This window comes from Adiantum capillus-veneris, chromosome 8 (genome assembly GCF_014529385.1).
Source record: "Adiantum capillus-veneris isolate H3 chromosome 8, ASM1452938v2, whole genome shotgun sequence".
Classification (NCBI taxonomy): domain Eukaryota; kingdom Viridiplantae; phylum Streptophyta; class Polypodiopsida; order Polypodiales; family Pteridaceae; genus Adiantum; species Adiantum capillus-veneris.
Window position 1 is genome coordinate 94,658,397 of NC_140938.1, and position 72,089 is coordinate 94,730,485.

Below are 72,089 nucleotides of genomic sequence, written 5' to 3' on the forward strand. Positions count from 1 at the left end.
CACACAGGATATGCTTCAACAAATCATCAAGGAAAACAACGAATAAAGGAAAAACAGAGAGTACGAGAAGAAGCTCAAGCAGAAGCAAAAGAACGCATTGCAAAACGAACACTTCTACGACAACAACAACAAAGCGGAGCAGACGGCATTGCTTGATTCTGGAGCTCAAGCAAATTTGATCTCTTACGGACTATACCAACATCTCAAATCCACAGGCCAACTTCATCCTACTCCTCAAGTGCTGGAAAGTAGTACATCACACTTGTTGAAAACATTGGGATGGACTATATTGCGTGTACAAGTACATCAATATATTTACCCACACAAATTCTATGTTGTAGAGGATGAAAGCACACAACACCCAATGATGTTGGGACAACCTTGGCAAAAAGAGTACAATGTGAAGATAGATTGGAATGCGAATGCAATCAAAATTCAGCATGCACAAGAACAACAGGTGATAACCTTTGCTCAACAATACCGGAATAATCAGCTTGCCAACAATGCAATCACTGGCAAAAAAACCAAAAGCAAGAATGCCACCAAAGAACAACATGATACCCAAGGCCAACAGACAGGTAAAAGCCAACCATGCTAACTACATACATACAACGTCACCGACCGCAATGCAAAGATCTAGATTACCAAAACAAGGGAAACAAGTATGGATGCGGAAGGATAGAAATGACATGACAGACAACCAACAATGCAACGAGAGAATTCAACCGAAGCCGATAGTTCAACCAAAAACCAAGGGCATAAAACAGATATGGATCCCAAAGAAAATGCTCAGTAATAGCCCAAATGTTACTCGCATTTGGATACCGAAACAAAAGCAAAAGGAACTCCCTTCAGTACAAGCAACAACGGAAGGAAGACAGTTGCATTTGAAAAAGGACAACCGACTTATGTGGATGCCAATCCGCAAAAAAATAGTGGCAACCAAGGAAGTATCAAAAAACCTACAAAAACCGGCAAAAACAAGCTACCAATGGAAAGCAAAGGAAATAAGGACTACGGCCATTCCAACCACGCCACTCCTCTCCATAGAAACCGCTACGGCTATATCAACAGTAGCGGCAAAGCGACTGCCTTTTGCAAAAAAGACAATTAAACAGAGAGCAGTAGAGTTACAACTGTTACTTGCAAAGAAAACAGGAAACCTCGACGGCGAATGCCAATAAGTATATGGATTATTCCCTTCTCTTGCACAACATTAATTTTTCCATGCATTGAACGAGTATGCATAAATTAGGGCCACATTAATCGGCCAATAATTAGCACAAATTTTTCAACCTATGCACGGCACATACTCCGAGGCAATACCTTGTCGTCTGGGAGGACTCCGGCTAGGAGGGGGGGAGGCATTCTCAAATGCGGAACCAATAGCAGAAAGAGCAAAAAAGGGGCATGATTTTCGACTATTTTAAGGGTTGTTGTTTGATTGTGATTTTTTCTGGACTAACACAAGTATATATGCCCTTATACAACATGTATGTATAGGTATATGGGGCCAAACGCCAAATCAAGCCCCTAGGTTTGTGTATATAAGTCGAAATAACCATTTTTCGAGCAAAATATTGGTAAAAACGGAGAAATCCGGCCATAAAAATTGCATGTGAGTGTATATAATGTTTTGCGGTGATGTTTGTGATTTGGGGATTTTTTGGGTTTGATTTGCTATTGTCTTTTTAATTTTGCTAATTTTTGGCAGAAAAAATTCAAAAATACAAAAAGCATGAGAAAAACGATCGTAATGAAAAAAAAAAATATGGGGATGATCAGTGACTATAGGACAACCTATGGTACAATGGGGGTGCAATTATGAGACTGGAGCGGAAAGCGTGTTTTGGCCAGGTTTTGACCGAAATGCCAAATTTCTGGTAAACAGAGCAATGGAGTCCAAATCAAGAAATTTTTGAGTCTAAACCGCATCTTGCAAGAAGTTGGGAGCACATGTCAAATTTCATGAAAAGTGGTTCGGGGACCTCCATTATGAGAAATTTTCACCTCATTTTTAGCTCATTTTCACTATTGACCTTTTGGAGAGAGCTTCTGCCACCTAGAGTGAACGGACCTTCCAGCAGCTTCTACGACGCGCACGACTACCCGACGGGCTTCAGACATGAGAGGTAGGCTCACCACCTTGAGCTTTTCATGCATGTTTGTCGTTTTGTCACGAAAACTAGCGTAGGGTTCACACACAAAGCGGGCGGTAGAGACCTACAAGTAGAGGTGGCGACCTAATGGCTAACCCAAAAGCAACAAGACTTCATCAGCAGCTTACCCTAGCATAGGAGACCAGTCTTGCATGTCCAAAGGCAGTAGAAAACCATCGAGAAAAACCCTAATTCCTAGAATCCCGCAAGAGGCCACAAAATGAGAAATCGGCGAAAAGGCACCCAAATGCTACCAAAATTCATGGGTAGGAGCATCTCGACATGCTCGACAAGTCTATGTGACCCACATGACCAAAAAGTGACCCGAAGCGGCACTAAACTTTAGAAACGGCATCAGACACACAAAGCGTCAAATAGCTCTCGCGGCCAAACCGCATGCCCGTTTGCCACCAAACTTCACGAGCGGCTTTCCTAGACCATCAACAACCAAGTCCTATGGTGGTAGACCACCACAAATCATCGAAGACATGTAAAGGCAAACACAAGTGCTTCTAGAGCGAGAAATTACCAAATGAAGCTCCGGTGAAGCCAAAGTCGACAAAAACCATACGGCAATGATCCCTAAGGGATCGGGAAGCTATGGAGACCAACATCAAGAAATTTCATCGCCAAAAAGCACTCCAAAAGTCAAAAAACGGCTCGGAGGCTCTGAAGTCCACACAGGGAGTTACTTTCTATCCATTTGACTTTTTTGTTGAAATTAGGCTTAAAAGGGACTCAGGGGGACCAAGGGCAGGCACTAGTGGCACATTCCATAAAAAAATCATCAGGAGACATCCTATGCGTAGGATGTCTCAAGGGAATTTCTGGGCACAGATCCCAACATTTTTCATCACACACATTTTCTGAATGACCTTTACATGCTAGCCACCAAGTTTCATCACATTTGGACCAACATTGACCTCATATGCATGAAAAAACGCAAAGTTAGGGCATAGAGGCAATAATGGGCCATAGACCTACCAAATCTTGTCCAAATGACATAAAACTTGCACAACACATTCACAAGCACATCACCAACCAATCTGTGTGGTCAGAAGAAAAAATTGGTCAGAAGCAAAAATTGATGAACTCTTTGCCTTCCACCTAAGCTGCGCAAGAAGAGTCCGAATCCAATCGCAGGGAACAGTGAAGCTTCATAGGGTCTTTCTGTCTAGGTGGGGGTAGTCCGCATCTTCACAGACATGTTTATTTCACCGAGTCTTTCTCCGAGACAACGCCTAGATCGTTATGCCCTTCGTGCGGGTCGGAACTTACCCGACAAGGAATTTCGCTACCTTAGGACCGTTATAGTTACGGCCGCCGTTCACCGGGGCTTTGGTTGCCGGCTTACCCGTCATCAGGTCACCAACTTCCTTAACCTTCCGGCACTGGGAAGGCGTCAACCCCCATACATGGTCTTATGACTTTGCGGAGACCTGTGTTTTTGGTAAACAGTCGCCTGGGCCTGGTTGCTGCGACCTCCCGTGTGAGGAGGCACCCCTTCTCCCGAAGTTAGAGGGACATTTTGCCGCGTTCCTTAGAGAAAGTTGTCTCGTGCCCCTAGGTATTCTCTACCTACCCACCTAAGTCGGTTTCGGGTACAGGTACCCACTTGTCAAAGGCCGTTTGAGCTTTTCTTGGGAGTGTGGCATGGGTTACTTCGTGTAATGGAATTAGCCTATTCAACTTGAGAATAGCGGAAATTAATGAGAATACTTTCAAGATATAACTTTGTGAGCATAACGGGTAGACATAATTGAAGATAGCAACATAATCATAGCAATTAGTTAACTTGGCATGAACAATACTTTTGCAAGAGAGAGAATTTAGAGAACATGACAACAGTTGAGGACCGGATTTATGTGGAGCCGGTCCCCCCTCCAATAGGCATTTTGTATTATGATTTCTCCCATTAAGAGAGACTTGTTACAATACATTCTTTGTGTTCCTTGTGACCTAGGTGATGCAATGAAGATGGAAAGCTTCATGCATCACAATCATAGCATAACATGAACTTGAAGAAAGCTTTAATTGTCCCAAGCCTCAATCCCAAGACCTCAAACACCTTCGAAGGTGGAGAGAGCTAGCAGGGAATGAGGGTAGGGAAGAGGAAGAAGAAACATTTCATAGGAGAAAGAACTAGTTCCTCACTTATCATACTCTTGTTGCTAGCATACATAATAGCATAGTAATGAAGAAGAATGAGATGACAAGCTCAAGCATTGAAGCATGGCTCTTGGTTGGATTTGCACTCCATAGCCAAGAGTGTTGGTATAGGCTCTCAACCTCTACTTGCTTGGAGAGGGAGCTCTTGCACTTTGCATAGCACACAATCAGAGTGATTGTGAGTGTGTGTGGGTGAGTATACCCCTCAAGCAAGCCCCTAGCTAGCTTGGGTCGACCCCCCCTTGTAGCTCATGCTTGAAGCTCATTGGACCCTCCCAGGCGTAGCCAATCATGAGCAGGAGGCATTACAAGCAGTAGGGGTAGCCTTGAGACAAGTGTCCCCCTTTCCTTTTTGAGAGAGAGGGCTAGATAAATGCTAAAACAATTAGATAATTCATGTAATTTATCATTGGACCCCTTTGAAGCTTAGCCAATAGGCTTCAAGCAACACATGAAGGTAACATGGGTAGGGGCCTGACATGTGTCCTTGCTGCCTCTTCAAGTTGGGGCTTCCCTTGTGTGTGTGAGTGGGTGTTCTCTCTCTAGCCCCTAGGAAAAGGGCTCGCCCCCCCTCTTGTAGGAATGCTTTTGACTTTAGGTGATCAAGCACCTTACTCACCAAGCATGACAAAGCACTTGAACTAGGGGGTGTTCCCACAAGCATCTCAGGCAAGCTTCTCAAGGCACCTCAAGTACCTTAATCATGCAGCAAGTCAAGCACCTCAAGCATGGAGCCAGTCAAGAACCTCAAGAATCTTAATCAAGCACCTCAAGCATGAAAAACACCTCAAGCACGACAAGCACCTCAAGCAGGACAAGCACCTCGAGCTTGGGCCGGGTTCCCATCTCAAGCTCAGCCCTAGCTTACCTAAGGTCAAAAGACTTTTACACACATTTATTGGAGGTCTTAAATGAAGCTAACCCTAAGGTCTTATGCTCCATTGGTTAGCCTTGCTCTTTGATAGACCATCTCCCTTTTGGGCCCCTTTACCATTGGCCCCGTGTTGAGATAGATCTATAAGCACATATCTATATCTTAACACTTGTTCCCGTTTATTCTCCCACATTAAGTGATCAATTTAATATGAGAAAATCATTTGGGTTGGTTAGATATTAGATTTTATGACATTACCTCTCTCTTGAAATCATAGTCGTCCTCGACTATGAGGTAGAAGAGATAAAGTCTCAGTCATTAGTCAATCGTACTTAGCGGGTAAAGGATCCCTTTTTACCCTACGACATCTTTCCAAGATGGATGACTAATCCATTTGGTTCTTGGGAGACATAGCTGCCGCAAGCATGTTTGCTCTTTAGTCCATTTCATTCTCCCAAAGTAGAGTGACAAATTCTACTTGGTGTTTGAGAGACGTCGTCATCACAAACATGATTCTAAGCATGCATACTAGTTAAATTTGTGCACAATTAAAAAGAGGACTAGTCATATAAGACAAAAACATGAGTCATTTAAAAGAAATTTGTACATTTGCTTAATCTAATGTAGCATTGTAAGCATTGACAAGGTTCATACTATCCTTAAGTTGTACTCCTTGCATCCATTTAGCATCTTCAAAGGGATAATTTTTGAACTTAATAAGATACCGTCGGATTATCTTACCATGTCATAGTACCTTGTCTTCATGCCGAAGGACAGCTTCGGGTTGTAGCACCTCTTCTTGGTCTTCGACTTCGGGAGGGTCTTCAATAATTGGTTCAATTGGTGGCTCTCCTTTGTAGGGCTTAAGTAAGCTTACATGAAAGGCATTGTGTATAAGCCAATGGTTGGGCAACTTGAGTTGATAAGCCGTCTCATTGATAGGCTTGAAGATTTGGAAAGGACCATAGTATCTTTTTGCTAGTTTAGCATAATTCTTTTGATGGCCCGTAGGATTTTTGCCCGTCGTTTGCCTTAATCGAGCCTTAGGAAACTTGAGTATCATTTTCTTTGAACTATAAGGCTCTTCTGTGCTTATCAGCATCAGCTTTTTGCCTTTGTTGAGAGATGGCTATAGCCTCCCTAATCTTTTGAAAAGATTCTTGTAGGTCACGACTATACTCATCGGCGGCGAAGATCTTCCCATGTACTTTCAGTAGCAAGGGACTTTTAGGTCTTCCCTCTATGATCTCGAAAGGTGCTTTCCCCGTAGAAGTATGTACATTATTATTGTAGGCATACTCTACTAGCGGTAAATACTTTTCCCATTGTGAGCATTGATCTACTTCGGTAACATAAGTTTTGAGTAGATCGAGTATCGTAAGATTGGCTATCTCACTTTGGCCATCCGTTTGTGGGTGATAGGCCGAAGAGAAATTCAATCTTGTTCCTAGATTTTCAAAGAGACCTTTCCAGAAATTACTGGTCATTCTAGGATCTCTATCTGACACGATGGATGTGGGTAATCCATGGTGCTTGAAAATCTGAGATATGAAGAGAGTTGCCATTTGGTGTGCCTTAATAGTCTTTTTGACAGGAATGAAATGTGATTGCTTGCTAAACGTGTCGACTATTGTCCATATTCCTGTATTCCCATGGATAGACTTGGGCAATCCAAAGATGAAATCCATGGATATACTCTCCCATGGTGAATTTGGAATAGGCAATGGCTGGAGTAATCCAGGTTGCTTCCCTCTATCATACTTGGTCTTTTGACATACTACACATTTTGAAACATACTCTTGTATGTCCACTTTCATGGTAGGCCAATAGAAATACATCTCTACTCCTCGGAGAGTAGGTTGAATACCTCTATGCCCTGCATATGGAGGAGCATGGGATTCATACATAACCTTCTCACGAAGGGAATGAGTAACGCATAGCCTATTGCCGTGGAGAAGATAACCATCCTGCAAGGTGAATGGTTCCTCTTTCTTCCCCAAAGCAAGGGCTGACATTATGTCTCTAAAGTCAAGGTCACTAGCATACTCATCTATCATAGAGGATAGATCATTGTGAGTAGCTATAGACACCGCATTAACTTTTGGTCGTCGTGAAAGTGCATCAGCAACTTGATTGTGCTTACCAGCTATGTGAGCAATATGGAAATTAAATTGCGAAAGAAAATTTGCCCACCTCATTTGTTTGTCGGAAAGCTTGGTTTGCGTCATGAAATACTTGAGACTTTGGTGGTCGGTTTGTAGGATAAATGGAGTCCCCAATAGGTAGTGCTTCCATGTGTCTAGGGCATGTAGAACAGCTAAAAGCTCTTTCTCATAAATACCCAAGACTCGTTCATCACCATTGAGCCTTCGGCTCTCATATGCTATGGCATGCCCTTCTTGAAGCAAAACCGCTCCAAGGCAATCACCACAAGCATCACATTGGACCTCAAATGGCTTTGAGAGATCCGGAAGCACGAGGACTGGTTGGGAAGTAAGCTTCTCTTCGAGTTTTTCAAAATCATTTTGCTCCTTAGCAGTCCATACAAACTTAACGTTCTTCTTAGTTAAGTCGTGTAGTGGTCCTGCTACTTGAGAGAATTTTGCTATGAAGCGTCTATAGTATGCACACATACCAATAAAGCTTCTTAGCTCATGTAGATTTCTTGGGTTAGGCCATGCTTTTATTACTTCTAACTTTGATGGATCCATTTGGATACCATCTTTAGAGATAATATGACCTAAGTATTGAATCTCTTGAAGGAAGAATTCGCTTTTCTTTTGGTTGAGATAAAGCTTGTTCTCCCTCAATGCTTGAAAAATCACTTGGAGATGCTGCTTATGTTCCTCCAAAGACTTGGAGTAGATGATGATATCATCAAAGAACACTCCAGTGAATTTTTGATATGGTCTAAAAATTTTCTCCATCAAACGATTGAACGTAGCTGGTGCATTACTCAAGCCAAAAGGCATGACTAGATATTCATAAAGACCAAACGTTGTGCGAAACGCGGTCTTTAAGATATCTTCATCCACTATCCTTATTTGATGATAGCCACTCTTAAGGTCAATCCTACTGAAGTAGGTAGAGCCTTGTATCTTATCAAACAGATCTTTTACCCGAGGTACGGGAAATCTGTTTTTGATAGTGATATGGTTTAGTGCTCGATAGTCCACACACATACGGTATGTACCATCTTTCTTTTGCACTAAAAGGACTGGAGAACAAAAGGGAGAGGAACTAGGCCTCACCATCCCTTTGTCTACCAGCTCTTGTACTTGCCTCATGATCTCCTCTTGTTGAGCTTGTGAGACTCGATAAGGAGGCTTGTTAGGTGGTGAGCTTCCAGGAAGGAGCTCAATACGATGGTCATCATCCCCTCGTTTTGGAGGTAAGTCCATAGGGATATCATCGATGAACACATCTTGGAATCCTTTTAGAAAATTAGACAAGTCTAACTCTTCTTGATTCCTATCATTTACATTTGATGAAACATTAGTATCTTTTGGAGACTCTTTGACAAAAATCATGTACGCAGAAACTGAGCTCTTCATTGACTTATCAAAAGAAAGAGGATTTACAAGTGGAATAGTGCGACCATGCTCACTAGCATCTATATACATGTTCTTTCCCCTGTAAGTGAAGTAAATTCTCCTTTTAGGGAACTTCGTGTTGGCAGCCATGCGATCAAACCATGGTGCCCCTAGGATAACATCCCGATGTTGGAGAGGAGAGATGAAGAAGTCTTCTTTGTCGACATAGCTTTGGACATGAAGCCTCAACTTCCCAATCAAGGGAGTAACGGAGGCTTGTTGTCCCTTGAAAGCTGCATCAACGACTACTATATCTCCCATCTCAAAAGCTTGAATGCCCAACTTGGTGGCCAACTCTATTGATATGAAGTTAAGAGTAGAGCCAGGGTCAAACAAGATGAAGGCATCATGCTCTCTTACCTTTCCCCAAGCATAGGAGAGTGATGATCCTTTGCAATGAGCATCCTCTTTTGGAGCTTCGATGGTGGAAGCTCTAGGAGTCTCAGTGCGAGTATTCTTCTTGGGGCAAGAACGATAGCCATGTCCTTGCTCTCCACACTTGAAACACTTATGGTCCTTGTGAAAAGCTTCAAGCTCTTCAGGAGAGAGTTTGTTTTTACCTCTGTAAACTCCCTTCTCCTTGGACCGATTGTTGTTGTTGTTGTTGTTGTTGGAAGTGCCTTGGGAATTATTTTGAGCATTGGATTTCCCCTTTGCATCATTTTTATCTTTGTTTTCCATGGGCTTGACATTACGTCTAGCCCCTTGATGGAAATTGATGCGTGAAGCAACCATGGTGTGGTGGATTACTTCGGTAATAGTACCGAGAGTTGACGTATTCGGCCATCTCTTCAGGTAATCCCGCACAGAATTGCTGTCTTTGCTCGGCAAAGTCTATCTTTTGAAAGACAATAGCTTTGAGATGTAAATCCCAAAACTTGTCTACATACTTGTTGATAGACTCATGAGAGAGAAGCTTCAAGCCGCGCCATTCGGTAAGAACTTTATCTTTAGTATCGCTTGGCAGAAATTGCTTCATGATGGAAATTCGTAGAGTTTTCCATGTCTTTGGGGCTTCTCCATTGCCACGAAGGCTAGCCCACCATTGACGAGCTGATTTTTGGAAGTGCATAGCTACATGACGTAGCTTGGAGGACTCTGTGAAGCCCTCGTCCCCAAAGGCCGTGTCAAATTGCTGGATGAAGGCCAAGACTTTGTCGGTAGCACCAAAGGTGCCATCGTAGGTGAGAAAAGAGATACTCTTTCCTCCCTCCTTGAACTTCTTTAGCTTTTGTGACCTTCGCCATGCAGGAAATGATTTGCGATGTCCTCCCCTCTTGTATTCTCTAGGAGAATAGCCATAACTTTCATCGGAAGAGGAGGAAGGTGAGAAGAAGGAGAAGAGGGTGTCCTCTTCCTAGCCCTTTTCTTCCTTTGTTTCCTCTCTTGCCTTTCAGGGTGATGAGGAGAAGGACTATGGGTTGCTCTTTTCCTCTTGGGAGGAGTAGGAGATCTTCTAGACCGCCTTCTTCGTGGAGCCACATCTTCAGAAGAACTTAGAATTTCATTGCTTTCTTTCTCTTTGGATTCCTCCTCTCAAATGGGAGAGAGTCTTCTTTTGGGGGTCTCTTCAAGAGGACTCCTAAGCTCTCTCTCCTCTTGGAGAGGAAGGGAAATTCCATAGGCACGAAGTTGTTGAGTAACTTCGGATTGCAAGGTAGGGTTGCCCATAGCTTGTTGCAACCTAGTCACAAGATAATTCACAAACATGGGAGCATCATCATTAGCACCTTCATGTGCAAAATCAAAGCTATCAATGTTCATTCTACTCTCTTGATTATTGTCAGCCATGTTAACAAAATTTTATGTATGTACTTAGTGTATGCTTTGGCAATTCAAAACCTTAGTTGCCACTCCTCTTAGCCTTTGAAAATTGGCTCTTAAGTATCTACACCCACGGCTCAAAGTGGTTAATTATAGAGAGTAGAGGAGTAGGTCTAACATAGCAGAGTTGCCAAGGGCTAGCTCCTTTCGGACTTCTTATGGCTCAATAATGGTAAAGCCGTAGGCAAGTCTAAAAAGACTCCATTATTAAGTCCAAAGCTCCCGAGGTGTGCACCATCCCCCACATAGTGGGCTTAACAAAACCGATATTAGATCCTAGTTCCACTTACCCTATTATAATTAACAACATCAACCATTTATAGGCTACTTAAGGACCTCTCTTCTTAAGCAAGAAAAGAGAAACCAAATGCTCTGATACCAATGTAATGGAATTAGCCTATTCAACTTGAGAATAGCGGAAATTAATGAGAATACTTTCAAGAAATAACTTTGTGAGCATAGCGGGTAGACATAATTGAAGATAGCAACATAATCATAGCAATTAGTTAACTTGATATGAACAATACTTTTGCAAGAGAGAGAATTTAGAGAACATGACAACAGTTGAGGACCGGATTTATGTGGAGCCGGTCCCCCCTCCAATAGGCATTTGTATTATGATTTCTCCCATTAAGAGAGACTTGTTACAATACATTGTTTGTGTTCCTTGTGACCTAGGTGATGCAATGAAGATGGAAAGATTCATGCATCACAATCATAGCATAACATGAACTTGAAGAAAGCTTTAATTGTCCCAAGCCTCAGTCCCAAGACCTCAAACACCTTCGAAGGTGGAGAGAGCTAGTAGGGAATGAGGGTAGGGAAGAGGAAGAAGAAACATTTCATAGGAGAAAGAACTAGTTCCTCACTTATCATACTCTTGTTGCTAGCATACATAATAGCATAGTAATGAAGAAGAAGGAGATGACAAGCTCAAGCATTGAAGCATGGCTCTTGGTTGGATTTGCACTCTATAGCCAAGAGTGTTGGTATAGGCTCTCAACCTCTTGTAGGAATGCTTTTGACTTTAGGTGATCAAGCACCTTACTCACCAAGCATGACAAAGCACTTGAACTAGGGGGTGTTCCCACAAGCTTCTCAGGCAAGCTTCTCAAGGCACCTCAAGTACCTTAATCATGCGGCAAGTCAAGCATCTCAAGCATGGAGCCAGTCAAGCACCTCAAGCATCTTAATCAAGCACCTCAATCATGACAAACACCTCAAGCAGGACAAGCACCTCGAGCTTGGGCCGGGTTCCCACCTCAAGCTCAACCCTAGCTTACCTAAGGTCAAAGGACTTTTACACACATTTATTGGAGGTCTTCAATGAAGCTAACCGTAAGGTCCTATGCTCCATTGGTTAGTCTTGCTCTTTGATAGACCATCTCCCTTTTGGGCCCCTTTACCATTGGCCCCGTGTTGAGATAGATCTATAAGAACATATCTATATCTTAACACTTGTTCCCGTTTATTCTCCCACATTAAGTGATCAATTTAATATGAGAAAATCATTTGGGTTGGTTAGATATTAGATTTTATGACACTTCGGCACCGTAGCGCCTAGTACTCGGACGTTGGCTCGAGGCATTTTCTCTACCCCTCGGGTTTATTAGCTTTGTGTCCTTGAACCGATAACCACCTTTCGGCTAACCTAGCTTCCTCCGTCCCTCGGGACCAACAAGGGGCAGTACGGGAATATTAACCCGTTGTCCATCAACTACGCCTCTTGGCCTGATCTTAGGACTTGACTCACCCTCCGTGGACGAACCTTGCGGAGGAACCCTTAGGTTTTCGGGGAATTGGATTCTCACCAATGTTTTTGTTACTCAAGCCGACATTCTCGCTTCCACTTCGTCCACACCTGCTCGCACTGGTCCTTCCATCTGGGGCGGAACGCTCCCCTACCGATGTTTTTTGACATCCCACAGCTTCGGCAGACCGCTTAGTCCCGCTCAAAGTAGACATCCTACGCGTAGGATGTCTATTTGACATTTTTGGCCTACAGAGGATGTTTGTCCATTCCAGATCCAATCACCTCATCATCAAGAGATCATATATCAATTTTGAAGCCATTCTAATAAATTTGACCCCCAACACCTTCAAGATACACTTTTTGAGCCCAAAAACACTACACAGGCTCTTACAAGCATCAATCCTTGTCCAAATCCAAATCCAAGAGCATAGCCATGATCCATAGGCCAAGGAACACCCACAAAACAAATCTCATGCCATTTTGATGAAGTAGACATCCTACGCGTAGGATGTCTCCAACATAATTTGGACCTTCTGTGCAAAGAGTAACATCATGGGAGCCAATGCCATGGTGCAATGAGCCCATATACCAATTTTCAACCCATTTGGACATCACTTGCTACCTGTTATGGACTTTCTACCCAATTTGTGACCTAAAGCCTAAATCAGCCCAAAAAAATCCACTTTTTGATGCCCAAATCCATATCCAAGCACATAGCCATGTTCCATAGGCCAAGGACTACCAGCATATCAAGTATCACCCAATTCTGATGAAAAAGACATCCTACGCGTAGGATGTCTAAATGGAAATTTTGGCCAAAATTGCATCGTGAGCACATGCACAGTTCACAAGTTCCTTTTAAGCTTTATTTTCAATTTTCAAGTCATTTGGATAGTTAAAACCTAGTTTCTCAGCTAATATGGAAAAAACGCTAACTTCGGACTACTGAGTGCAACAAGATCTATGGCAGCCACGAAGTCACCATCAAAGAAGAAAAGAATGACCATTAAGGATTACCTAGAAGAAGTGGAGCCCTTCGTCGTACCAGAAGGAACACTAAAGCCCACCAGCACATGGATCCAAGAAGATTTGCTAGAGTCCAACGACCTAAAGATCTACCAAGGAGTGTTCAAAGACACTGAAGGGAATGTGATTGAGCTACCAATGCTACTGTGGGAACTCAATGAGTTCTTAAGAAGCAAGATGGCTAGGTACTTGGAGAAGATTGATCTCCACAACTATTTTGAAGCAGTGCCAGCAGGGGTTGACATAAAGAGAGTCTGGGAGTTTGTGACTACCATCAAAGAAGATGGAGTGGCCAGAGTAACCGATCTGCAAGGCAGGCCAGAAACAGAAATAGTCATCACCGAGCAAGTTGTAGCAGATGCACTAGACCTCTCCAACAAGGGAGATAGTGTAACTAAAAGAAGGGATGAGGTCAAGGTGTACACTGAGAAGAAAGGTAACTACACTTTTGAAGATATTTCCAACCCAAGAGTGGCAATCATTAGTCAGTTGTACAACCAATACTTCCATATGTGTACGAAGAGGCACAAAAGTACTGAATGCCGCCAGGTGTAATTGCCATGACATTCACTTGGGCAATGATGAAGAGCACTCCAAAGATAATCAATTATGCAGCATATATACATGACAACCTAGTGAAGATGGGTAACAAGAAGCCGACGTATATTGTGCCAGGAGAACTAATCACTAAGGTGATTTATGGGGCATTGCACGCAAAAGGAAGATGGCCTGACCCCCCATCACATAATGACTGGCTGAGGCTCAAAGAAGACAAAGAAGACTAGCCACAAAGAGCACCAAGGGTTGCCACAAGATTGAAAAGACGGCTAGAGCCTCTTCAAGAAGAGCAGCCCGAGCAAAAGAAGGGAAAAAAAGAATTTGCCCAAGTGCCAGCAAAAGAGACAAAGTCACAAAAAGCGGCAAGACTAGAGCGGCTGATGGAGAGCTTCAGAGCAGAAAGAGCCCTTAAAGGCGATTTGAGTGAACTTTGGAAGCCGTCTCTAGAAGCAATGCTGGGATCATCCCGAAGGGTGCAAAGGGATAGATTCGAAGATTACATTAAAAATTTTGAGATTCTTGATTCCGCATCAGAAAATATCCCGCATGTACCTTTTACAGAAGAAGAAGTGGAGCAGGTATGACAGAAACTGCTAGACGAGCAGGAGAGCCAAGAGAGAGAAAGAAAGACTAAGGTAGACCGAGATTTAAAGAAAAATCCTACATCTCTACCGGCCAGCCCACAGCCCTCACCACAGCCCTCACCACCTCCTAGTAGCCCTCCACAAGAAGATAAAGAGGAGGAAGACAAACCAGAATAACAAGAAGAGGCCAAGCAAGAGTAGAGCCAGGAGCCGGAACCAAAGGAAGAGGCTAAGCCTCGAAGTGGTGGGCAATCAGAGCCAAATGAGTCATATAACACATTTTTGGACCTGCTAGCTGCGGGATACACAGAAGAAGAGGCTGCCACAATCGCATTCGACTTGGCAAGCACAGGGCCTAAGGAACAAATGAAAAGCATCACGTTAGCAGAACTAAAAGAGATGGCCATAGATACAGTGGACCTGCACCCGCCCTCCAACGATTGGGATGTGGTGATGACAAAGTTAACGGGTTAAGAGCGCAGTCCATGGCCTCCGAAAGTGAGATGGCAGCTCTCAAGGCCACTGAAGTGAAGATAAAGCTGGAAGTGGACTCTTTGCAAGGACAAAGTCAAAGGCAGAAAGAGAGAGAAGCGGAGCTACATGCAAGTCTAGCAAGGGCATTGCAAAGATGCCAGGAAATGGAAAAAGAAAATCAGGTAGCTGCCCAAAGTATGCAAGGAGTTGAAGAGGAATGTCAGCAACTCAGCAAATCATTGATAGATGCCGAGCGGGCAAGGGATAACCTGACCTACATTTGGTTGAGGAGTCTAAAGAAGTTGAAGCAATGCGAAATGCCAAAGAAAAGGCGGAGATAGATCAAGAAGCCAGCCAAGATGAGGTCCTTGAGCTCAAGGACTAGCTTAAAGTGAAAGATCAAACCATCCAGAGGCTGCGGGCATCTCCGGCCAGAGTCAGAGCTACTAGCTCGACTCACATCACTACGGAAAGCCAATTTTATGAAGAACAAATGCAAGAACTTCAGAAGGAGCCGACTCTAGAGAAAAAGCAACAATTGATGATGGCAGAAGGGTCAATTGTTATGCAAACACGAATGGAAGAAGACCAAAAAGCCCTGCAAGAAGAATTAGAAAGTATCAAAAGAAAGCTCGAGGAGGCAGAAAAGATAAACACTGAATTGAACGACCTCCTCGTGAATATGGGCAAAGAAGCTGAAATAGAAAAACAGAAACTCCTAAAGCAGATTGAGGAGCTGAGAGGACAGCAAGCCGGAGAGCAAGAGGGCACAGGGCCAGCGGCCAATGAAGGCATAGATTTAGAAAATGTGGCAGATCCGGTGGACACACCTATGCAAGAGGAAATCCTAGAAGGATCCTCTCAAGAGCCACAAGATCTGACATAGGAAGAGGAGGAAAAGCTGCGTAAAGCAATAGAGGTGGAGATCAGAGAGACGGCTAAGGAAGCCTTGGAATGGGAGAAGAGGGTTTTCAAATCCATGACTATCCAAAAGATTGACGCCAGCAACCTCAGGCGCGAATGGCTTCAACCCTCTCTCCCATATCCTTTGCTGAAGTATGAAGCTGCCACCATCAATAAGAGGATTAGAGAAGAGCCTACAGTGCCACTCTACAACGCAGATATCTCCCAACGAGAAGGGGTCAGACTAATAGTTGACTCTCAACCAAAATGGAGGAAGGCCTGGCTGACAAAGTACCAACAATACCTAATCCATTTGGTAGAGGCACCAAAAAACATCAGAGACAACCTCAGCTTTTGTCCTCTACCAAGGATCAGGACGTGGAAGGCTCAGGAAATATTACAAAGGAGCCAACCCACTTGGCTGAATTATCCTAAGCTACCGGGCTTGAAGGCAGGTGAGAGAATAAGTATCCAATACATGGTGAAAACCACCGACGCCATCAAATTGTTCACTGGCTCACCTGACCTTACGTGCATCATGATGAAGAAAATCTGCAAAACTCTTTTGGCAGTATTTGAGACATTCAAGCCAGGCCAGGTGACAGACAATATCTTCTTCTTCCAAGATACTTACAGATGTGCCTATGATCTGTCTGGTCAGCCTTCCAAGGAGGTGATACATGCGTTGTATCAAAGGATAATTTTTCTACCGTCCTATCACCTCCAGGCCTTTGAAGAAGCATTCTACACCGGCTTCTTCACAATAAACACTGATATTTTCGGCCCAACAATGATGAATCTACATGCAAGATACGAATCATTGATCAAGATGCGCGAAACCATACGATGAAGAAGCAGCTCAGCGGCCATGTCGGGGATGACATGAGCAAGGAGGGGGGGAGTGTTAGAAGCTGGATACACCCCACTAAAACTGACTACTCCGAAGATTATCATTTTTTGTAATTATTCATTTATTGAGGAAACCTGATTTTTCACCTTGTAAATATTGGGGCTTACAGAAGTTTCTAGATTGTATCCCAGTTTTGATAGTTAGATTGAGTAGATGGTTGATTTTGGAACTTTAGGATTTGAAAATTGTAAGGTATTTATACCACTTTTTGACCTTAATGGAAAAACCTTTTGTCATTTTTAAAGAAATTTTTGAAGTCTGTGAGTGAGCGTACTGTGTACGAGAGAGAGTGTGAGCTTCATCTTGACGCTATGTGTGCACCGGTGGTCAAAATCGAGTGCGGAGAAGTGCAGCGTGTTGCCCCGGACGAGAGCTACACGCCGATACCTACATTGCATGTGTACAATCCGGTTTTGCAAGCTCCTTCTATGAGCTTGATCTGGTGATTTGGTGAGCATACGTTGTCTGATTTTGCATTGCAGCATATCCACGCGTTCACATTGAGTAGAACTACACATTAGGCACTTTAGATTTTGGAAACGAAGACCTGCAAATTTCGGCCAGACATCCTACGTGATTTTGCACTGGGTGTTTTGGGTTGAGGTTTTGGTTCATAGACCTTAGGGAGAGCGACCTATTGGTGTTCGTAGGGTCTCCTTCAAGTTCTATGGTGTTTCGAGATTGTTTGAGGGGTGTTCGGCTCTAAGCAGCGTTGTAGGAAGTTTCCTCTTATGCACTCTTGAAGGCTGTCAATTGCTAGAGACCTCTGTAGGAATAGTTAGGAGTCGGTCGAGTGTAGGTTGACACCTTATGCTTGCTTCCACGCGCCTGCGGGTTGAGCTTCGTCCTTAACTGACAAATATTGTTAGGTGAGTTCTCGCTGTGCTGACGTCCGTCGCGGCGTATACGTCCAACAAGGTGGTGCAGAAGACTACTTAAACTGTAAGTAATCATCAAGACAAATTTGGGGTCCAGATCTAAGTGAACATGGATCGCAATCCATGTACCTTTTTTTGATTTTTTGGATAGGGACCATACATGCTTGTAGCAGAGACCTATACAAACAAAACATCTAAAGAAAAGGTTGCCAAAAAACCTCAAGAAGTGGATCAAAAGCTGGAAAAAGTACTTCAAGTCCAAAAACTGCCATACAGACCTAGGGTTTGCCTTTTGGGTGGCCTAAATTGATTCAGATCACATAAAAACCATGTAGCAAGGATCAATGGACTAAGGGAAAGCTATGTACCAAGTTTTAGTGAAATTTGACACAAAGGTACATGGATCACGATCCATGTCTCTTTGTCATAGATTGAGTACTTATACCATAGCTAGCACTAGTTCCTAAGAGCATAGTGGTCTTTTCAAAATTGAATTTGGAGCCGATGTTTGGATTTTTTGAGCAAAATTAAAATTTCTATAAAAAGTGCGATAAAATTTTATTGGTTTCAGATTTTGACTGACAGAGCGGTTGTAAACTCGTAGCCATCTAGTGTTTTTTCATATAGATTGAAAGTGCTAGAGTGTGCGGTTCAAAGTGCTTTCAATTGGAGGACACGGATGCATAATAAAAGCTAATGTATTAGGGTTCTGCAAAGTAGATTCTTGATGTATTTGCAATCAAATAGACTATACTAGAGTAGAAACCCTTATTCTAGAGACCAAGCTAGTTGTATTTCAACCAAAGAGACTGTCAATCAAGGACCATTGCGACTTTAGAGCCAAACTTGTAAGAAATCCTTTCTGATACTTCTTCAAAGAGATCATCCACCTATATGGATGATGGATTCAAGAGTGTGAGCTTCAAGGAAGAAACAACTATGGGAGCAGGACCATCCCACCAACTAGCACCAACCTTGAAAATTTTGCATTTAAAATCCCAATTTGAAAATGAATAGGGTGCCAAAACTTACAAAGATGGTATGGATTGCTCTCAGGGGATTCACCATGGAAAACTTACCACACCACGTAAGTGTAGGGGAGGGTTTTTTTTACAAAGTTATGTAAGCATATAAGTTAGGGGCAAGCCCCCAATAATTTATATTTATGGGTTGGGGGGGGGGGAGTGAGAAAAGGGAAACATGAGAGGAAGTTTTTGTGTTTCAAAATCATGGCTTCCCAAAAGATTCTGCACTCAAACTTCTGAGTCAGTAGCTACAAAGATACATGCAAGAACTAACACTACTTTGTATCAATTGCTTGCTTTGTGATTATAGCTCATTTGTTGAGGGATGAAAGCTATAAAGAGTTTATATAGATGCAAATTTACACGAAGAACCTAACAAAAATTTATAACCATGTTTTTTGAGTGATTTAGATGGGTCAAAATTGGACGAGCAGCTATATTACAGGCTGAACGGGCACACAGTTTGAAAAGTCAAACTAAAAACACATTGGAGGTACATCTAGTTTATCAACAAAAGTGGCTCCTTAGTATGTTTCCAGTCACTATGCTACACACTCTTTGACTATTTTTACTCCGTTAGATAATGTGAGACCTAAATTTTATATGTAAGATAGGGGTATGATAGTTTTCTGCATTGATTGTCGTATAAGCATAGAAAGGGGGGTCATATTCCCTAATATGAGTCATATATAGGGGGTTTATCAAAGTTGTCCGCTTGTAGGTGGTGTCTCGTTTTGTATGTAGAGTGAATCCTTTTGGGGATTGCTATTGTGCTAAACTAGAAAAGAGACCTAACAAGTTCAAGGACATAGTTCTTGTGGACTATAATGGTGATCGCTACTTCTTTGATGAGGAAATCATGTATTTAGGTGTGAAAACTCCCTATATTGTGAACAAGTGGGGATTGATATACACAAAGGAGAAGGCTGATGTCGAGCTTGCAAAAAATTTGCCAAAGGTGGTGACAAAGTGCAAGCACAAAACAAACCCCAACGGCCTCTACGCCAGGACCGTGCACGCCAAACTCATTACGGGGAGTGAACAGGGGACACCATCTAGCTTTGAGCAGCTAGGACACGAACAACAGTGATGAAAATAACACTAATCATAGCACAACTCACAGAGAGAGAGAGAGAGAGAGAGAGAGAGAGAGAGAGAGAGAGAGAGAGAGAGAGAGAGAGAGAGAGAGAGAGAGAGAGAGAGAGAGAGAGAGAGAGAGAGAGACGTAGATGATGAAAACCCCTCGGGATGTGAGGGAAAACTTGATTCAAAGTGGTGTTTACAGAAACCTTCATTTCAGCGATGGAGACCATGGTGTGTGTGTGTGTGTGTGTGTGTGTGTGTGTGTGTGTGTGTGTGTGTGAGAGAGAGAGAGAGAGAGAGAGAGAGAGAGAGAGAGAGAGAGAGAGAGAGAGAGAGAGAGAGAGAGAGAGAGAGAGAGAGAGAGATGGCAACCCCTCTGGCTCGTGAAAAACAAGAGAGAGAGGGAGAATTGGCAACTTTGATAATGGAGGGGAGAGAGAGAGAGAGAGAGGGTGGCGCCAGGCTAGGGAAAGAGAGAGAGAGGGTGAGAGTGTGATAATGGAGGAGAGGGAGAGGGTGGTGCAAGGGGGGGGGGGGGGGGGGGATCTGTTGTCATATCTCAATACTAACATGCCTTTCTTCTAACCCTTTTCCTTAAGCCCTTGATTGAATGTGAGTTGACGTCGTTCTGCTTGTGTTGTGTAGTAGTTGATTGCATCTTCCCTATCTAACTGAAGCCTTTCTAGATCCAAGATGTGGTTGCGGAGATGGGCAATTGGGCACTGTAACTGACTAGCCTTGACTTGCAAGCTGGCTATCTATACCTCAATGGGTAGAATGGCCTCTTTTCCATATACCAGATTGAAAGGGGTGAAACCTAGTGATGTTTGGAATGTCGTGTGGTAGGCCCAAAGAGCAGCCATGAGATGCTTATCCCAATCACTTGTGTGGTTATTCACCTGCTTTGTGATGATCTTACAGATCGTGTTGTTTACCTTTTCTACTAGACCATTGCACTGTGGATAGTATGGAGTGGAGTGTCAGTGTATGATACCTAGCATTTTCATCAATTCTCCCACCAAGTCACCTCTAAAACCTAGCCCTCTATCAAATATTATCTCCAGAGGTGTGCCAAAGCGGCAACAGATGTGCTTGAATATGAACTTTGCCACTTCTTGGGCTGTAATGCGTGTGGTGGCTTCTGCTTCCGCCCATTGGGTTATGTAGTCTACACCAACTAGAATGTACAGTTTACCCACCTGGGCCCTTGGTAAAGGACCAATTGCATCGATCCCCCACTTCTCAAATGGGCCATATGAGATGATAGGAGTCTTTGGATCATAGGTTAGTGTTTGATCACTGTATACTTGACAAGCTCTGCACGTTTAACCAATTGCATCGATCCCCAACTTCTCAAATGGGCCATATGCGATGATAGGAGTCTATGGATCATAGGTTAGTGTTTGATCAGTGGATACTTGACAAGCTCTGCACGATTTACACCAATGATGCACATCCTTGTTTAGACTAGTCCAAGAGAATCCTGCCTGTAGAATCTTCCTACTAGTAATATCTAGAGCAAAGTGGCCGCCACAAACACCATCATGGAAACTTGAGATTACCTGAGGATCTGTTCTTTGACCTTGCAGTACAAGGTGCTATTTATAAGGCGATATCTTGTTGCCTTTCGGACAAGACATTGTTTTTGGCCCTTTGTATACCCTTCAAGAAATTCTCTTGTATCTGAGAAGCTGATGATTTCAGGCATAGCATCGCTACCTTGAAAGAGGGGCAGCTTCAGTTTGATTGCTCCTATGGGAACATCTTATATTCTTTCCTTGGCTAGAGCATCTGCTTCTTGATTTTCTGCCCTAGGGACATGAAATAACTGCACGGCTTCAAAATTTCTTAAAAGATCCTTCACTTGGCATAATTGGCCAAGAAAAACCTGATTTTTACAAATCCAAGTGCCATTTATCTGCTTTATCAAGAGCATGGCATCACAAAACACATTTAGGCACTGAACCCCTTTCAAAACACATTGTTCTTATCCAAGAATTAGGGCCGTGTACTCTGCTTTGTTGTTGGAATGGGAGTGTAGTAGAGCTGACCAATAGACAAGACCTTTTCCATTTTCTCATTGAAAATGACGATGCCAGTTGTAGCATGGTCCATTGTCCTTTTGTAAGCTCCATCAAAGAAAAGAGAGTGAGCTCCTTCTAGCTTAGGAATTTCCACCATTGGTGTCACTCCTTTGCCTTTTGTGTTGACCTTTAGCTTCTTCTTATAGTGACAATGAGTAAGAATTCCTGCTAGACTAGACATGGTGGAGTTCTCCACTTGCATAGTGTAATCAAACTCTTGTAATCTAACAATCCACTTGAAGATTCTAGATGAGACGTCCATGTGTTGCATCACATATGAAAAGACTTCATCAATTGTTAGAATTACAAAGGGTCTAGGAAATAGATAAGAGCGGAAATTTGTAGTGGCAAACATCAATGCAAGCACCATGTGTCTACCGTGGTGAATCCTTTTTCTGATGGGGTGATGACACGGCTAGAGAAGTAGATAGGACGCATGAAAGAGGTTTGGGGGTCCTTCTGCATTAGTACGGCTCCAAGTGTATCACTCCCTACAATGGGGTTAACATAAAATGGATCGTCCCATCTAGGGGGTGCAATGGTGGAAAGTGAAGCCAAGATCTATTTCACTTTGCTAAACTTGCTCATTTTCTTCATTCCATAGGAAGACATCTCTATGGGTGACTTGTTGTAAAGGGAGAACCACTTGAGAGAGAAAGTGAATGAACCTTCTCAAATACATTACCTTCTGAAGGAAAGAGACCAATTGGTTAACTGTGGTGGGTGATGATAAAGACACTAAAGCTTGAACCTTACTTGGGTCAGCCCTCAATCCCTTTTGTTGCTGAAATTACATGGATGAGAAGAGTGACCTTGTTCTCACCAATGTGATACTTATCTACATTAAGCTGGTCACCCAAGGTTTGCAACCTAGCCAGGCCATCATAGACATTGCTCAAATGGAGGGACCGAGAGCTATAGATGCAGAAATCATCCATGAAAACTCGTATTGACTTACCAAAGTATGGCCGGAAGACAAAAGTTACATAGCGTTGGAATGTGGCCGGAGCGTTGGTGAGGCCAAAGGCATCACCCTGTAAGCAAAACATCCCCATGGTGTTATGAAAGTTGTCTTTTCTGGTCTTCTTTTGCAATGCTAATTTGGAAGTAGCCTGAGTACCCATCACATACTGTGTAGTGCTCATTGAGAATATCATCTTGGAATGGGAGGGGAAAAATGATCCCTCTTTGTTGCTGCATTGAGAGGTTTGTAGTCTACACGAACTCTCCACTTATCGTTCTTCTTTGGCATGACCACCACTAGAGAGACCCACTTTGAGTCTTCGACAGGGTAAATGAAACCTACGTGTAGAAAATTCCTTACCTCTTTGAGCAGTGCCTCTTATTGAACTACCCCAAGCCCTCTGGGATTTTGCACTACAGACTTACTTCCTTCCTTGAGTCTTATGCAATGCTGCACTAGTGTGATGCCTGTGATCTTGTCATACCCATCAATGAAAAGTGTGGTGAAGCTACCCAACATAGAGATGTATTCTTCTCTCTCTTCACTAGCTAACTCAGTGGAGAGCATCCGATGTAACTTACTTGTATCCACCAAGGGTTGCGTACCTTATATTGGTTCTCCGGTGGTGCGTTAGATTGTGTCAATCTTTTTGGATCTCTAAGGATGACTCCCATCACTTTGATGCTACTGTCGCTCTCTTCAATCATCGTTGTCTCTTGTCCCAAGGTGGTCAAAGAGTCACTGGTGAATTCACCTTCCAATGCCTCCAAGATCATGTTGTGTTGCTTCCAAATCTTCATGTCATAGAATATGGGCTTTCCCTTAGCATCCTTCATTTGGATCATTCCGGTGCTCCCATCTTGCTTAGCCTCCATAGCCATGAGCCATGGTCTTTCGAGAATGATAGGGTAGCCCTGCCCTTTTGTGTGGCATAACAAAAATGTCTACCTCCACTTCTGTGTTGAATGCCTTCAACTTGACTGCATTCACAATGCCCACACATTTTACTTTGACGTTATTTGGCATTTTAGCTTGGCAGGGTGCCGGCCTACTTACCTCTAGGCCTAGATAGTGCATCATTTTTTCACTCATGATGCATATTTGTGCGCCGCCATCTATGTAGATGTTTGAGATATGTTTCCCCTTGATGTGGGTATCCATGAAAGGTAGGATGTTGTCTAAATTCCTCCCAAAGATAGCCCCAGCCATCCTTGGTCTTGAATTTCTAGTACTTACTATCTTCGTCCATTGTCGCCTCATCCTTGGTGCAAGATGGAGTGAGTGGGGTCATGTTATTTTCGGACCCTGCATTAAAACATCTTGAACTAGGTCATATGGTTTAGCATACTTGCCCAACAAAAAATCCACGATGTCAATCTTCCACAGAGGCTTAGAGGCATGCTTGCTAGACTCTCCTTTTCCTTTCATATTCTCCTCCCTTTGAGAGGCCTCTTTGTGCCTAGCACTCTTCACTCCCATGGCATCCACTTATTCTACTTTTCCTTTTCCTTTGTCCTTATTTTTGACACGCTCTTCTACCTTTGCTTTTCCCTTAGCTTCAAGATTGATGACGCTCACTGCTTGGTTTCTAGCAGGTGGTGGAGGTAGCGATGGAATGAGAGGTTGCGGTGGTGGTGGTGGTTGTACGTGTGGTCGAAGGATTTGGAATGGTGGAATCGGCTCTGGTTTCCTGGGCGGTGGTGGTCTCACCCTTGGTGGAGAGATCTTATTTTTTCGTACTTCTTTATTGAAGTTTTGTCTTCTTGGATCAGGACAATAGTACATGCCATGGCCCTCCTCTCCACAATTGTAACAATGGTAGTCTTGATTTTGTCTTCGTTGCCCTCTTCCTTGCTCTAGATTTTAGGCAGGTGCATGCACTTGCTGCACCAGACGTACTGAAAGATTCTCTAACTGGTTGGTGATTTGATTGAGCAAGTCTTGTTGATCCTCAGCCGGTTCCTATGGCTGATTCCTCTAGACGGCTTCTGCAGGTGCGGCTAGGTGTGGTCGGCCCTACCCGGTTCCTCTTCTTCGGTAGTTCTGGCTTGTAGATGAAACTTCTTATCTTTAAGGCGGGCTACTTCAACTGCTACCTCATACATAGTAGGGAACCTTCCCTTCACCTTCTCTTTAAGAATTGGCCATAAACCAGTCACAAACTGGTCTCTATTTAGGAAATTGGGTACCACTTTTCCCTCCCTTAGCGATGCAACCCATCGTTCCCATAGATCCATGAACTTCAATTCGTATTTTGCATATTCATCCATACTTCCTTGCTTCAACTCCATCAGAAATTTCCACCATTTCTTTGATGTGGCGCCTTCTCCAAAGCACCTTAGAAATCGCTGCTCTTAGCAGGTTTCACCTCTCCTTGGTGGCTTGCACCAAGGTGTTGTACCATGATCTTGATTTCACTTTCATTAACGGTGAAAAAATATGCAAATGTGAAGCATCGTCATCCCTTCCAGGGACAACACACATGCTATTTTAAGATTATCTAGGAAATACAAAGCATCTTTCTGCACCTTACCCATGAAGGCCGAGAAGGAAATGTTTGCCATTGCAAAACACAATTTTCAAACTTTTGTTTTCTTTTATACAAAATGACTTAGCGGCTTATAGAGGCTTTCTTACAAGGTTGGGTGGATAAATCAAAACAGGATGAAAATTGAAACATTAAAGGAGTGATGACAATCCAACACGGGGAGGATAATGAGGTTTGGAGAGCTAAGGATCTCTCCTAGCACCTCAACACCAAATAAGAACACAATCTCTGCTGATAGAGGACCTTCCTATCTACATATATATGTACGTGCATGTGTTGCAAAAACCTAAACAAAAAAGCGGTTGGTCCATTATCCATGATGCATAGAGTATAGAGTACTCACTTATACCCTTACCATGCCGGTGTTAATAAGTCGACACATCCACAGGAGGTCATCACCCTTCATAGGCTCCACCTTCCATTCATTGCTTAGCACTTATGGAGTGATGGCAACGTGTTTGACCACCCATAGCCTTTTAGCTAGCAACAACTGCAAGTAGTTCTCGTAATTGGCTTGTTGCATGAATTCCACGCCATTTAATTGTAGCTCATCTCCGATCCACTAGGTTTCACCCGTGGTAGATAGTTTCTTTAGGACGAGTTGTACGGGAAGAGGAGGAAGGCACTCTAACCGCCCTCCAAAATAGCAAGGATAGTAGCCAAACCACTCCTCTCTAGGGCATGGGATCCTCATTATCACCTTTGCTTTGGGGCTGTCAAAGTGAACTGGCAGCCCTTGCATGCGTGCCATGAATCGATAGGCGATCTCCGTCGCTTTGCTTTGGATGTCCTTCTTTTTGGAAGCCTAGGCACGATTCTGGTTTCCAAACTTGAAGCACTTGCATGGCCAGGTGTTCTCCTTCCTTGGGGTCGTGTGGTTTAGGATTGGCCTAGCCCTCCTTTTCCTTTGGCACGAGCAACCCCTTTGGGCCACTTAGGAGTAGAGGCTACACTTTTAATTTTTGATTCCTTGGGAAAGATAGGCTTCACTAAAATCTTTCTTTCCTTAATATGGATGATTTCTCTGTAGTGGAAGTCAATGTAGAGGATTTGTGCTTCTCCTTTACTTCTGTTGTTGATGGCACTCATTGATGGAGTGCGGTGGGTGAGGGTAATGAGAGAAGCCTACTGCCCTCCCTCTGATGGCTCTTGATTTACGGTTAGAATGAAAACTGCAAGATGGAGAACTTACTTCTTGGATGTTGACGACGGTGTATTTCAGCAGCAACATTTTGTTGAAGGCTGTTAGTGCTTCTTCAATTTCTTCCTTCTCCATTCTCCAATTAAAGAATTCCCGCAGCCACTCGTCCATGGTCAAAAACGTGCACCATTTTCAGCATTGTAAACTAAAGGGTTCCGAGAAGCTTTAAAAGGTGAGATGAGGCATGCTTGGTTGGATCTAAGGGTGAGTTTTCTTCATGGATTTTTCAAGGAGGCATCCCTTGTTGAGATGGATTTTAAACTGAAAGCACTCAAAAAAGATGTAAGTGAAGAATTCAGTTTGTTTTTGGATCATTTTGAAGCTTGTTGGATAGAGTTAGCGGAAGCCATGCAATTGGCTAATGGAGACTACTTTAAGCTGGATAAATTCATGGTGTGCCTACATCCTAAAGAGCGAGATGATGAATTTTGATATCCAAGAAAATTATAATAGTGGAGTGGTGATTGCAAATGCGAAGAGCAAGAAAATAGAAAATAAGATTGAGCAAGGCGTGTTGGGCTACAAGATGTTACAATTGCACAGAACAAGGAAATTATGCATCGGATTTCTCTCATTGGCTAAGAGAAATATGTGGTATTTACCCTTTGTTTGGAAGAGGGAGATGTCAAGCCAAATTTAATGGCCCGAGAGAGCAGGTGATCAAGAATCCAGTGCAACCAACTCCTCTAGATGGTGGTGAAGTCCCTAGGATGAACATCATTGAAGTGGATAAGCCGAATGTTGAAAATTTGGACAACAAAAGGGCTAGGGCTAAAGGGGAAATAGAAACCAAGTGGGAGACTAGATCTTGTAAAGGTAAAGAGAAGATATACAAAGGTAGGGAGCACTTGGAAACTAGTAAAAAAAGAAGGTGCCACAAGATCAACGATGGTGATTTCCAACTATGTATGACTTGGTAAGTGATGTGTAGAGCGAAAAAGATAACATTACCTCTGTTCAATTCTTGGCTTTGAATCCTAAGCTATGAAGATAGTGGTCTACGAGGAATTCCGAACCCCGATCAATTTTTCCTGAGCGATTCCAAAAACCTAGCAAAATAGGGGAAATAATACATAAGAAATCACAAAGCATTGAGAGTATTTTCACTACACATGAGCACTATAAAAAGAGGGTGAAAGTATGTGTTTCTATATAGTTCACACACTCCATGGTAGAAATCTTACTTAGTTCTATAGACATGGTCCACACTATGTAGTATTTTGTTGATCAAATATCCATATTCTATGAGATGACTCTAGCGGGTCTAAATGCTACTGCATTATGCTTAGTAACGCAAGCACCACTAGAAGACACATAAAAGCTACAAGCAAAGGGAGGCAAAAGAAAGCTATTTTGGCAGACATTTGTTGGGATGACACCTTCCTTGTCTCTCAAAGGAAGATATATTTCTCTTGTCACCTTGAACAAGGAAAATGAATGAGAGCATCCATGATTACACTTTTTAATATACCCCATTAGGGTCGTGCCACTCGAGCTAGTATTTCTTTGTTTGGGGCTAGAAAAGTTGCTGTCGTATCAAGCCTTCAAATACAAGATGCTTGTTTTAGCAACCAAGCGTGGTTGCACAGGTAGTAGATACTTTTATTTTTTATGATAATTATCAGATACCAATCCCCATCACGTCATCCTATGATGCCTTTTGTGGATGGCCACTAGACTTGAAATTCAAGAAGTTGGTTGAGAGGCAGTGTTTCAGAAAGGTTTGCCTCAGCTTAGCCTAGAGCTAGTTGAAAATCTAGATTAGCCGGTTTGGAACTAGAAATAAGGGGGAAAAAGAGATAAAATTACAAGGAAATATTTCCAAAATCGTACAAATTTGGAAAAAAAATTTAGGACTTCTGGTTTGGATCTTGAGGAGGAGGAAACATGGTTGTTTGGGGAAAAAGACATTCTCAAAGACTATTGAGAGGTTGAGGTTTCCCCTCTAATGAGTGTTTTTCCAAGGAGTTTATGGTAACTTTCTAACATGTGTTGGGATTTTCCTAGTGGGGGTACTTAGCTGGGCTTGTCGGAGGGGAACTTGAAGCTGGGTATCTTGAGCTTAGGAAGCTTGGAGGGGTGCTTATAGTAGGGACTGGGCTTGTAGGATTGGGGCTTATAGAAAGGAGGCTGGGTTTGTACAAAGGTGGCTTCTCCACTGGGGGTTGGTACACTCGGGGCTTCTCCATCGATGCTTTCTCCATCGATGCCTTCTCTATCATCGGTGGCTTTTTCGTTGGTGAATTCTCCATAGAGGCTTGTACACAAGGGACTTCTCCTTGGGCGCCTTGTATACGGGCAGCTTGTACATAGAGGACTTCTCATTGGGTGCCTTGTACACCAGCGTCTTGGTCCCGGGGCTCGATTCGTCACCGTGGTAGTTTGCCTTATACCACCATGGTAGTTTGCTCGTGTGATGCTGCTAATAGTAGTAGTCTTGAGAGGAGAGATTGCATGGCCCGTAGTAGTTCTCTTTCTCTCTCTCTCTCTCTCTCTCTATGGAGCTAACACTTGGCGACCTTTATTGGACCATCATGGAAGGACAAGTTCCTGGGGGATTCACCATGGAGAACTTAACGCACCACGTAAGTGTAGGGGAGGGTTTTTTTTTATAAGTGAAGTAAGTGTATAAGTTAGGGGCATGCCCCCAATAATTTATCTCCCAAGATTAAAAATAAGGGAGGGGGTATCATATTTATGTTGGGGGGGGGGGGAGAAGTGAGAAAAGGGAAGAATGAGAGGATGTTTTTGTGTTTCAAAATCATGTCTTCCCAAAAGAGTCTTCCCTTGAACTTGTGAGTCAATAGCTACAAAGATACATGAAAGATCTAACATTGCTTTATATCAACTGCTTGTTTTGTGATTATAGTTCATTTGTTGAGGGATGAAAGCTATAAAGAGTTTGCATAGATGCAAATTACATAGGGACCTAACACAAATTTATAACCATGTTTTGTGAGTAATTTAGATGGTTCATAATTGGACGAGTAGCCAGAGTGCAGGCTGATCGGACACATAGTTTGAAACTCAACCTAAGACACATTAAGGGTACATCTAGTTATCGTAAGAAGTGGTTCCTTAGTACGTTGCCATTCACTATGCTACTGTTACGGCATTAGCCGCACATGCGGTTCTGCGGTCCTACGGAGGTTTGGACACTGCGGATCAGGAGTCATGCGGTATACGGTGGCCGTGGCAGCAGTTCTTCACAGGATATCATGGGACAGGAGTGTGTGCACCGTTCCTGATCTGCGCTAGAGCAGCGGTTGTATATAGAGGGGCATACCTGTCTTTTGATGTAACTCAACCAATCTCTATGATATTCATGGCATCTACTGTTGTAACTTTGTGTCTGGATCACACATGAATGAAGCAAGCGGTGTTCTGTGCCTGTGTACTGTGTATTGTCTTCTATCGTCATTCTATGTGTTGATGTTCATATAATGTAGTCGCGGGTAATCATTCATGTAATGCCTATTGCTCCTGTGCGGACAGTAGCCATTACATCTGGCGACCACGATGCGTGATGGACGACCTGCGATGAATATGCATGCGCACTAGGTCGCAGGGTCCGCTTGACCCTGTGGTTCCAATTGTAGGAAGACGTCGGAGGAGGGGAGGTTCGGATGAATTTGTTTTTTCTTCATCGCAGATTGAGGAATCTGTATCTCCATCACCAAGCCTGGTGCGTGGTAGGCGGTTGCGGCGAGCGAGGCGTACTCCATGCAGTCAGTCATGTCCTCCTGTCATACGTTCACCCTCACCCACATAGGTTGCTCCACCACCGTCTCTGGTAAGCAGTCCGGGGGTGTCTCTGCCACTGTCTCCACCTCCTAGTGTTCGTCAGCTTTTTCCGGGAGGAGGTACAGTTGGGCAAGGGGTGATGGCTCATCCTCAGATTAAGTATAGTCAATTTGAGGTCTTTCAAGCGAACAACTTGATGCACATTTGCGCCAATTCAATAAAGCTTATGGATTGAATCATCCTAGGGTGCTGATTCCTCTCCATCAACAATCAGTATTTGAATCTACACTTTCGGGGAAAGCTGCGAAATGGTTGTCTAAATACCTTGATGATCATTTTCAGATGTATGTTGACGGATCCACAACATTTCTATGAAGGTTTCGAACGGAAAAAATAGTCCCTTAACATTTGGAAAAGCTTTGAATGCTACGGCAGAAGTCATTGCTAGTGGAGGATTACGCTGCAAAATTTCGGATGCTTTTGCAGAGGGTACCTCAGGCACAAAGGCCGGCAGCCGAAGTACTGAATGATTATTTTTTGCGGGGGCTCAACAAGGATCTCAAAACGGCTATGGCAACAATGGATAAGGTAACTACTCCACTGGATAATGTAATTGCTAGGGCTGTAGTAGCAGGAGAAGCTTTAGAGGATACGAAATCTCCAAAGAAATCAAAGAAAAAAGACAGGAAGAAATCTCATCGAAAGTCACAAGACAGTGGCAGTGATAGTTCGGAGTCGGAATCCGCAGTATTAGATTCCTCAGACTCAGACAATAGCGATTCGGGGAAAGAATCGGAAGAGACACCTCGGAAAAATTCCCAGCGTCACGAGAAAAGTGTTTCATCCGGGTTGTCGGAATTGGCTGTGGTGGCTAAGAGTCTGAAGGAGCTATGGTGTACCTGTTGTCGGAATCCGGGCCATGCTGCTCAGGAGTGCGCAATGAATCAGAAGTGGTGTGCGATTTGCACGACCAATACCCATAACACAGTGGAATGTTATTTCAATGGCCGGGGTCGTCGGAGTCAAGGAGACTCTTCTACCTGGCAACAACCACAGATAGGGCAGGGACAAGAGCCTGCTGTGGCGATGGTTCATGCTCATACATTAGAGACGCCTTTGCAAGGTCAAGCAGGAGGACGGGGTCAAGGGGGAGGACGAGGTCGCAGAAGAGGTGGCCGAGATCCTAATCGCCCCAAGACATGCCTTTTCTATTTGGGGGATGGACACTGGCAATCCGAGTGTACTGAAGCTATGGAATATGATCGGAAGAAACAGGAACACGCTGCAGGGAAACAACCTAGTGTGGCTATGGTTCAAATTGAAGGATTGGAGGAGTCTGATCCAGTGGTTTCATTAATCACGCGATCGGGTAAAAATGTGGTTCCAACGCCCGATGTAAAGATTCCGGAGTGGACGTCTCAGGAAGAAGTGCGGAAAAAGACTGTGTCCTTGTTTCCACAATCCGCACCACCAGTGAAGTTATTAGGACTATCGACTGTGGGCCTGGAAATCAAGGAAGGAAAAGCTGGAAATAAGGATAAGGATGATATTAGAGAAGATGAGGATTGGAATTCAGTTTGGAAAGAGGTCCTCACGTCACCAATACAAGTACCTCTGGGTTCATTGCTGAAATTGGTCCCGAATTTTCATAATGCATTGCTGCGACAAGCGTCCACAGAGCTGAGGGAAGTCGCCATCGGGAAAGTTGAAAGCGAGGAGGATGATTCAGCCCCGTTGACGACAAATAGGATCATGGATACTCGCATTCCGGAGCTTTCAGTTAGATACCATGGAACATACATTGACAAGGTACTACTGGATGGAGGAGTGGGAGTAAACATTATTACTCAAGCAGCTTGTGAGCGTTTTGGCCTCAGTGATTGGGAGCATGCCCCCTTTGTAGTCCGCATGGCAGATCAAAGAAGAGTGCAACCAGTGGTTTTACTTCGGGGCATTGCCTTGGATGTGGCGGGCTTATCCTTTGTTGTTTCCTTAGTAGTCTTGAATAGATCATAATCAAGATTATCACATTATCTTGGGGAGACCCTGGTTACGACAAGAGAGGGTAAAGCATAATTGGGAAGCAAATATGCTTACAGTAAAGAAGGGTAAAAGGAAAGTGCGGGTGATGTTGGGAACATGCAGACAACCAGTTCAGGCAGCATGGCCGGTGATAGCAGAAAGAGTAAATATGGTGGAAGGATTAGAAGAGGATGAAGAGGAGAAATTTCTGAAAGCCAATCGGGATTTGGTCTCTTTATATCATTGGGGGACAGGTTGCACTGATGGATAGGGGGACATTGATAAGCCACTAGTCTCTATGATCTCACGGCTCATTAGAGACAAGGCTTCAGTACCACGTGCCATTATACGAGCAGAGGGAAGATCTCTACTTATAAACGGTGAGACTAATATTTTTTAGAGTATCCATGACATTTAAAGAAGAAGAATATATGATATAAGAATTTATGTGGATTAGTTAATCATGTTTATTTATTTCTCATTCTCCTTTTTGACATTGTGCCATTGTTATGTATGTTTGTGACAAAGATGATCCAATTCTGTTGTATGAAGATGTTAGTGACAAATGTCTATTTTTTGCACTTGCCAACGGACACTGCTCACTAGTTGGCATTTGAATGTGGTCTCTTGGAGCGTGTTGATAGCAATATTTGGCCAACATGGCTCTAGCATTGGAATTGGTGTCTTTAAGCAAGTTGATAAAAGGATATGACCATTGGATTGTGGCTTTGTGCATCAACATTTTGTTTAAGGCTTGTGGCTTTGCGCATCGGCATTTTATTTTAACTTGGAGCATGTTGCTAGCAAGATGTGGTGAACATGTCTATGGCAAGGAAGGGTTTGGGTTGCTTGTACCACATGTGATCATGTACTTGAGGCTTGCATCGTGCAAGATAATATTGTGTGTGTGAGAATTCTTGATGAAATTGTTTCTCTTGCCGATTGCTGGAAAAACATGCTGTGATGTTTATACCAAACCTGTCAACATCAACAAAGCACAAAAGGCCCTTAATTAACTTTTGACCATACGTGTAATCTATTTGAGCAAAAGAAAAATATAGTTGAAGAGAGTTCAACTCTACATGTGGCTTCTTTTTACTGTGAACTGAGGAAAAACAGTTGAACATTTAGTTAAAAATATTGTTTTTTAAAGCACACCATTTGCAAGCTATGAGCATGCTTTAGGTTTAAATCTCTTACTAAGTGAAAACATTGGGATGGTACTCAAGGCATACTGGAGAAACATGTGCTTTGTTGCATTTTGGCTGATGTGTATGGCCAATTGTGGCTCACTCTTATATGGAAAAATGATGCAGCTTGCTGAGTGTGTTGATTGCAATATATGCCCAACATGGTAGTGATAATCTAGTTTCTCAGAGTGTGTTTATGGAATATGTGGGGAGGTGCAAAACACTCACATGCAAATTGTGCACTTGGATTGATTTAAAACATGAGATTTGAAACATGTGCTTTGTGGAAATTTGGCTAATGTGTATGGCCAATTGTGGCTCACTCTTATATGGAAAAGTAATGTAGCTTGTTGAAGTGTGTTGATTGCAATATATGACCAACATGGTAGTGATAATGTGGTTTCTCAGAGTGTGTTTATGGAATATGTGGGGAGGTGCAAACAACTCACATGCTAATTGTGCACTTGGATATTTAAAATTTGAGATTTGGATGCCGCTAATGCAAAGGCCTTGTCGGCCATTGTGGAATCTCTTATAAAGGCCATTTCTCCAACCATTCAAACTTTGAAGACTACCAACAATATGTGGTTCAAGCTCGTCAAAATGTATGATCAAGATACTACAATGCAAGCAATCACTTTTCTTGGTGAGTTATTTGCCATCTAGTTTCTACGAGGAAGTTCCATGCAATTATTTCTCATGAAGGATAAATTTATTCATGATCAACTATTGGTTATAAAAAGTACACTAACAATTACTCAGTTAGCTTCTTTGGTTCTCATGAAGTTGATGAGGCGTATGAAATGGTGGTTGGATCACTTTGGCTACAAATCACAAAGGAAAAGCTATATTTTGATAATCTCAAATCTTTTGTCATTGAGGATGAAGCCGTATTGATAACTCGAGGAAAAATTCAGATTTTTGAGATAGGTGTGGAAGCACTTGCTGCTTCTGATTCCAGAAAGAGGACCAAGAACCGTTGTTACAATTGTGGAAAGCATGGTCATTTGGCTAAAGATTGCAAATCTAAAGGCAAAGATAGAGATTCTACAAAAGAAAAGGGTAAAAACAAGCATCATGAGGAAAGACTGATAGTGAATTAGGGAAGGGGTGACTACACTCGCACAGATTCCTGCTTTCTAGTCACATGGAGATTGATGCCACCACTAGCTTCAGCCAGAGAGAGGCTTGTGAGTGGCAAAGAGAGGCAAGAAGTGCTCCGTATAATTAATTTGGACCCTTATGTTGGAGTTTAGGTTATCGATGTTTAAACCATAGGTCGGAGATCAAGGCACATGCATCTAGTAGGGAGCCAATCAGATGTATCTAAAATAATATAGATGAGTGCACCAATCCATTGTTGCTGAAAATGATTTGTTCCATAGTTCATTATCTTGGAGTACCATTAGGAGAAAGTTGGACTCACTTTTGGGTCTTTCAGTTCTAGAGAGAGAGTGGCGCTCCACCAATGAGGAAGACGCTTACGTTACATTGAGAATCGACATTTTGGAGCCAAGATCTTTTAGAAAAAAGGAAAAAAGTTATTTTTGTTCATCAAATTGCACAATTTCACGCTTTCAAAGCATAAATGCCATAAGTCGTACTAACTTTGTACCAACAAATTTCATAACTTTCATTGGAGACTCTAGTATCTATGTTCCCACCCAAATATTACTTTGAGTAGCTCTACTTCCCTCTCAAAACTTTCTTCCCTTTTTCATATATGCTCTAACTTTTTTGTGTATTCTAGTGCACACCATGACTACTTCTCAAAGGCCTAGCACTACCATTGACTTTGTTAGCATTTTTAATAGTTATACTACAGATGATCAAGCATGGATACCATCTTGAATACCTATTGGAAGTTGGGTACTACTGCAAACTAGGAGGAGGAAGAGGAGGCAACGTAATGATTTCATGGAGGCTTTCAAGGGACAAGTTAAAGAGTTTAAAGTGTGTGCACAAAGCAAGAGGGTGAAAGAGGTCCTCATACAACATGCTTTCCAGCATGCAGACTTCAGTCTGCAAACATCTCCTCCAAGTTTTCCAAGGCATCGACCCAATTGTAAGTTATTTTGAGCAACTCACTTAGTGCATGATTATAATCAAAGATTAACTGGTGGATATCATCTTTAGTGTGTTTAAGATATTTATCCATTGAATAGGATGGACTGGCAACCAGTTGAGAGAATAGTTGGGATTTTTGATGCTTTCCATGCATTTATTGGCGAGCAAATGTACGGAGGAAGAAAACACAAGGAACTTGCAGATAATGGAATATTATTTTATGATATGTCATTTTTGGAACGGAGAACTTCCTTTGGTTGGGTCGTGTAACTCCTTTGCCACTTCCATCCTTTGACAACAAGGATTTTTCTTTGCCAGCTTCACAAACTAGTGAAAGCTTTAGAAATAGGTTGTTTCAGGATATACAAAAGTCCCTCAAGTATTCAATTGCCACAAAAATAGTTTGGCTTGCACTATTTATGCCTCTTGAAGTGTTTGTAGATTTCTTCTTTGATGAGAAGATAAGAACTACCGCAAAAATGTTCATTTGCAAGTCTGAGAGCTGTTTGGACTTTTTAGATGATAATTGGGGTAGGAAACAATCACAGGGCAAAATTTGTACTTTGCAAAAGAGGGCCATAATTTGCAATTTTATTATAAGCTCTCAAAAATTTATAGTGTTATTTTACTATTTTAGATATCATCTTATGAGTGGGCAACTTATTCCACTCGGCCAAGATACAAAGTCTAGCCCTGAGAACAAACCTTTATCAATGGAGCTCTACTTTCGAGACATCCTACTTACTGTGATGGAGACAATGTCAAGCACAACTCTTGCACAACTCAGGGTAGATCTTACAGTGAAGAGCTTCCACTTTTCTCGGAATTGTATGCATTCAGTCTCAACAATAGAAAGGTGCTTACTAAATGGATGAAGTTTGATTGTCTTTAATACATTGAGACATAGAATCTAACTCTTTCTTCTTCTCAGATTCCAAGACACAAGGAGAAAACAACATTGTGCAAGAAGTCCCTCTCAAATACACTTCACTTAATTGCGTCCACCGGAACCTAGGTCACATACATTGTGCATGCAATGAGCTTTGATACCATGCAAACCATGATGTACTCTTCAAAATGACTAATACAAAAACATTTTGTGCCGCTCAAACAATGTTTAAAAAATGTACACTCTTCATTGTGTTAAAACTTTATAAATTGTGTTGTTTCTGTCAAGATGTATACAAAGAGAGGTAGTTATTGATCCCTTCCCCTGCTAATACTCCCCTGTCCTCTCCCCCAGTTGGTGCCACTGGTCCCCTGTCCTCTCCCCCGGTTGCTGCCACTGCTCCCCTGCCCTCTTCTCCGGTTGCTCCTTCTTCTCCCTTGGGGGATGCTGGTCTCGGGCATCCTTTCGCGTCGTTCAAAATCATGGGCCTCTTTCTTGGCTTCCCATGCATCTTGCACTTGTGAAGCTTCCCTCTGTTCTTGCTCTTGCCGCTGATGTGTAACCTGTTCCTCTACTTCTGTGGTGTTCGCATAATTTTGATTAATTGCTTCTTGCATATTTCAAACCTCATCTTGAGTCTACTGTAGCGCTGCGTCATTTTGTCAATGCGAGCCTATTCGAACTCCTTCGCTCTTGCACTTTCCTCTCTTGAACGTCCGTTTCGAGATTATAATATGCTGGATGGCCATTACAATTTTTTTTGCACATTGTTGGGGGTGTAGTTATGTAATTGAAGTTCCTGTAGAAGCGTGATAATAAGAAAGTAAGTAAAGATGTTGCTTCTTTTAATACAAACGTTGCAGCAAACAAACAATGAAACAAAACGATTACTTATGTTTGGTACATCCAAAATTTGATTGAGGAGCAACAAGGCATTCAAACACGTTTGCCATCAACAACTATAGTCCTCAACCTGCATGGGCACGTTGACCCGCTGGTGCCGGCTGGTAGCCCCTAGATCATGTTCTAATAAAACATGCTCTACACAACATACAAATTTTTTTCGCGGCACTAGATACATAATCCGTTGAGTCAGTAACACATTACAAAGAGATACTACCACCAAATGTATCTAGATGTGCCTTATGTTTTTACGTGCCCATGAAACCCCCTGCTTTTCCCGGATCTTATCTTCAAGGTCAAATAACAACAGACTCCAATGATCACTACACCAAAACAATCAAGAATGAGGAGAAAGAAGATCCTAAATCCAACATGGTTTTTCCAAGGCAAGAAGAAACTCACGATTGATTGTATGTAGTGACGAGAAAACGCGCTAGATCCCAATTGACTCTGCTAAACCATCCCAACAGAGCCAAAAAGGAAACTCCATTGTTCTGAAGCATAAGCAAGATCAGCGAATCTATTACGTATATTTTGTTTTGAACATCGGTGGGCAGAAGAAAGATAGCATGCCTAACATGAATTAATGGCAGACTTTAGACTTTTTAGCAGACTGTCACTACCACAAACACATGGGTCAATACCGAGTGATTGGGGCACCTATCGAATTCCATAAGCCACTAACTCACTTGGTATTGACCCATGTCTTAACGGTAGTGAGCCATCTAATGAACCAAGCTTGACTCATAAGCTTGAGACGTACCACATAGCAATGTTGACGATTGCCTTAAAGACATCAGTCAATACCAAGTGAGTTGTGTACCTATCGAATTCCATAAACCACTGAATTGCTTGGTATTGACCCATGTCTTAGCGGTAGTGAGTCATCTAATGAACCAAGCATGACTTAAAAAGAAAAGCTTGAGACGTAACACATAGCAATGTTGACAACTGCCACAAAGACACGAGTCAATACCGAGCGAGTGGTCTACCTATCCAATTCCATAAGCCACTCACTTGCTTGGTATTGACCCATGTCGTAGCGGTAGTGAGTCATCTAATGAACCAAGCATGACTTATAAAGAGCTTAAGAAGTACCACATAGCAATGTTGACAACCACATCCAACTTGCATTGGAGTTGGAGAAACTGCACATGCAAAGGAAGTCTTGCTGATCGAGGTTCAAAATGCAAGGCTCCTTTGACCTTCTAGGCAACAGTATCTGTGCATGCAGAGGTGCTAAGCTGATCAGAACTTGCAATTTCTCTTTGTTTTCTTTGTTGATTTGCTCTAAAGTACTCTAGTCCTCTGGTAAAGGGTCCTCTTGGATGGCCCTCGTGAAGCAGAGGCTTCCCCTTGACTTTCTTGAGCTTTATCCATCTCCTCCGGTACAAGCTCAGGGTCCTCCCTGACAGGATCATTCTCCTCCCTGGAGGGATCATTTCTCTCCGTGGCTGGCTCATTCTCCTCCCTGGAAGGCACATTTTCCTCCCTTATTGGCACAGCCTCCTCCCTAACTGGATCATTCTCGCCCATAACTGGCTCCGGATCCTCCATGCCTTGCTCATTTTTCTTTCTAGTAGCTGGTTCCTCCCTAATAGGTTCGTGCTCCTCCATAACCATCTCTGTTTCTTCTATGACTACCTCAGGGTCCACCCTAGCTTTCTCATGCCCCTTTGCGGCTGGCTTAACCTGCCCATCTGTGTCGTTTCTCTCGGACCGTGATTGTGTCCTTCTGCTATTTTGAGCCCTAGAAGGCTCTGATTGTCATGCATGAGGATGGAGAGGGGGGATGTTAAGAATATCCATGGTTCTACTATCCTGGATAGGTACTGGCTGAAGCAGCCCATTGTAGCAAAAGAGTAGCCTCCAAAGAGTGTAAAAATCCCTTGGCATGATAGTAACACGGTGTGCATGGGCAGTCAGGATATATCCATCACTGCAAAATTCAACGAGGTAGTCTTTTGCAATTCCTTGCAGACAGAGAACTGCACTACTAGCCCATTGCATGCCCACTCTCCAATGCTTGCAAATATCTCGCACTACTCGCTGGAAAGGAAGACGTGGAATGGCCGGTTGCATGTTTCATTTGATCCTTCGTAGCTCTTGCAGGACACCTCTGTGCGCCTCGTATCGATGTCTTCTTTCTTGAACATGCAAAGAGTCACCTGTTGCCATTCTAGGCCTGGCCTTTGCACGAGGCATCTCTACAAATAGCATAACAGAAAATGATAGTCAATATTAGCGAATGTCATTTGTTGCACAAGGGACTTAAGATTTCTAAGGTCAACACAAAGCAAAGAGGTGCACCAAATACGGTTGTATTTCCTTTACTCGCTTGGTACTGACCTCAAAAAAGTATAATAGCATACCTCTGTAGTGTGTTTTGAAATTTGTGTCGTGGTGTTTTTGGTTTGCTCGCAAATTCTCTCCTAGGTCTGGTGCTTTCATGAGCTTTCTGTACAAACATCATTAATAAAGACTTGAGCTATATTCTGTGATCAAATATCCCTTGCGCAGAAGGCGCTCCAAGCAACGATGGTCAAGACCAAGCAAACAGGTGCAACAAACAGAGTTTGCCTTCCCTTATCTGCTTGGTGCTGACCTCACAAAATACAAGTGCACAAAAGTGTAGTAGCATACCTCTTCACTATGTGTAGAGATGTGCGTCACTAAAGCACTGCAAAACAGGAGTCCAAAAAGGTGATGGGAGCACTAGAGAGTAAGAATGCACAAAAAGGGTTGGGAGCACAAAGAGATGGTTTGCTCATTGTGTAGCATCGACGGGGGTAGAGTTAAAACGCTGGGCAATAGAGGATGTGAAAAGAGGTAGAAGAGCGCTCAAGCTTTTACTGTTTGCTCACTGCATGAGCACTTATCTAGGGCAAGGGTATAGTTAAAATGTTTGGCAGGGGTACTACCTCTAAACTTAGTATGCTCACCTCGACGAGGGTGACAACCTCACTTATGCGCATGATTACACCCAAGATTGCAGTTGGTAGATCATACTGCATGGGAATTTGAGCCTGTTTATTACTCTCAAACTGGTTGTCATTGTGAGCACAACCCACATGCCTTTTTTGAGTGACCTTTTAGAGTTAGACGCCGATCGTTTTTTTGTCGCCATCTCTATCTCCAAGTAGGACAAACGGACCACCCTTGCCTTCTCCTTTTTTGCACTCTTTCCCTTGGCCACCTCTCGTGATCTTCCATTGAGTGACCTCCATTGGTTTGAGTCCTTTGCTGCCGCATCACCATTGCCCTTGCCTTTGCCTTTTTGTCCTCTTCCTGCTGGCCACTTTTTCGTTCTTGCTCTCAGCGACTTGCGACATCACCATCCACCTCGACACCATTGGATATTGCAAAGATAGATTCTCTCTCTCTCTCTCTCTCTCTCTCTCTCTCTCTCTCTCTCTCTCTCTCTCTCTCTCTCTCCCCCCCCCCCTCCCCCCCTGGGTCGGTTTCCTTTGCCTGTGCGTTGTTAACTGTGTGCACACCAAATCCACTGCGTTACGGGGTTAGGGCACAAGGGGAACAACACTCCAAGGGCCGAGAGTGGTTGTTAGGGTAAGATTAGAAGTCTCACAACCTCAAGATTGGCATAGTTACAAATCTTACATATTAGTTGAGATTCTCCATGCAATTTTCTGAGGTTCAAGGCATGGTTGGAATAATGACTCCTTATGTGATGGTGCTTGAGTTTTTTTTCAATGCTATGTTTGGGCATAGTGAGTGACTAGGCCTACATATCATTTACTCATAACATTAAATGCTCTGTTCCAATTGTTAGCAGCAAGTTAATGCAGACACCATTTTTCGGAGTTCTCCTTGTAAAACAATTATTATTTTGATAAATTGGGAATATTGTAACTCCTATTTTCTTGGTAAACTTTGTAATTAATGAGACGGGGCTACAAGCTTCCAGATTGTAACAGTCAGTCAATTCCCAGCTTTGGTAGAACTCCAGCTTATTAGTTTTGACCACTTAAAATCCTTGGATAAGGTATAAAAGCCAATTTCTCTTCTTCTCGCGCTTCCTACTCCCTCTTCGGTTGTTACATTGCGAATGCGTTTGTTGCATTGCAACAGCAGGTAAGAGCTCTACGCATTGATGTAAGCCATTCACAATATTTCATAGCTTTTGGCATCGCCAGGCCCGCAGCCTAATTTCATCATAAATAGGAATTTACACTTTTAAATAAAAAACTAAGCATAGGAGGGGTATTGGGGAATCATTGCTAAGCATTTAGATGCATTATGGGTCGAAAACGACTAGGTCAAAAATCCACTGCTGTTAATAATCACGATTTTGGAACTTGACCTAAAGTGGGTTTTGAGGCCATAGGCATGTGTGCTTAGGTCTTATAAACTTGTCCTAGAAGTTTCGTTACGTTTGGATGTCGTTTGATGCTGTAATGGATGTGAATTGTTTGCCGATGAGTGATTGGCTTTTGGTGATTTCAGTCACTTGAGTGTAGCTTGAGTTAGATATGAGTTGTTAGTTGTTTTCCGAGAGATTGACAACCTCTTGTAGCCTCTAGGCACTAGTCGAGTCAGCTTTGTCCCATGGTTTGACAAATTAATCGTGGTTCTTGCTAATACTGCAATAAGATAGGATGGTGAGGTTAGAAACGCGTCCCACATTTGGCGCGGCTACCAGGGATCAAAGAGACCTAAACTAGGGAAAAACACGAGCGTCTTGTGTAGTTGTCCTTTAGCTTCCTGTAGATTCGCTTAGAGTTCAAAACTTTCTTTTAGAAACCACATAGCTTAAGATGGTTGTCTTTTGCTGTGTAGAGGTAGCTTGGAAGTAATCGTACTTGCTGAGTACCTTTAGGACTATAGGATTGTAGATTTAAATTAGGATTGGAGAATGATTGGTAGACGAGATAAGTCTTAAGATCAAGACTCTGAAAAACATAAAAAGCACAAGAAAACGAGTGTTTGTGGACACTTTTCACAACCCCATTGCATGAGAAACTAGGAGTAGGGTAAGTAGGATCCGAGGTGGATTTCAGAACATTGCTCTCTCTGAAAGAATCAAGTCTGGAGAGTAAGCCTAAGAGTTGTCCGAACCAGTGGGTAAGCTCAATGACACTTCGAGGTAAAAATTTCAAGAAGTTAACCAAAACTCATATTATTCACTTTTTCTTGACACTTTAGGCCAAATTAAGTTTTGACTTCATTTATAGGCTTAAAAGACATCATAAAAAGACTGTCCTTGAGTTTATTGCAAAAAAGTGCTCATTTCAAGCCTCAAGTTAATAATCGCGATTATTAACTTTCTGCTCTAAATTGGCCAAGGTTCATACCATTGACTCATTGCATGTGTACAAACAACTTTTGTAAAGGTCCAAAAGATTTGGATCATTAAATTGGCAAAAAACTGGGTAAAAACTAAAGTTTGTACTGACTTTTTGAATCTTTCTTGTAAATTTGGAAAATAATTATCCAAACTTGTTGAAAATTGATCTATAGGCTTATATTGATGTGATAAACATGTGTATATGCTCAGTTGATCAAAAATTTGTAAAAAATTGTCAAATGTAAATAATCGTGATTATTTACATCTGTCCTGTTTTTGAACTTTTTTGACCTAGTTGGCATACCACTAGCTTTACCATGTTGTAATAAGCCCACAAACCAAATTTTGGTAAGATTTGAATCACTGGATTGAGTGACTAAAATTGCAAAGTTAGTTTGCGGATCGATAATTGATGACTATCTGATCAAAAAATTGTCAAAACTTGATGAAAATTAGCTAATGACCTTTACTTAAGGTGCTTAACAGATCTGTGTCAAAGTTGGGACAAAAATTTACAAAAATTTGTCAGGAGTAAATAATCGCGATTATTTACATCTGCTTCAAAACTTGGTGATTTTGAAAATTTGAGTATACCACAAGGTCAAGCACATCAAGTAGACCCCACAAATCAATTTTGGTGAAATTTGGACCACAAAAGTGAGACTTAAGCAAGATTCTCAAAATCAGAGTCTACAGATATGGAACAGTGGGTAAACTTGATCAAATTTTGTCCAAACTTGTTGAAACTTGTCCAACGGCTTTAACAAGTTGTATACTTGCCAAACCTATCAAAAAAGTGAAAAAACTTGATAAAAGTAAATAATCTTGATTATTTACTTCTGCTATCCAGAGACTTCAATTTTGACTTCTGGGCTTATACAGTGTTAGACCAACATAATATAAGGCCACAGGGTAATTTTGGGTTCAATTGGATCAAAATTGATACAGATACACTCAGTTTACAGGTTGAAGATTAGACCTTTGATTTTGCTAAAGCTGAATTTGAAAGTCAAATTTTGACTTCCATAGCACGATTTGAAGTGATACACAGAGACCAATCACGAGAGTTCTCAAGAGCTCTACTGTCTTTATAGAAAAATAGCTAATTTGATTAATTTTGTACAGGAATCAGGTTGCAAACGAGGAATCAGTGGCTTGACAGAAAGTTGCAATTGAATCGAGTGGAAATTGACGACAAGTCAATTTAAGATGAGTACTCTATCGAGGGCTTCATAAGTCTATATGAACCTTAGATCTAGTCGTGTACTAAGAAATCGGAGAAACCACCGGTAGAGTATCCATCGAAGAAAGCATGAATCAAGGCAATTCCTTGCACACAGTTCCTGAAGAAGTCTCAGACACTGTTTTAGATTCAACATCCGAAATGTCTTCTTACTCGACTCATTCGAAAACCGGAACGACAATGCGCTATAAGCATATACTCTCTTTTTACAACACTAACCGTCATGGAGCCCAGGTTTACTTGGACCGTAACGAGGAGTATGCTATTCGCATTGACAACCATGGTATTGAGTTTGAAGAAGAGGTTAGGTCAAACAAACAAGCAAAAATGTACATGGATCGAAACGGAACTCAATATGTACAAGTCGAAAATCCGGATGTGGTAGACAAATGGGGGTTAGAAGTAAACACTAAAATCCCATATATGTCAGCAAAAGAAGGACCACCAACTTTGGAATTTGTGAGATACGATCACGTAGACTTGAAGCCTTTGAAATGGCTTAGTACGGATAATCCTAGATCGGAGTCTATTGTTGGGAAGATAGAAACATAAAAGATCTTTTCTGGACTTCTCATGCTAGACCAGCACAATTAACGGCCATGAAGATCATCCAGATTTGTAGGCTACTCAGCGGTGGAACTGAAAAACCAAGTCACCATGCAATTTTTGCAAGTGCTTGACAAAGAACGAAGAATCAGATACCAAAAGGCACTGGAAGCACTGAAAGACCGCCACGCCCGCCGTCAACCCGAAGACTACTTCAGTCCATAAAGCTATGTCAAGGGATGACACACACGAGGAAGGGGGGAATGTTAGCAGCAAGTTAACGCGGACACCATTTTTCGGAGTTCTCCTTATAAAACAATTATTATTTTGATAAATCGAGAATATTGTAACTCCTATTTTCTTAGTAAACTTTGTAATTATTGAGCCGGGGCTACAAGCTTCTAGATTGTATCAGCCAGTCAATTCCAACTTTGGTAGAACTCCAGATTATTAGTTTTGACCACTCAAAAACCTTGACTAAGGTATAAAAGCCAATTATTGTAAGTTTTTGGATAAGAAATACACAGCGTGAGCTAACGGCGCTCACTTCTCTCCTTCTCGCGCTTCGTAATCCCTCTTCGGTTGTTATGTTGCGAATGTGTTTGTTGCATTGCAACAACAGGTAAGAGCTCTACGCATTGACATAATCCATTCACAGTATTTCGTAGCTTTTGGCGTCGTCGACTCGCGGCCTAATTTCATAAATAGAAATATACACTTTTATTGAAAACTAAGCATAGGCGGGGTATTGGGGCATCATTGCTAAGCATTTAGATGCATTCTGGGTCGAAAACGACTAGGTCAAAAATCCACTGCTGTTAATAATCGTGATTTTTGGAACTTGACCTAAAGTGGGGTTTGAGGCCATAGGCATGTGTGCTTAGGTCTTATAAACTTGTCCTAGAAGCTTGGTTACGTTTGGATGTCGTTTGATGCTGTAACGGATGTGAATTGTTTGACGATGAGCGATTGGCTTTTGGTGATTTTAGTCACTTGAGTGTAACTTGAGTTAGATGCGAGTTGTTAGTTGTTTTATGAGAGATTGACAAACTCTTGTAGCCTCTATGTATTAGTCGAGTCAGCTTCATCCCATGGTTTGACAAAGTAATCGTGGGTTCTCGTTAATACTGCAATAAGATAGGATGGTGAGGTTAGACACGCGTCCCACACCAATCCACCTGTTTTGAATGGATGTGGGTATAACGTGAATTCAACTTAGGTCTGAACCAAGCGAATAGGGCTCTTCGGAGATTCTTGGGGTCCCTATTCGCCTAGTTCTGAGTCTAGTCATGTCACCTATTATGACATTAGTGCACATGTTAGAATCAAACAAATAGAGACCTTGAGGGATACTCCAGGCCCATTATTTGCTTGGTTATGATACCAAATACATAACAATTTTTCATAGTAGTTTTGGCTTGCTTTTTCTTTCAGACATGGGGATCATAGTCCTAGAGACAGACGATGTGGGCTTGTATACATGTAAAGAAAAACTATACACATTCTTATACAACACCCGTGCTCATCACCATGCACCAAAACTATCAGGAATGTTTAATGTAGAGTTTTCTATACAGAGGATCATTGATTGCTCATTTGAGTACCTACAAACCCATTTGCAACAGTATGAGGCAGTTATTTGTGACAATTGCATGAAAATTGATGGCATGAGATATGTGCACCCAACCGACCTTGACCCTAACAAGAGTGCGGCAAGGAGACTAAATCGATGTCTAGAAAAGCGTCCCTCCAATGCACTACTTGTATAAGACAAGTGTATGAAGCACTTTAAAAAGTGTCACTTAGTGGAATTTAACCACGGGTTTGTGTGTTACTTGTACTTGCAGACGGATGATAAGTCAAAGACTTCCTAGTCATCAAGTTTTGGTAGTTGCCCATTGGCGCTGGAGGAAGAGGTAGAGGATGTGGAGGTGCAGTTTGACCTAGAAGAAGAGCAGGTAGAGATATTAAAGGAAACATTTGATGCGGGCTTAACTCTTGCTTCTCTTGCAAATGTAGCATTAGGATGCAAGCAAGAAAGCCCAAATAATGAAGTGACTTTGCCTCTGAATTGCGCTCCCAGCTTTGCTATGGCGGGCGTCACCCACTACATTCTGCTCACAAATATCATGCATGAGCTGAATATATGGGAGGACTACTGCCTAGCTGCAATTGCAAATTTTTGTGAGGCAGACATGGGATGTGTGGATGATGATGGAGTGAACCAACATCTTCTTGCTGACACAACTGTCCACAACTCACAGTTCACTTCAGGGTAGAAACTGATCACAGATACATTCAATGAAGCAAAGTCCGGAGAGGCCAATTTTCCAACAGATGAGCAATTCCAATCAACAACAAAACAAGTCATCTTGGAAAACATGGGTAATCCCATGGCACCCAGAGCCCCGGTACTGAATAGTCAGTCTATTCACTTTTGAGGAAGGTCGATGCTGGACGAGAATCAGATGGTAATTTCTAAAGGCATTCAGATGGTATTGGAGATGGCTCAGTGATGAAATATCATGATCAATCTTTTTGCTGATAGGTGTTAGTGTATAATGATAGTTTCCTTAGAAGAGCGGGAGGCTCATTACAAGGGCTTGTCACTCGAGTACAAGGCAAGGATGCGGTGTTGTCTCACTACATCGGGCATTTCAACCACAAAAAGGCTTGTAGAAACAATTCAAGTACTTGGCAATTATACTCATCTCACTTATGGCCCATAAATGTTTTAATATTGTTTTTAGATCATAATATACCACAAGGAATACTCCGAGGACAATGCAAAGTTCCCACTGTTTGCAATGAAAGTTATTACAAGATTGTGTGGTGGACACCCCCTCTCACTAAATGTAGAAAGACTAATTCTGATTGGGAAACAATTTTCTCTATGCGTCTTTGGCATTGGGTATGGCTGCCAAGCACTCAAAGCCCCCCATTTCATGTCCTACACAGCTTAGGATATGGCTACAAGGGTTGAAGACCCGGAGAGCTTAGATACATACAACAAGCAGTTGTCTATGAGGGAAAGAAGACGCTTGATGCTCGTGGGGATGCTGCCATCAATAGAGGAATGAGCTCGTCTACGGAGCTTGCACATCGAAGAGGTACAAAGTGAGGAAGAAGGAGGTGCATTGAAGAGGATAAAAACAACGGGCTCAGGTCCATCTTTTCTTGCTCTTGACGCATGACTTTCACAACTTCGCATGGCACTCCCCCGCATTTGAATTTCCCCAATCATTTGTTTCTTCTCTTTGTGGATGTGTTGTAAAGACCGTTTAATTTTTGAACTCTTAAGAAGCTCCTTCTGCCTTGATCTATGAATAAGTCGTCTATAAGTCCATTGGTGTAACTCTAATAGGCTATTGGCCTTATCCTTTCCTCATCCATGTCTAGTGGGCTTAAAGTAACATGTTATTGCCATGTAGTAGGTTTTTTCCATGCCTTGTGTGGACCATATTGATAGTGAGCCGTATGTCTTGGCAAAATATGGACCATGGTTGAACAGTATGTGCTGCATTGAAATAAAACAAAATGGTGAGTAGAGTATAATTTTAAATTTTGTTTGTATACGTAGCATGCTAAACCACCATGTAATGTGTGATATGTTGGCCACCCCACCCTGTAAGGTAAGCCTGCTTCCAATCCAGCAAGGCTGCTTGAAATGATGTGAGCTTACTTTGGTCCCAAGAATGCTGCTCAACGTACTGTAAAATTTTATCTAGCGATTTCCACATGTTTGCCTTGTGATTTTGGATTGCCCCACCACCAACATTGTCTTTAACCACTTTGTGTAAGTGTTTCCATTTGTTGAACATGTTTCTCCTCTCCTCTCTATCTGAATCTTTGAGGCTAAACCCAAGAAACCTTCTGGCCTTCACGCCGCCTATCGATGCTTTCCTAGGTACCTTGTAACGACTTTGAGACATCTTAGGGTCCTCTTTGATTTTGAAAAACCCTTCATGCAAACCAATGTCTAAGAGCACTCCCTCTAATGATTTGATCACTCTTTTTGACTCACTCTCTGGCTTTAATGTACATGCAAAACATATGTACATATGAACCACCTTTTCAATTATTCGACAGAGTGCATGAAGTGTACAGACGTGAACTCTACTTAGAGGAATATCAAGCACTGGCCTAAAAGTTTTATCTTGAAGATGTCTGTTGGGAGCTCTATTCCATTGCACACTCTCAAGAGATTGTGCATCAACCATGCAATATAAGCATGGATTTGCCACAGCTGCACCGTGTGTTATGTTGTACATACACTTAAGTGTCTTTAAGTCACCTGCCATGTGCCATTCCAATGTATAGTCACCAAAACCTTCCATTGAAAGTACGACTCTGTTTCTTTGTTCACTGATGATAGAAGGAATTTGGGTTTGACTAAAAACCCAAGGATTGCAAAATCTTCCTTATCAACCTGCAACAATGGAAAATAAAAACAGAAAATCAACGACCAAATAATCAATATTTTTGTTATTATAGAGTGAAAAAAGTATATATGAAATGATCCTAGAGTTAGAATGTTGTTTTCGGATTGTACACTGGAGTATCGTGGATCCTCTTTTGTTTGATGGATCCATAGCTCTATTCATGAGGGTAATGGTGACACTCTCCAACTTCTTTTTCTTCAGGACCTCGCACTCGATGAGATTCAAAACAAACTTGAGAACCCACCGCACTCTTCTTGACTGATGTCAAAGAAGTGAACTGCATACCTTTGCAATGCTTCAAGATCAACGAAGAGGTTGTTGTGCTCATTAAACTTTACCTCTCTCCCGCCCTTGCCTAAGAACGTTGCTTCAATATGGAATGGAGACCCAAGTTTCTCAAACACCTCATTGTTAACGTGCCGACGAGCAACCTTTACATGTGATAGCTTTGGCAGCAATGATCCTCTCTGTAGTTTATTTTGAGATTTTTTAGCTAATGATTTGAAGAGTTCCCTGTATCCCATCTGCAAGATGCCACTCTCATCAAGTATTGCTTGCACTTCCATTGGTTCCAGCTGATTCTCGTTCATGATGGAGGTAAGGAGCCTCCCTTTCAAATTATGAATTTTTTTTTGAGTTATCATCTCTTCAACTACTTCTTTTGGAACTAGATGGCAGTAATGCACTCCCGCATTGAAGCCTATACAGTTCGAGTTTGGATGTAGCAAAGACCTGCAAAAAAAGCACCATGCGTTATGATCATGTATAAAAAAGTGTATCTATTTCTTAGTGAAGCACATTGAAGATACAAAAGCAGAAACAAACTTCGAGTTACCTTAAAGCTCGTATTCGTTTTTCAGGCCACCACTACCAATCTTCATGTTCTCTATGTTGCATAAATCTCGTTTTCTTTTTCGACTACCAAGCACGGTGTCTTTCTCTCGCAAACTTGTGATCTTCTTCTTAAGGCTTTGGATTGTCTCTTTGTTTGATGAAATATTTTGAGAGCATTTGGATAAATAGACCCATCGCTCCACAAATCCAAATGATGCTCCTTTTTTGTCCTTCTAAGTTCTTTCTCCCGTTGAGATAAGAAAGACTCCATCCTAGGTTTCTGCGACGGTGCGTACTCTTACAATAACTCAACATGAAGATGATGTGTTTTCTTTCTTTGGGTAAGTGTTGAATATGAAGGGGTTGAGAATTGCAAGTTCAAATTGGTGTTCTCATAAGAAAAAGAAGCGTTCTCCATTCCTAGAGTTGATAGAGAAATAGACAGACACTCGAAACTCATGAGATATCTCAAGTTAAGGGATATATTCTCATGTTTAGAGTTGATAGAGTTCTTGTGGCTTATGTTTCTGGAGGGAACACTTGTAAGTTGGCAGTTCAAATCATTAGTCATACGGTTAGTTGGATTTTTGACAAGAGAACGAAGGATAAGAATGATAAAGACGGCGGCTACCTACCAAAGAATGCCATTTTGGTTTTCTGTTGGTGCAAAAAAGTATCACATAAAATGCACAATTTAACATTTTCATTTTCTCTCTCTAAGCCGACGTGGAACTTCTTACAGGGCCTAAAAATGAGTCCAACTTTCTCCTAATGTATAATTTGCACATGATATGTTCACAATTAACGAATGGGGATTCTTGGACGTAGTGTGGTCTATAGTTCAAATTCTCCAAAAAGGCAATCAATACTCAATATGAGATTCTTCTAATCTAAAAGGTTGAGGGTAGCAAAATTAAGGTGTATCCAACAGTTCAAGGCCTCCTACTGGGGTGTCCATGGTAGCTTCTTCATCAACTTGGTCTCACTATTTATGTCCACTATGAGTTGCATAGAGGGTGTTAAAGTATTGGAATCTCAAGTGAACTATCCAATGTGATCCCATGGATTTTAGGTGTTTAATCTACTTATTTGTCAAAGTCTAGGTAGGGAAGTTTATTGAGGTTTCTATATATGCAACTGCTTGTTTCCATTCTATTGCACATTCAATTGTTCATTGCCTAGGTTGATTGGTTCAAGAGACTCTCTCTCTCTCTCTCTCTCTCTCTCTCTCTCTCTCTCTCTCTCAAGCTCACTCTCCTTGGTCTCTACGCTTTTGCATCGTCGACTTTGACAAGGATACCATTGAGATCCTATGACATAGAGGAAATTCTAGTATATCAACTATCCCCAAAAAGTGTAAAATTTTTAAAAAAGTAATTTTCTAAAAATGATAAGAAGCCACAAAATTGGGTTTTGAATTTCACAACACATACATTTTTGAGTCCTGAAACAAGTCGGAGAAATTTTCCTAAAAATAGTATATGCACAGATTCTCATTGTATACATATCCATGTATTCTTCAAAATAAAATTAATGTACTTTGAAGGTTTTAAAGGGGTCTACTTGGGATATCAAAAAAATTGAGTGCTTATTGTTTATTTATACCTAAAAAATGGCTCTTAAAAAATAATTAGTTTGCATGAAATTATTTATTTCTTTTTTTTTCAACTCCCTACATGCCTTGAGAGAGCATTGTTGGTTTGCACTTTGGTGTCTTCAACCATTGAGGCATCGGTTTTGAGTTCAGTAATCATTGCATGGGACTACTAAGAAAAATGCAAAAAACAAGTCATCCATCACAACATAGAGTGCAACACATAGCACAAAGGAGGTCCTAAACATTTAGACATTCCTACAATATAATGAATGACACAAAGAAAGGAGTAGATTATTTGCAAGGAAAATATATACTTGATAGAGAAGAGCAAGAGAGAAGGGAGGAGACCATGGCTGCATCATTGATGGATGGGAGATGATGACGAGGAATAATGAGGATGCCCTTAATTCTTGTTGATGTACAATGTTGAGTCCTCCATTGCAATTTTACAAGGGTGTGTTTGTGTGGATGGTGATGAAAGGGTACGGTGTGCACTATGGTTTATGTGTTCCTTAACTCTTCTTATCAGAGTTTCTTATATTTACAAAGTTTTTGTTGGAAAATAATGGGAGTAAAAATTTTGATGGATTTATGAAGAGTGGATGTTTAGGAGGGTGCCCGCCTGGTTCATCTACCAATAAGGAGAGATGACATGGGGAGTGGGTGGAGTTACCTCTTAGTGGAAGTGAAGTGACAATACTCCTTATTGCTTGTATATGTACATTCAATAAGATGAAACAATGGGCAGTTGGATCAACTGTTCAGCCTATTGTAAAATACATCACCTCTACCACAACATAATGAAGTCCTTGCAAAGCTTCATATAGCACCATGTGCCAACATATGGTACTATCTAGGCAGCTCTACAAAGGGTATAATTTTCTCTTCCAAGACATTTAGCCATTGTGGACTAGAGAAAAATTGGGCAAAACAAATTCCCATGTAGTTCTTTGTATCACCATGTGCAAGTACAGTGTGGCAAAGGCTTAGCTTACCTTTGCAAGGGGTTAATATTGGTTCTTAGACACTTGAGCCATTGTGGACAAGACAATAAACAGGAAAAAATCTCAATTGAAGCTACCAATAGCATCACGTGTTGACATGAGGTTCTAAATGCATTTTGATTTTTTTTTTTCTAGTTGTCTAGAGGATCTCTCACAACCTCAAAATGATATGTGATCATGAATGATCTTATTTCCTAAGCTCTTTCCTTTAAGCCATTGCATAGTTTCTTCTTGTAGCACTATGTGTTGGCACATAGCGGTGCATGTACCTTTGGGGGATCTATTTCTCTCATGTAGTGTTGATTTATGCAGCACCACATGCAAAGTTCCCCCTATAAAATTAAGCCCCTATGGGGTTTCTTCTTGTAGCACCAAATACCAACACATGTTGCTACAAGTATCTTCAAAGGCATTTATTTCTTCCACTTGTCTAGAGTACCCCTCACCACTTGACAATGCTATATCATTTTTGGTACTCTTACTTCCTAAGCTCTCCCTATGGAATATATAGTCCTTGGTACTGATTTCACTTTCCAAGGCCTTAACACTAGTGTCTTGGCACCTCATTCTATAAAATTGGCCCTATGACTATCTATTTTTCAAGAAACCATGATCATAGGATTGTTAGAGTTTTGGCATCTCGAGTGAACTACCCAACGTAATTCCATTATTTATTTTGATTTTTAGGTATTTATTTTACTTGTCAAAGTTTAGGTAGGGAAATTTATTGAGGTTTCTATATATGCAACCCCTTGCCTCCATTGTATCACACATTCAATTATTCATTGACAAGGTTGATTGGTTTAGAAGACTCTCTCCCTCTCAATTTCTCTCTCTCTTGTGCTCACTCTTGTTTGTTTGCTCACTTCCCAATCGTCAACTTTGACATGGTATCAGTGTTGGTAAAGAAACTTGGTGAGGTGGAGATGAATTGTAGAGAAGAGAAGAACCCTTTTGTCATCGGCATCCTTACCCTCCACCCTGTGTAGCAGCATTTTAAAATATTGCACCACAATGACACCGAATTGCCCCTACCACTAGCATTTTGAGAAGCCAGACAAATGACACCCTCCTACCTCGTAGATAGCGTTCTAAAATGCTGCTTGATCGGTGGCCAACAACAATCGTGGTCCCTACAAGCATTTCAAAATGCGGTAAGCAATAGGACAATTTCTCCTTTGGTGAGATAAACACAAAGTGTTTTGAAATGCTATGTTTTGCAGTCTTGGCAATGTCCCAACCCATCCACCCCCTCCCCCACTTGCTAGCATTTCAAAACACATCTTTTGTGATGGCATCAAACCCTCCCCTCTTTCCATTTCTCCCCGCATTAGCTTGGCCGCTACCAACATTTTATATTGTTGTGGCTAGCTTGCGTTGGTGACCCAGAGCCCAAGAGAGGGTTATTTCTAGCAAGTTGTTATTGATTGGCTTGGGGAAAAGTAAAAAAGGCTAGCTAACATCAACAAATTTTTTTTTGGTTCAACTTTTGTGTTGTGGAGCGGCTTGGATGAGGCTAGCAGCTTGAAGGTCCAAAAGAGGGATAAAAAATTTTGTGGAGCCACTTTGGAGTAGCAAATGAGTGGACCAGCTTGTAATTAGTTCATCTTGGAGAATTTGTGGCTTTGTTAGTGCGGCCACCCTTGAAGTGCAAGAAGGATTACTATATTTCCAGATCTTGCAACTTCAACATGGTCCCCCTTGCTTGAGCGCCATCAAAAAATTGAACGACAATTACTACTCTCATTAAAATTTTATCATGCAACTTTGGCTCTCATGGAAAGGCTATGAGATATTTTTAATGACTCGGCGGCCCGTCCCCTAAGGGATCCCAACAAAAAGTACACAAACCTTCAAGGTGACAAATATCTCAAATTGTGTGCCGATTGGGATGCGGCTAATATAAAGGCCTTGTTAGCCATTGTGGAATCTCTTAAAAAGGACATTTCTCCAACCATTCCATCTTTGAAGAGTGTCAGTGATATGTGGTTCAAGCTCGTTCAAATGTATGATTGGGATTCTACGATGTAAGCAGTCACCCTTCTTGGCAATTTATTTGCCATCTAGTTTCCACGAGGAAGTTCCGTACACTCTTTCTTATGAAGGCTCAAGTTATTCATGATCAAATATTGGCTATGAAAACTACCAGCAATATGTAGTTCAAGATCGTTGAAATGTATGATTGGGATTCTATGATGCAAGAAGTCACCCTTCTTGGCAATTTATTTGCCATCCAATCTCCACAAGGAAGTTCCATGCAATCATTCCTTATGAAGGCTAAAGCTATTCATGATCAAATATTGGCTATGAAAAGTACACTAACAAGTACTCAATTAGCTGCTTCCACGTTCTCATGAAGTTGCTTGAGGTATATGATATGGTGGCTAGAACACTTTAGCTATAAATCACAAAGGAAAATCTAGAATTTGATGATCTCATCTCTTTTCTCATTGAGGAGGAAGCCGTGTTGATAACTTGAGGAAGAAAATAGATTTTTGAGATAGGTGTGGAAGCACTTGTTGATTTGGATTCCAAAAAGAGGACCAAGAACCGTTGTTACATTTGTGGAAAGCGTGATCATTTGGCTAAGGATTGCAAATCCAAAGGCAAAGATAGAGATTCTATAAAGAAAAAGGTAAAATCAAGCATCAAGAGGAAAGCAGTGATAGTGAATCAGGGAAGGACAGTAAAGAGGTTGCTGGTGTGATGGTGACTACATTGGCATGAACTCTCGCCTTCTAGTCACATGGAGATTGGTTCCACCACCAGCTTCAACCAGAGAGAGGCTTGTGAGTGGTAGAGAGGGGAAACAAGTTCTCTATATAATTAATTTGGACCCTTGTGATGGAGTTTAGGTTATCGATGTTTGAACCCGTAGGTTGGAGCTCAAGGCACATGCATATGGCAAGGAGCCAAATAGACGTATCTAAAACATTATGAATGAGGGCACCAATCCATTGTTGTTGGGCATGATGTGTTCCATAGTTCATTATCTTGTGGTACTATTATTTGGACATGATATCTTCATAGTTCACCGAATAGGGATTCTTGGACGTAGTGTGGTCTATAATTCAAATTATTCAAAAAGGAAATAATATTCAAGATGGCATTCTTCTAAGGTACAAAGTTAAGGGTAGCAAAACTCAGGTGTATCTAGTATTGTAAGGCCTTCTATCAGGGTGTCCATGGTAGCTTCTTCATCTACTTGGTCTCACTATTTATGTCCACTATGAGGTGCGGAGAGGGTGTTATAGTTTTGGAATCTCAAGGTAATTGCCCAATGTGATCCCATTAATTATTTTGACTTTCAAGTGTTTACTTTACTTATTTGTCAAAGTCAAGATGAGGTATTTCATTAATGTGATCACAAATATGTGAAGATGTTAATATCGTTGAGTGACCACATTTCAAATTACGTGATCACGTTAAATATTCATGTGACTTCTCCTTAACCTATAGAAATCATCCAATTTGGTAAGCCCGCTTGGATTTTTTCATTTCTTGGCAAGCCCAATTTAGGGTTCACATAGCTTCCCAATAAGCCCATTCGAAAAAACACATACCCCAATGGGGTTTTGGTGGGGTTCCACATTACCACTTATCGACTTTTTTGTGATCATGTTAATTGTGATTTTGTGAATCTGATAATAAAAATTGCAATTACAGGAAATTACACGCGACCACATGACTATTGAATCCCTGGCCAGGGTAGGGAAATTTATTGAGGTTGCTATATGTGCAACCACTTATTTCTATTTTATTAAACATTTAGTTGTTCATTGCCGAGGTTGATTGGTACAAAAGTATCTCTCTCTCTCTCTCTCTCTCTCTCTCTCTCTCTCTCTCATGATCACTCTCCTTGGTCTCTACACTTTTGCATCATTGAATTTGACAAGGATACCATTGAGATCCTATGACATAGAGAAAAATTCTAGTAGACCAATCAAAAAGTGTAAAAATTACAAAAGTTTAATTTTGCCTTTTGAATCTAACAACATACATGTTATTGAGGCTTAAAACAAGTCGGTAATTTCTTCCTAAAAATAGCATATGCATAGATTCTCATTGTATACATATTCATGTATTTTTCAAAAAATAAAATGTACTTTGAAGGTTTTTAAGGGGTCTACATGGGATAGCAAAAATTTGAGTGATTGTTTTTTGATTGTACCTAAAAGATGGCTCTTTAAAAATAATAATTTTACATGAAATTATTTGTTTCTATTTTCTTCAACTCCCTACATGCCTTGAGAGAGCATTGTGGATTTATACTTTGGTGTCTTCAAACATTGAGACGTCGGTTTTGAGTTCATTGATCATTGCATGGGCCTACTAGGAAAAATGTCATAAAGAAGGCATCCATCACAACATAGAGTGTAACATAGGGTCCTAAACATTTAGACATTTGCTCAGATTTTAGGTTGCCCAAAAAATCTTGCTCTGCATTCAACAAGACTCTGTTGGGAGAGAGCATGTGAGTGTAGGTGTATGCAGTACTACTCATATAAGAGGGGGAAAACCTACAATATAAGGAATGACACAAAGAAAGGAGTAGATTATTTGCACGGAAAAGATATACTTGATAGAGAAGGGCAAGAGAGAAGGGAGGAGACTGTGAGGTCTCCAAACTCGAGAAGATTAAAACGACTTGATAGATGGCCTTCCTTTATTCTCAATTTACATTGACAAAATCCTACTCTGTTTCTATGAAGTAGATATAGGAGCAACAGAAGAGAGAAAGTCATCTATCCATCGTGATTGTGGTTGTCAGGGTCATACAGCATAGGCGAGGGTCATAAATCAAGTTATTTTAATGGAAGCTAATTTCTATATCACAAAGATAAAATCTCATTGACATACTTAAGATCTATAAACAACGCCCTTTTCCCCACGTTTAAGAGGCACGGACGCCATTCATAAATCATATGTGTGATATGAGACTTATACTTAAGTAGCCAATAATCTTGTAAAAAGGACCCGACTAATTGGGTCCATCCATCCGTAGACTAGTATCCATTAGGATAATAGTCTCCCACTTTCCATGCCACACTCACCCGTTCGTCTTGTTTTTTAATTACTACCACATTGTTTTACGTATACAAACAATGTTTCCTAATTAATTCCGGACAGGTTCTTTTATATATCCCTTCAAACAATACCAAAACAATTCAAACAAGGCCTAATGCAGATAGTCCTATATTTCAACAAAAATAAAATTTTCAATTTCATATAAGTTATCGCTACCCCCAAAATTTCTATGTCAGAGCCTTTGCAAAGGATTTATTTATTCACTAAATACGAATTGTGCAACCTTCCCACCTCGCTAACCGCAAGGTATCTTGCTAACTGCCAGGCATCCCGCTAACCATGAGGCATCCTGCTAACGGCAACGAGGCATCTTGCTAACCGCCAGGCATCTCGCTAACCATGAGGGGTAAAAAGAGAGCCGATAATCTTACCTTAATCTTCGCTAGCCAGCAGGATCATCTCGCTATCGCAAGGCATATAGCTACCTGTGAGGAACAAAATATATTCTTTCAACAATTCTTCTCTTTAAATGATTCTTCAAACATGATTAACCAACTATTCATATCAAGTAGTAACAACTTATCGAATAATAACAATTTATCAAGCAATAACAATTTAACAAACATTTATCAACAAACAGTTCTTTCACTAATATATGAAAACATATTGTTGTTTCTTGTGATAGAATCACGTTTCTTGGACGGATTAAGGGAATCCCTATGCTTAGCTTCCTAAGTCAACATGAATAGCAATGAAAAATTATAAATTTGTCTTACCAGATTAGCGACATGCTCGATTACCTCCCATGTTGGAGGTTGGACAACTTCAACTTCTTGTGGAGTCAATACCTCCAATTGAATTATGATTGGAGTAGATGATACCTTATTTTGTACCTTCCTTGGAGGTGGAACAACATGATCATCCTTTGAGCTTTGAGTCACTTGCTTTGGGGCCATCGTATCGCAAAAGAGAAGAGGGAAAGAGGACTCAAGAATTCAAAGGGCAACACGATGATGGTAGAGAGGGAGATAGGTTGAGGATGAGAGGTTGATTGAGAGGGGGTAACTCCAACGTATGGCAAGAGAACTTCCGCTTTTGAGAACTTTTGTGTTTGTGTGTGTCAAAAGTGAGGGAGGAGGGGCCTTTATATAGGATCTCAAGAGCCAAAAGCACAAGCTAAGAATAGCAAAAAGCAAAAAGATAAGTTTGAGAACACATACATGCCTTTTTTTTGAGGACACGAATCCCTTTGCACGATTTGGAGTTTCTTATTTTAGAAAAAGCTTGGATTCTAAGAAAAGAAGCTCTAAACTTGACTCCCTCCTCTTTCTTTTCTAAAAATACTCCTCATTTCCTAAAAATACTCCTTCTACTCTTTCTCTTCTAAAAATACTCCTTCTTTTCTAAAAATACTCCTTCTTTCTTGAGAGTCAACTCTTATCTTTAGAAATAGACTTAAGGCTTAAGTTTTTCCATCAACTTATTGTTTTCAAGTGAATAAAGTCAATAATTAATAGTTCCAGAGTCCAATTTTTGATCCGATTGTCCCGTTGGAACAAAATGCAAAACTTAAATATTTGCAAAGTAAATAAAATACTTTTATCGAAAAATGTTGGGTACATTACAATCTCCGTAACTTAGGGATTTGAGATGTCCTCTTCTCGAGGAAAAATGAGGGTACTCCTACTCTTAATACTAGCTCGAGTATCATTATGTCTAAAAGGGTGGTGTCCTTCGTTTTCTTCACTTGCTATTGCTGCTCCATTAGTCAATTGTGGACAAGTGTTCCGATAATACCCCAAATCTACACATTCAAAGCATCCAACCTTCAAGCGTGGAGGATCTTGAACATTTGTGGCATAAGCTCTTTGTGGTTGTCTATCATTGAAGCTTTGATTTTGTTCAATTCTTCTTGTAATACCTTTTCCTTCATTAAAGGTTTAGCTCATTGTAAAGCATCTTGTACAGTGGTAGGTTTCATGGATTCCAATCATGAGCTAATTGATTCTCTTAAACCTTGAAAAAAGCAAGGTACCTGCTGCTCTATGGTCATTGATGGTGTGTAACATCTAAGCCTTACAAGTTTTGAGTAGTACTTTTCCAAGGATAAGCTGTATTGTTTCAAGCTAAAGAACTCATTCATCTTTATCGCTTCATGGGTGGGGGTTAAGTATCTTTCCTTCACCTCTTGTTTGATTTTTCACCAACTTTGAGAGTTCTCTAATACTCCCATGTCATGACAATGTTGTTTCCACCATAATTTTGCTTCTCTTGAGAGACGAAACATCCATAACATCACTTGGTTTAGAGGTGTGGTCCTTGCAGCAGAGAAGTAATCATCCATAGCTTCAATCGATACTTCTGTATCTTTTTCAATATAATCACCCTCTCCTTTAAAAGAAGATGGTTTCATTTGTTTGAGCAACAATTTCTTTTTTTGAATTTTTATGTAAATAGCATCGTTTTGAGGGTTTTTAAACATAGAAGTGATTTGAAGATTTCCTTGAGTGTACATCAATGTTTATAATAACTCAAATCAATAGGATATTTTTCAAACTTAGACTTATCCAGTCCACTAAAAACTTAATCATATGACTTAACCAATCATTACTTATCCGATTCATTAAAACTCAATCACATGACTTAACCAATCGTAACTCAATCACATGACTTAACCAATCTTGACTTAACCAATCTTGACTTAACCAATCTTAACTCAATCACATGACTTAACCAATCTTGACTTATCCAGTCCACCAAAACTCAGTCATATGACTTATCCAGTCATTACTTATCTAGTCCATCAAAACTCAATCACATGACTTAACCAGCCATGGCTTATCCAATCCACCAAAAATAACTTAATGATTTAATCAGTCAAAAAAGTTTTTTGAAAAACAATAACTCAATCTTTTTATTTATAAAGACATCAAAATGTCATGTAGGTATCTAGAAAAATCTCTCAATGAGAAATACAATAGAAGTTTCAACCACAACTGTGATACACATCAACTGACATGTAATAATATCTTTGTGAGTCGAGTGATGGGTATAGAAAACCATCCACATGAGGAAGCTTGAAGTAGCCAAATATATCTTTTTTAACCTAGTCTCTGATACAAATTGTGAGGTTTCCAAGCCCGAGAAGATTGGGGAAACTTGATAGATGGCATTCCTTTATTATGAAGTTCCATTGATAACACCCTACTCTGTTTCCACCAAGTAGAGATACGAGCTACAGAAGAGAGGAAGTCCTCTATCCATCGTGATCATGGCTGTCCGAGTCATATGCCACAGGCCAGGTTGATAAATCAAGGGATTGTAATGAAAGCTAATTTCTATATCACAAAGATAAAATCTCATTGAAATACTTAAGATCTATAAACAATGCCTTTTTCCTCATGTTTAAGAGACACGGCTGCCATTCATAAATCATATGTGTGATATGAGACTTATACTTAAGTAACCAATAATCTTATGAAAAGTACCCGACTAATTGGGTCCACCCATCTGTAGACTAGTATCTGTTAGGATACTAGTCTCCCACTTTCCACACCACCCGCACTCATTCTTCTTGTTTTTTAATTACTACCACGTTGTTTTATATATACAAACAATGTTTCTTAATTAATTTCAGACACAGGTTCTTTTATACAGCCTTCAAACAATATCAAAACAATTCAAGCAAGGCCTAATGAAAATAGTCCTATATTTCATAAAAAATAACTTTTTCAATTTCATATGAGTTGCCTCTACCTCATACTTTCTTTCTCTAACCAATAGAGCCCTTGTAAAGGATTTATTTATTCGCTAAATGCGAATCGTGCAACCTTCCCATCTCGCTAACCGCAAGGCATCTTGCTAATCGCGAGACATCCCGCTAATGGCGTGGCATCTTGCTAACCACCATGCATCTTGCTAACCATGAGGGATAAAAAGAGATCCAATAATCTCAGCATAATCTCTGCTAGCCACGGGATCCTCTCGCTAATCGTCACGAGCCATCTGGCTAACCGCAAGGCATCTCGCTACCCGCGAGGAACAAAAGATATTCTTTCAACAATTCTTCTCTTTAAATAATTCTTCAAACATGATCAACCAGCTCTTCATATCAACCAATAGAAAATTATCAAACAATAACAATTTATCAAGCAATAACAATTTAACAAACAGTGATAATTTATCAAACAATCCTCTCACTAATCTATGAAAAAATATGCTTGTTTCTTGGGATAGAATCATTTTTCTTGGATGGTTTAAGGGAATCCCTATGATTAGCTTTCCAAGTCAACATGAATAAAAATGCAAAATTATAAATGGTGGAGCCTATCTGTCCACATGAGAAGTCATGATTATCCAACTCCACACACACAATTTCTTATAGGTTTCCCTCCATTATTGTTGTATTTGTTCTTATTTTATCAAGATTCTTATAAATATTATAAGGAATCTCTTGGACTCAAGCTATGGAAGGTGGCATGAAGACAAAGCTTGCCATGATGAAGAGGATTAGGAGGAAATTGGTCAATAAGCAGGGCACATAGAGCTCTGTCATTGGGGGAATGCCTCTAATTGAGTTTACTTTGTGATAGCTCCTCTTGCTTATAATCTCTTTTCTAATCACTCTCTTGGCCTATAAAAGGAGGCCTCCTCTTTTGTAAACGGACACACACACACACACACACACACACACACACACACACACACACACACACACACACACACACACACACACACACACACACACACACACACACACCCATACCCACATACCCACACACCTACACATACACACCCTTGTGCTACATGCTGGTAGCATGAACCCTAATCGCATAATCACAACACCATCACCATCACCATGCACAAAATGATCACCATATCTCCACACACTTGTAATGAAGGATTGAAGACACGATTTCAAGAAGAAGAAGAATGATGGCTACACTCATGATATCCCTCACCATCAACTCCCATCCCTCCATTATGCATCCTACGGTCTTGTCCTCTTCTCATCTTCTTGCCCTATGCTACCTATTGTATTCATCTTTTGCAAGAAATCAACACACTCCATCTTGGTGCCTTACCTTGTGTCGTTTGGGATACACTTCATTGTAAGTATTTTTTATGCTTGTTCTTTCCATTTTGCTTATGAGCTCTGCAAATTTTCCACCATACACTCTCTCTCTCTCTCTCTCTCTCTCTCTCTCTCTCTCTCTCATATTCCTATCATCTCGCTACTTGCATCTTAAGGTGTGTAAATTTTCCACCTGTGGTATGAGAAGTGAGCATACTTGAATGTTTCCCTTACCTCATTATCTTCATTACTACATGTACGAGTAGCAAGACAATTCTCAATCACTCACCATTCCTCTCATCTTGTTTTCCGACCATGCCATCCCACACTTGGGCGTGGATCTTGAAATTGTTTTCCATGGCATGTTTGATTGTGTATATGTATGTGTCCTAGCCACATATCTTGCTAAGTGGTGCCCCCTATTGTTTACCTCCCATGATGAGGCCATCGTGCATAGTCTTGGTGTAGAGGCCACCCGGTTTATTTTGCACTTCCACCTCTCATTTGGTGCTCCTAGTGAGGAGGGCTTTGCAAAGACCTCCAGCCAACAAAGAGTAGTGATGCATGCCATCAATCATGGACAAGTGGCTACAAGATTTTTCAAATTGGATGATTGAAGAAGAGGAGACTGTAGAAGCACTCACGGCCTTCATCAAAGTGCTACTGCCAGGTTGTAGCGTCGTCAATATCCAAGAGGTAAGCTCCCTATCTCACATTGCTTGTGCTAATCACAAATCAAGAGCATCAAGAGGGAGGGCTACAAAATGTCATCATTGCTATCAACCAAAGCACTCTGTCAATGAGTGCCGATAGAGAAGGTCAAAAAATAAAGGTGAGTTTTGCTTTTGAGAACCGCATCAACACTCTCACATCAGTCAAATTTTGTGTAGCACCAAATGTTTTCTCTCCAACAGTCAGAGAAGAGTCGTGAACTACATCAACCACAAAGTCCAAGCCACAAAGCCTAAATCATTTGGTGGAAGCAAGTGGGCCTACACTCTCTCTAGGCCTAGAGAGTTCAAGTCAAGTACGACCATCCAAGCATCACCTCCGCATGCAAAATGGAAAGCTGATTGAGGTAGAATCTTCTTACCCAGTTTGTTTTGAGCCCAATATGGAGGATTATGTGGCCTTCAACAAGAGGTAGAGGCCTGTGGTGAAGGTGTCACCTTGCCAACACCTAAGATATGCAACTCTAGTGGTCAAAACCTTTCCATACACGTAACATGGATATTAACAATAGGCCAGAAGTCTTTCCTTTTCGTTTCTTGTAGCACATACATGTAAACATGTACATTGATAAGAAGATATTCTACCAGAAAAAGATTGTTTTCCTATTTGGAGCAGAGATGCTTGATGAAATTCTTACATATCCACGTCCCATCATCTTGCCCATTCTTGATTACTACCACTCTTTTGATGTAAGCATCTTTACTTTATTTTAGCCTTATGCTCTTCTTAGCTCATGCTCAAGTTTTCCACCCATGCCGATCCAAAATGGCAAATAATGTAAAATTTCAATGTGTTGGTGTTATAAACGCAGTTAGGATAAAGACGTTCAACACCGAGGTAGATGTGGACATCTTCGTTATGCCATACAAAGAGGAGGACTATCCTATCATTCTAGGGAGGCCTTGGCTTATGGCTATGAAAGCTAGCAGGACTGGGACATTGGCATAATCCAAATGAAGGATGTCAAAGGGAAGCCAATACTTTATGACATGAAGACAGGTCAGCAACGCGACATGGATCTAGAAACCTCTATGGATGAGTTTTCTAGTAGTGACTCTTCAACCACTTCAAAGGAGGTGTCAACAGTAACTGAAGAAAGTGACAATAGAATTGAGGTGATGGGGGTCATTCTCAAGGACCCTAAGAGGATGGAGCAACCTTATGCATCATCATCAAACCAAGGGGAGACACCAGGTATACAACCTCTAGTAGAATCAAGTAAGCTACATTGAATGCTCTCTAGTGAGCTGTGTGGGAGGGAGCGTGAAGATTATATTTTGATGCTAAGTAATTTTACCACATTGTTCATTGATGAATATGATTAAATCACTGACATCACAATAGTTCAACATCACATCAAGCTCAAGGAGGGAAGTAAACCTGTAGTGCATAAGCTCAGACGGCTAGGAGTAATTCAACAAGAGGCCTTGCTCAAAGAGGTGAGGAACTGCTAGAAGCATGTCTCATCTATCCCATTGAAGGTTTAGAGTGGGTTTTTACAATGGTAGTCTCACACCAAAGAAGAACGGTAAGTGGAGGGGTTGTGTTGATTACAAGCCCCTTAATGCAGCCACAAAGAGGGACCGTTTTCCTCTTCCTTTCCAAGATGAAATTCTCAATGAGGTAGCAGGACATGAGTGCTACATGATATGTGATGGCTACTCAGGCTACTTCCAAACTAGCATCACTGAAGAAGATCAAAATAATATAACCTTCATCACAGCATGGGGGTGTTTTGCTTACAGAGTTCTGCTTGTTGGTCACACCAGTGCCCCGGCCACATTTCAACGCTATGTGACATTTGTTTTTTAGCCATTATTTGGAAAATCAATTCGTGTTTTTATTGATGACTTTTGTATCTATAGCTCCCGCTCTCTTCATTTGGAGAAAGTCTATGAAGGTCTAGCTAGGCTACAAGCTTTGGGTGGCCAACTCAACGTGGAGAAATGCCACATTGGTGAAAATCAAGGTTACTCCTCTTGACCATGTGATCTCTGCCAAGGGCATTGAAACTGACCCAAGCAAGGTTCAAGCCTTGGTCTCTCCCACCACAACAAAGCAATTGGTCTCTTTTCTTCAAACGGTGAGGTGTTTAAGTAGATTCATTCACCTTCTCTCTCAAGTGGCTCTCCATCAAGAGACATTCACCTGGAGTAAAGAAAATGAACATCAGATCAATGAGGTAAAACAAATTCTAGCCTCACTTCCCACCATTGCACCTCTAAAGTGGGACGAGCCATTTTATGTAAACCCTAGTGTGGGCAATGACACACTTGGGGTAGTATTGATGCAAAAGGATCCTCAAACTTCTTTCATGCATCCTATCTACTTCTCTAGTCGCATGATGACTACATCAATAAAGGGATACACTATAGTGGAGCACATGGTGCTTGCATTAAGTTTTCTACCACCAAATTTCACTCTTATTTATTATCTAGACCCATTCATAATCTTAACAATGGAAGAAGTATTTCCTTATGTAATAATGCAACACATGGATGTTTCTTCTAAGATTTCCAAATGGCTCACAAGGTTGCAAGAGATTGACTACACAATGCAAGTGGAGAACTCCACAAGAGACGGTCTAGGAGGCATTCTCACTCATTGCCACTATGAAAAGAAGCTGAAGGTCAAGACAAGTGACAAAGAAGTAACACCTGTGTTGGAGTCCCTAAGATAGAGAGGGCTCACTCTCTTTTCTTTGATGGAGCGTATAAGAGGACATTGGACAAAGTTGCAGCGGGCATTGCCATCTTCAACGAACAAAGGGAAAAGGTATTCTCCATTGGGCATCTGTTGGATTTTCACTCAACAATGAAGCAGAATATGCAGCCTTAACTCTTGGGTTAGAGTGGTGTGTGACACAAGGTATTCAACGGTTAAATGTGGTGATGCCATGCTTTTAATAAAACAAATACAAGGAACTTGGGCTTGTGAAAATCATAGCTTGCTAGGCCATTTGTGGAAAGTTAAGAAACTTTTTGAAGTTTCAAGTTGTACAATTACATCATGTCCCTCGAGAAAAAAATCAAGAAGCAGATGCTCTAGCTAGAGAGAAGCTACAAGATGTTCTTGTGGTGGGTGCTATCAGTTGAAGCTGTCTCTCTTCCAAGGTAGAGATGCTATGCCAGACATCATGAGTTTCTTGGACACAAGAAAGTTTCCTAAAGATCTTACTAAGGGCCAAAAGCAGTGGCTTGTGCGCAAGGCAACAAAATACCACCTTATCAATGACAACCTCTACTGGCAAGGGTAAGGATCAAATTCTTAGGTGTGTATCTCTCTCTAGATAAATCACAAAAATAATTTCAAGTTGCCATGATGGGGTTTGTGGAGGGAACTTTTGTTAGGAAATAAGACGTAGCTAAATAGATAATTGAGTAGATTACTTAATGGAGAGAGACAAATTTACATACACGAGATTATAGAGTAGAGAGAGAGAGAGAGTACACACGATATACATGGTTCACCCAATGTGGGCTACGTCCACGGGAAAACAGCCACTCAATGGCTTTAGTACTTCAAAACAAGAAGTAGTTTACAAAGGGATTATACCCTTAATGGAGCTCCCACCTTGCTTCACTCTCACCACCTCACACTCACCTTGTTGCATCAACTTCACACTATGAAATGTGTGTAGAAATGGCCTCCTTTTATAGGCCAAAAGGGCTGCCCTCTCTCATGAGAGGCAGCCATGTGTAGCCACCCTTGTGTAGATAAGTTCAAATCGGACCCTTCAATCCGCCCATGTGTGGCCGCCCTTGAGAAGACAAGTCCACTTTTGAATTCGGCCACCGGCCACCGGCCATTGACTTCCGACCACCGGCCACCATCCAACCGACCGGTTGTTTTCCGACCACTCTCCGGCCACCGTCCGACCATAATATTCCGGTGAAGGAAAAAAAAGCCTCGGGGGCTTCCGCCCTCGAGGCCCCAAAAGTTGCCCTTGATTTTTGGCCGTGAAAATTTTGGTTTCCGGCGAGTGATTTTCCTTCACACACGATGGCTTCTCTTCATAATGATGGCCTTACAAATGTGCGCTTTTCCCACAAAATATTACAAGGTAATCAGGCTCCATACTTAACAACTTTGCACTTGACATCACCAGTAGGAAGGTTCTACAAGCCAGGTTTGTGTGGCCTAGTTTACAGAGATATGTGCATCATTGGTGCAAAACATGCAAAGAGTGCCAGAAGGCTGGTAATAGGAGGCTCACATATGAGCCACAGACTCTTATCATCTCTAATGGACCATTTGAGAAATGGGGAATTGATGCCATTGGGCCTTTGCCAAGGAGCCAATCAAGTAAATTGTATATCATCATGGGTGTGGATTACATGACTAGGTGGGATGAAGCAGTTGCTACCACCCAGATTACAACTAAGGAAGTGGCTAAGTTTGTATTTGAAAACATTTGTTGCCATTTTGGCACTAATCTTGAAATAATTTTTGATAGGGAACCAAGTTTTAGAGGAGACCTGGTAGGAGAGTTGATGGAGAAGTTGGGTTTATCATGATGACATTCAACTCCCTACTACCCACAATGCAACGGTTTGGTGGAAAAGGTAAATGGTATGATCTGCAAGATCATCACTTAACATGTAAAAAATCACAATAGTGATTGGGACAAGCATCTTATGCTACACTTTGGGCTTATTGCACTTCATTTTGCACATCCCTTGGGTTCATACCATATTACTTGGTGTATGGTAAGGAGGCCATGTTACCCATTGAAGTACATCTCGCTAGTCTCAGGGTGCTAGCTAGGCAGATGGAACGCCCTAATGCTCATCTTCACAACCACATTCTTGATTGAGAGAGTCTTCAACTAGATAGAGAATATGCTATCAACTATTATGCATCAAAGGTAGAGCAACATCGACTTACCTTCAACAAGGGACTTAGGGCAAAAGGTCTCAAGAAAGGTATGTTGGTCCTAAGGTATGGTAATAGGTTTAACACTAGGAAGGATAAAACATTTTCACCCAGATGGAAGGGGCCATTTGTTATTAGAAAGTGCTACAAAAATGGCAATTAACGATTGATGGATGTAGATGGTAGGCTCCACAAAACACGTGTCAATTGGATGGAGGCTGAAGTAGTACTTTTTGAGGTTTGATCAAGCACCTATGATGGAAATCCTTGATGACGAGGGAGCCTCCTCCACCTTAATTGAAGAAGAATCAAGTACAGAGATAGAAACATAAATGCCTCTAGATTCAGGGAGGAGGGCTAATGAGGGCCACTTTTCAAATTTTGCTCCACCTCTCTCTTGGTATCCATTTGGTGGGGCAAGGCTTCAAGGACCCTAAGAGGAGGAAGGACCTGATGCATGAAAATTACAAAGAAAAATCTATGTATATCTTGTAGATAGCTATGGTTTTGACACATTTGGATCTCGGAAATAAGGAGAGGTAGAAACAAACCCTATGAAAACAACAAAAAATTAACTGGATGCCGATTCTACCAGAAGATCACTACCTGACAGTCAATGTAGGTGAAGAATAAAAGCCAATAGTGAAAGGGAAGAGAATCTTATGCATTATGGAGTTGGATCAACAAAATACTATCAAATTCAAGCCTAATTTACTTGTGGACACAAGGCTTGTACATGAAGTCAAGAGGGGACCACCTGGAAAAATTTTGGAAGGGAAAAGATAGACACATATTTTTGTGGGGTTTTTTCTCTATTTTTTTCATTCCAAATTGAGAAAACTTTTTAGCAGCAAAGTTGTAGGCGGTGAGCTGATCTTTTTGTCCCTGTTTTTTTAATAATTTTTGGAGCTATGATTTGGGAGATATGGCCAAAATGGTGGAGCCTATTTGCCCACATGGAAAGAAATCAAGATTATCCAACTCCACACACACAATTTCTTATAAGTTTTCCTCCATTATTGTTTTATTTTCTCTTATTTTATCAAGATTCTTTCAAATATTATAAGGAAGCTCTTGGACTCAAGCTATGGAAGGTGGCATGGAGATGAAGCTTGCCATGATGAAGAAGATTATGAGAAAATTGGTCAATAAGCAGGGTACACGGAGCTCTCATTGGGGGAATGCCTCTAAGTGAGTTTACTTTGTGATAAATCCTCTTGCTCATAATCTCTTTCCTGATCACTCTCTTGGCCTATAAAAGGAGGCCTCCTCTTCTTTAAGTGGACACACACACACACACACACACACACACACACACACACACACACACACACACACACACACACACACACACACACACACACACACACACACACACACACACGGAGCTCTCTCACTGGGGGAATACCTCTAAGTGAGTTTACTTTGTGATAAATCCTCTTGCTCATAATCTCTTTCCTAATCACTCTCTTGGCCTATAAAAGGAGGCCTCCTCTTCTGTAAGTGGACACACACACACACACACACACACACACACACACACACACACACACACACACACACACACACACACACACACACACACTACCTCATATGCACACTATCCCATACACACATACCCACACACCTACACATACACACCCTTGTGCTACATGCTAGTAGTACGAACCCTAATTACATAATCACAACACCATCACCATCACCATGCACAAAATGAGAACCATATCTCCACACACTTGTAATGAAGGATTGAAAGCACAATTTCAAGAAGAAAAATGATGGCTACACTCATGATATTCCTCGCCATCAAATCCGATCCCTCCATTATGCATCCTACGGTCTTGTCCCCTTATCACCTTCTTTCCCTATGCTACATATTGTATTTATCTTTTGCAAGAAATCAACACACTCCATCTTGGTGCCATACCTTGTGTCATTTGGGATACACTTCATTGTGAGTGTGGTTTATGTTTGTCAAGACCATTTTTCTTATGAGGTGTGCAGATTCACCACCATACACACACTCTCTCTTTCCCTCTCATATTCCTATCATCTCACTACTTGCATCTTAAGGTGTGCAAATTTTCCACCTCTGGTATGAGAAGTGAGCATATTTGCATGTTTCACTTACCTCATTATCTTCATTACTACATATACAAGTAGGAAGCCCGTTCTCACTCACTCACTCACTCACCATTCCTCTCATCTTGTTTTCCGACCAACCCATCCCACACTTGGGCGTGGATATTGAAATTGTTTTCCATGGCATGTATGATTGTGTATATGTATGTGTCCAGCTGCATATCTTGCTAGGTGGTGCCCCCTATTGTGTAACTCCTATGATGAGACCATTGTGCATTGTCTTGGTGTAGAGGCTACCTGATCTATTTTGCACTTTCGCCTCTCAATGGTAACAAATCCCCCCTTGGAGTGATGCGGTGAACAAGAGCTGGCACATGAGTAAAGGGAAGTTCCATACCCTAAGGACATGATCATTCCACAAAGGGGAGTAAGCCAAAAGGTTTGTGGAAAGCTTGAACTTCCCAAAAGACAATGCCTTTGTGAAAAGATCTGCAAGGTTGTCCTGTGTTGGCACATAAGCCAAGCTGATCTCTTTTGCTAAGAGCCTCTCCCTGGTATATTGGTAATTCACCTCAATGTTCTTTGTGCGAGCATGAAAAATAGGGATCCTCACAATTGCCAATGCGCTCTGACTGTTAGTGTAGATAGTGTTGGCAATGTCCTGTCCAACACCCAAATCGGCCATGATGCGTCTAATCCATACACACTCAATCATAGCTATGAAGACTGCCCTATACTCAGCCTCACAACTAGAAGTGGCCACATTAGGTTTCTTCTTGCTCAACCATGATATACATGAACTATCAAGCATGAAACAAAAACCACTTGTGGACATTCGCGTGTCAAAACAACCAACCCAATTTGAGTCCAAAAAAGCATGTAAGCCTGCTGCAATGATCCCCCCTTGGGATAAAATGAGCCAAGATGTAAAGTGCCACTCAAGTAGCGGAAAAACCTCTTAATAGCCTGGCCATGCTTAGACTCTGAGCTATGCATAAATCTGTTGACCTATGAGACTGCAAACTGAATATCCGGTCTTGTGTTGCATACATAAACGAGGCATCCCAACAACAGTTTGGTAAAGAGTGACATTTGCAGGATCACCAGCATCATGAAGACTCAATTTCAAACCTGTTTCCATGGGAATGGCAATATGTTTGCAATCCTCAAGTCCAAACTTACATAGCAATGTCTCTATGTAACTTTTTTTGACACAAGGCAATACCACCATCACACTGCTTAAATTGTATACCCAAGTAATGATGCAACAGCCCCAAATCTTTCATCTTGAAAGTAGAATTCAAGTTAGCCAATAATTCAATAATATGTCTCTCATTTGGTCCAGTGATCATCAAATCATCTACATAAAGAACCACAATGAGGAGTACATCACTCTCACGCTTTACATACAATGTGCTTTCTGTCGGACTGTTACAAAAGCCTTGTTTGACTAAATGAGTGTCAGCATTCTCATAACAAGCACAAGGAGATTGCTTCAGCCCATACAAAGCTTTTCTACATTTGCACACCTTATCCTCTTGTCCTTTCTTGAAAAAACCGCGAGGCTGCGTTACATGACTTCCTCAAATATTTCACCATTCAAGAAAGCAGTAACTATGTCTGACTAATGTACATCCAACCAAACTGAACTGCTAATGCACATTGAAAATGCACAATAGTCATACAACAAGTGGGAGAAAAAGTATCTTCATAATCTATGCCTTTTTGTTGTGAATAACCCTTTGCAACAAGTCGAGCCTGGTAGTGATCAATCTCACCATCCGACTTGCGTTTCAACTTGTAAACCCACTTCGTACCAATGGCCTTTTTCCAAGAGGCAAATCAAATAAAGTCCATGTGTCATTTTCTATAAGTGCATCATGTTCTGATTGCATGCCATCC